Source organism: Molossus molossus, unplaced genomic scaffold (assembly GCF_014108415.1).
Source record: "Molossus molossus isolate mMolMol1 unplaced genomic scaffold, mMolMol1.p scaffold_m16_p_13, whole genome shotgun sequence".
NCBI classification, from domain to species: Eukaryota; Metazoa; Chordata; class Mammalia; order Chiroptera; family Molossidae; genus Molossus; species Molossus molossus.
The window spans coordinates 84,649,340-84,721,428 of NW_023425348.1; the positions used below are offsets into that span (position 1 = coordinate 84,649,340).

A 72,089-nucleotide genomic window follows, 5' to 3' on the forward strand; every position below is an offset into this window, starting at 1 on the left:
TTGTTAGAATGCTAATGCATTTTATCTAAGGATTCTAAGGATATCTAAGGATTCTAATGGATGTTTAATTATTCCCTGAATAAAAAAACCCAAAGCAGTCAGCTAGGTAGAGTTTTACTCAAGTGTAAATAAGAAGAATATTCAACATCAGGTATACATCCTAGCAGTGAAAGGTGGCATATGCCACATGTACACAGTTTGCACGGAGGTGAAGTTTTGTGATTTGCAATAATTAGACAAAGTATTGGTTTCTGCACATCTTCAGAACACAGATTATGAACTGAACTATGACAAAATGCTTGTGACTGAGGTTTAGTTATTTTCTAGAAATAGAATAGAACAAAAAAAATCACATCACAATTCAAACATTATATTAAAAGACATCAAATTAAGTCACTCCATGAAAAACAAATAGAATAAACTTGCTTAAAGAGATAAATAAAATTTTCAATTTAAAAGTATCAGGGAAATAATTGCATATATATACATATTTAAGTAACCCTAAAGGAATACAAATAAAGGCATATGCAGAGGGTTATTCATGCAGAGACATAGGAACTAAGTACCAAAAATTAAATAAAGAACAAAAAGCCTTATGTAAATTGAGTCAGGAAGTCAAAATAAAAGGAAAAATAACTAAACAGAAGTGTCCTTTTAGCCATTTTATTTATGGTTCCTGACTCCCAATAGTGTCAAGTTTATGCTTTCAAAATGATTTCCTCTTTTATGTATATTAATTTAATTATTTATAAAATATACATTTTGAATTTTATTTTTATGTATATAAATTTTGTGTATGTACATATGTTATATGTATATATGTATGTATACATACGTAAATTTATGTATCTATTTAATCATTAATAAAATATCAATTTTACTAATAATATACATTTTACAAATGATTAAATAAATATACATAAAAGAGAAAACACCATTTTCAAAAAATGAGCTTGGCAAAGTGAACTATATATAATAATTAAAGCTAGTGCAGAAAAATGAACTCATACAGCACTGTTGAGAATAAACAGTAAAAAGCTTCTTGAGAGATTCATTTATTGTTCACCAGTGATTGACTGAACCCCAGATTTGTGCCAGGCTGGTCAACAGATAAAGCCGCTATAAAGAGACCTAAATCCCTGCCCACACAATAATAAATAGAGACAACAAATAAACTAAGCAAGTAACATATACGTGTAAATGACATTGAGGGATAGAGGAAAAATCAGGGAAGGGAGGCAGTAAAAACAGTGACTAATGCTTTATAGCACTTATGGTAATCCATCATGAGTCTAGTCTTTACCACTTTAACTCATTTAATCCTCATAGCTGCCGTTGAGGCAGTTACTGTGGCTATTTTTGTTTTAAAGAGGGTGGACATCAGACACAGGATGTTATGTGACCAAGTACTATAATGATACTCATGGTGGAGCCAGAATTTGGACCCAGATAATCGAGTTCCAGTGTTCTCCCATGTCACCTCTGTGAAAGTGTCCATGGGTAGAAGAGGGAGATATCTAATAAAGAGTATTCCAAGGAGAGGAAGCAAATACAAATACCTAGGGCTGGTGTGCCCTGGGGTCCTGGAAGTTAGTGTGAATAAAAAGATGCAAATAGACTACCAATGGCCAGACAATTCTGGATCTTGTGGGCCCTAGTAAGATTTTTTTCTTTTTTTATCCTTACCCGAGGACATTTTTTCCCCCAGTATTTTGTTCAGATAGAGTGGGGGAGAGAGAGAGAGAAACATTGATGTGAAAGGGACACATCGAGTGGTTGCCACCCACAAGACTCAACCAGGGCTGGGGACAAACTGTAACCGAGGTCTGTGCCCTTGGGGGAACCAAATCCGGGTCTCTCTGGATCGCAGGCCGACGCTCTAACCACTGAGCGAAACCGGCCAGGGCCCTAGTAAGAATTTTTTATTTCACTTGCAGTGAAATGTGCAACCATGGCAAGATTCTGTGCCAGGGAGTGAGATAATGTAAGTTACTTTTTCATTTACTGATTAAAAGAATTACTTCGTTTTAAAAATCAACTGGAGAGGCAAAGGATGGATACAGCAAATTTACTTGAAAGGATGATGGAAATAATAAAACGAATTATTAAATCAGAATCCCTCTAGCTCAGATCACAGGGGTAAAAATGGACAAGTATAAACAAATGATGGGCCCTGGCCGGTTTGGCTCAGCGGTTAGAGCGTCGGCCTGCGGTCCTGGGAGACCCGGGTTCGGTTCCGCTAAGGGCGCGTACCTCGGTTGCAGTTTGTCCCCGGCCCTGGTCAGTTGTGCGGGTGGCAGCCACTCAATGTGTCCCTTTCACATCGATGTCTCTCTCTCTCTCTCTGTTCCTCTCTCTCCCTCCCACTCTACCTGAGCAAAAAATGGAAAAATGTCCTCGGGTGAGGATAAAAAATAAATAAATAAATAAACAAATGATGGCAACACATTAGAAGTGGTTTTGATATTTCAATTATTTGCCATTTGTTTTTGCAATTCTGTTTTGATTATGCAAATTGGTTTGGGCATACATTACCAAGGACTAGTGATTTCATGGTGAGATCATTCAAGTTCAAATATAAACTACCTTTACCTTTGTTTTTTATAGGCTAATCTTCTCCTAATTGAAACTTTCTAATCACAGTTGTGCCCTAAGGGGGCAGTGATCTTGGGGCAGTCACTTCCAGGGAACAAAGGCATTAACTCTCTAGGGAATAAAGACTCCACTATATGAAGGCTTGTATCACACATTCACATACCCTCACTCTTCCAGGGGGTCATTGGGAAGGAGACCCCTGTGGAAAAAGTCAGGGGAAGATTTCTCCCACAACCAGGTAGGCTAACAGGTACTGTTGTTATTTGCACAGCCCTCTTGCCTTAAGTTGTCCACGGTTTTCTCCATTATAAAGAAAGTAGACGACCCTGTCTTCCTCTGCTCCAACTAGGTAGAGTCGACATCTATACATAAGAATGAAATAACCTTCTTAACTCCCCTAAAATCTTTTCAGCAATCGCTCGGAGTCTTGAACTTTTTTTTTTTTTTTTTTAATAAAAAGCACTTTAATAAATTTCAGAAGCAAATATCTATGGAAGGAGAGCATTTGTGTGTGTGAGAGTTGCCTTTCAGGAGAAAATTTTGGTGGCTTTCTAAAATGTGTATCAATCAGACCTTCGCAAGTGAAAATAACACAAAAATGGAAGCTGGTCTTTTCAAAATTTGGAATTGAGAAGGGTGGATGGATTTTCATTTTTTCCTGTTATTCTAGATGTAGCGGCAGGGTGAAATAAGTCTGGTTATAGCGTATGTGCAAAGAAAAGTAACTCAATGCTAAAACTTCACTAATTGCCTATAAGATACCTTAGGTGATGTTTATCATGAAAGGCTGAAGGCAGGACCAGAGGCAATATGTTCCTGTATCTGGAAGTGGGACAGTGCTGGCCAGGACAATGCTTTCTCGTTTCCTCACCTATGCTACACCAAGAACAGCGAGCTGCAGTACTAATAGCTGTGTTAAGATGCCAGGTCAGGAAGACAAGTCAGGTCCCAATTTCATCCAAACACACCTCTCACAAAGTGGGCTTTGGTTTCACCAAGGAGAAAGTAAATGGATGAGAGAAAATTCTTCTCATGTCAGATTTTATGTATATGCATGTATGTATATGTTTATATATATACATGCATATGTGTATATATGTATGAATGTCTATATATTTGTTTTGTTTTTGGAGAATACATTAGGTATAAATTATATTATTAAACCAAGTCAATAGAGGAAAAATATTTTCTGACCACGTTCACCAAACTGTTACAAAGCAATTTCCCTTCGGACAATATGTTTGGGAAGGGAAAAGGACTATCCTTTCTATTTTACACACTTTATTTATTTATTCATATATGTATTCAAATTTGACTTGGCGAGAAATTATTAACTGTTACTTTCATTCCAAAATTAAAGTTAGCTTCCTCAGCCACAAAGGTGGAAGAAGCTTTTAACTTCCAATAACCACATCATTACTTGCTGTAATTATAGACAAGTTGCCTGAGGAGAAATAAGACACATTAATTCTGCTGTGGAGGTGGAGATGGGAGGGCACTGGAGACCAGGGTCTAAGGAGGCTTCATGAATATGGTGGCAACTGGAGGGAGACATAGCTTTGCATTTACTATGAATATAGAATCCAGATAAGGGGAAGTGACGAGGAAAACTGCTTACAATCTGGTTCTGTCTCATTCTCCTTCTTCTTCCTCCTATAGTTGCACAGGATGCTGACTGGCTGGCAGCCTGGATGCCTAAGCATGGACCAAGAGGCAATACTGCTATATTCACAATTGTGGGCACAAAGGTCATTGCTCTAACAATGATAACTTTACACACATGAGAAGACCAGAGTATTACCTCCTGAAATCATTCTTTGTCTCATCAAAGAGATGACCACCTTTGAAAAGCAAAAATTGTTGCTGTTTCACTGAAAATTTAGCAGATATTATAGAGACATTTCTGATTATAAATGTTGGAAGTAATTAAAATAGAACACTATAGAACACTTTAACGTAGATAACTACATTTTAAATATATATATATGTGTATATATATATATATATATATACACATATATATATTCTAGCCCTGCTCACAAAAGTTTTTTTTTAATTTTTAGAACGCATTATTTGAAATGTTAGATATATTCATATTCAAAATTTGCCTGACCCACAAATAGAAATATTTAATAGGTCTTTTTTCCTTCACATTGAGTATCCTGCTTAATTTTTACTTTAAATAATTGTTTTAAAATATATCAATTCAAAGGGATAAAGATGTAGTACATTAAGGTTTTGTTTCACCAAGAAGAAAATAAGGAAGCAGAAAGAATTTTTAAAAATACTTTTCTCCCTATCCAATATAATTTAAAATTACTTCAATCTAAGCTATTATGTATATTTACAAACATAGAATGTTTTGTTTTTTATCTTTACTATATAGCCTTCAATACAGTTATTTTTCATTGGCTCTCAATTTTGGGCCTCATAAAATTATACCCAGCAAGAAATGATCATTTGAAATGGGACGTGTTTGTTCTGATATTCTACTCCAAAGAACTATAATTTCTGACAATAAAACACACCAGAGTTGGCATTCAATGACAATTTCTTAGTCCCAATAATTTGTTTCTGGCTCTATCTTGTCTTTTTCCAGCAGCTGAGACACAGGAATAAATGGCTGAAAGAAATAGCACCAGTGTAACCGAATTCATTCTTTTGGGCTTCTCAGTTCATGGGGAGATTGAAACTGTTCTCTTTCTGCTCATTTTGGTGATATACACTCTAACTTTGGTAGGAAACATTGGGATGATTTCATTAATCCGACTGGATGCTCGGCTTCACACACCCATGTACTTTTTCCTCAGTAATCTGGCCTTGGTGGATCTTTGTTACTCCTCTTCAATAGCCCCCAAGTTCCTGGAGAGCCTCCTGACCCAGCACAGGTCTATATCTTTCTATGCATGTGCAACACAGCTGGGCTTTTTCCTGAACTTCTTGATTTTGGAGATGTTCCTTCTGGCGATAATGGCTTATGACCGCTACGTGGCCATCTGCAATCCTCTTCTGTACATGGTGATCATGTCCCAAAAGGTGTGTGTGCAGCTGGTATCAGGCCCCTACTTATACAGCTTTTCTGTTGCTTTGCTCCATACAGTTGTTACTTTCCAGCTGGTCTATTGTGGCCCCAATGTGATCAATCACTTTTACTGTGATGATGTCCCCTTAATGGCCCTTGCCTGCTCAGACACCAGCCTCAAAGAAGTCTTGATTTTCATCTTTGCTGGATTCAACATGATCAGCTCTTTGACCACTGTTCTTATTTCTTACTTATACATTGTGGCTGCCATTCTGAGAATCCAATCTACAGAAGGCAGGCGCAAAGCATTCTCCACCTGTGCCTCTCATCTGACTGCTGTGACTCTGTTCTACGGGACTCTGATCTTCATGTACCTGCAGCCCAAATCAAACCACTCCCTTGACACAGACAAAGTGGCCTCTGTGTTCTATACAATAGTCATTCCCATGCTGAACCCCATGATCTACAGCTTGAGGAACCAAGAGGTAAAAAGTGCCTTGAGAAAAGCCATTGAAAAATGTTATGTCCTGCCTCTAAGAAACTTTAAAAAGTGACTTGGAACAACACCTGACTTGGAGCAAGGCCACATACAGATATGTTGTTTTTATATTTTATTTTATTGTATTTTTATTATTCTTCATATGGCTAACATTATTTTGTATATGAGTTCTATTTTTATATAGTCTATAATAAAATGAAATATTCAAAGGAGTAGAATTTATTTTTAACAAATTGCTACTGTTCAGGTAGGTGACTCTAGTATCTTTTACCAGGAAAGTTCCTATTCAACTAATAATAATTTTTAGCTGTTCCTTTTCAATGTGTTTCTGTTGTTTATACTGGTGGACGACAGAGAAGGGGGCAAGAAAGGTGAGTAAGTAAGTTTCTAGTCCATTCCCATGTCATTTCATAGCCTTTTCCTCAAGTGTCTCCTGTCTGTTAGCCACCATGTCTCACTCTGCCTCTGACCACCACTGGATTCATTGCTGATCACTCCCTGAAATTACACAATTAGCATGGATTCTAAAGAACTCAATCTGCTGAATTAGAATTCTGTGCTACAATTAACTGTGTACTATGATAGGTGTTAGAATGATTCTAGCAACTTGGGAAATTTATTTTCTTTATTTGATAATGAAGTTGTAAACAACAAGCAATGAAGAAAGTGAACAAGAACAAAATTAACAAATAATGAACAAAATAAAGTTTATTATCAAATACACAAAACAAAACCATGTCAATGGCATGTGTCAGAATTATGTGAGAATCTTCTCCTTCCATGAACTGAGTCCCCCTTTTATTCTATCATTTCTGCTTTCATCTTGCCAAAGGCTCATGATTCAAACCCAGACATGACAAGTAATCAAAATCTTTCTGCATTCAAGTCATGACATCTCTGTAAAAGAAGCAGTTTGTTCTTGAAATCTCATGGTTTTGGGTTCAGACTTACGTTTTACCACTTCTAGCTCAGTGACATTGGGTAATATCTCTGGCTTCTATTAGATAGACTCCTCAAAACCAACTCTTAGTGGTAGGAAAAGCTGATTTAACATTATTGAGTTCTGGTAAGTGGTGCTTATAAAGTGCAGGGCCTGGAAGCTGACTCTGCCCTAGAGTTACAGCTCATTAAACACTGTGGGAAGCACATTGGATACCCAAGTTCCCTCCAATTCGGTTTGAATATTATATGACTAAACTTAACCGATGCTATAACAACAATGACTTTCACAACAGACTTACTGGGATTTTCTCTTACTAGAACCACTTTAGAGTCTTAAACATTGCAGAAATTATTGAACTAAAAAAATTCAAGTAGTGAGGTATATTTAAACCCTATGGGAAGTAGAGCTTTGATATATAGAGTTGCTGTATATATAATAATATAGAATATCTATATGCAGTAACTATTCAAAGTATATTTTATACATATATATGATAGGCAGTTGTGTGGGTGTGTGATTGTGGTGACTTGTCATAAAGTTATGTTGTTTTCTGACTTTTAGTTATTACTATGATTTTTCCTACATTGTAATATTACATTTACTTTTTGTTTAATATATTTTTATTAAATTAACTCATAGTTTATTTAAATAAATCTGAAAACTAAACTATATATAATCATTGAAAATGAGAAAGATTTATGCCAGTCATCACAAATAGAAAGTAACAAAAATTATAAACACTCAAATATTTAAAATAACCAAATATCTGTGTGATATATACAATCATCTCGTATATTGTATTTTGGGAAATACTGGCAAAAGAAATCACAGTATAGGAGTTAATCAGAAGTTTATAATAACCAGTTTAACTTAAGTCATTCTAAATTATCTTAGTATAGGTTTAATGATTAGGTTTAGATGTTAGATTTTTGTGATAATACAAATACTGTTAGAGGTTAAGGTAAGGCAATTAGACCTTCAGTATGTGGCTTCCATATTTGGATCTAGGTCAATAATTTCAATGGCAACATTTTTGAGTGGGTAGGGGAAGGAAAAATATTTTAAAAATTATTTTTATGTCTGCCTCACTCAACCACAACACCATTATTAAAGCAGGAATAGGATGTTTTAAGTGGATGCAAATGATACACGTTTTGGAGAGAAAGCATTGAATTATAATTATGACTTTTAAGCTCTTGAATTTATTTCCTTTGGGGAGAGTGTACCATCACAGAGAAATTAATCTTGAAAGTCAATCAGTTGTCGAGGGCAAGTATTCAAGAAAGGAGAGTATCTTCGCTATTTTTGTTTGTTTTCTTTGTTTGTTTGTTTTGTTTTATTTTCAGTTTTGCTTGTTTTGTAATTCCAAAGCATAAGGTTAAAAATCTAAGAGAATAATGCAAAGTTTATGCAGTCAAGTGGAGAGTGGAAAAGAACTCAGGATGACAGAAGAGCCATATTCCTGACCACAAGAAGTAAGGGCTCGAGCTCACATTGGCAATGTGAGTAGGATTTAAAGATTAGTGAATCATAAAGGAAAATGTGCCCTTCCTCTGGGTAGCATACTGGATTCAAATGAGGTTGCTGCAAAGTCACAAAGCTACTAAAAGTACACCTGCTGGACTGACATCCTTACTCAACACCTGTCAGGGCCCAAGACCCAGGGTCCAGGGTGTCTCAGTTATAGTGGTCCTGGGTATTCAAAGGCCTTTTCTCACAGGTCATCTCATCTGTCACCCTTTCATCTAGGGACAGTGGAAAATGAGCAGTTCCCCTATTTTAGAAAAGGAACTAAGTCAGAATTTGGAAATCATCTTTAAGAGTAACTATGAAGCATTTGCACTTAAAAGTAGTTTATGAAGGTGATGTGTTATAAATCCATTTTCTGTTGGTAATGAGCTGGAGGCTATTATCAGTAATAACCAGGTCTCAGGGAGCTACAAAGTGATTCAGCTTTCTAACTCATCAGGCTAGTTGTGGAGTAGAAATCACACTTGTTCCCCATCATGGTATAATTTCCCATTTTATTTTCTTTCTGTTCCATGTAAACAAACATTTCATTTTCACAAACTTGTTTTTACTACCCGTGGTAATGTGCACATCTTTGTGTTTGCAAGGCAACAGGGAATGTGAGAAATGTTTGATGATGGGCTGAACTAAGAGCTTTCAGGAGCAGGAATTTCTGTGGCGTTTCAATGACCAGGGCACTTTGCTGTCTGTTTCCTTTGGGGTGCACTTACAAGGTTAGGCACGGCATAAACGTGCTTTTCTCATGACCAAAACATTAGTTCATGTTTCTAATAACTCCTAATCCTACACTGCATGCCTTTTTTAATACTTCAAAACTATTTCTACTATCTTACTTCACAGATTAGGACCTGGAGGCTCAAAGGAATATGGAGGCTTGGAGGACGGAGATAGATGCTAGGGAGTGGCAGGGTCACCTTCCCAGGTGTTACATCCACCACATCAAGAGGACCAGTGAGAAGTAGGACCAGGACAGGACTGGCTCACTGTACTGCAATATGACCTCATTTTAACTAACTACATCTGCAATAACTTTATTTTCAAATCATGTCATTTTGAGGGACTTGGGCTTATGAATTCAATATATCTTTTTGGAGGATACAATTCAACCCATACTAACAATAGCTAAAGATGTGTGTTGGCTAACATGTCTGATGGAAGCTCACTTATTCCATACCTACAAGTGGTGCAGAAAAAATTGGTCTAAAATCCCTGAGGCCAAGAAAGAAGCTTATAAGTATCTGAAAATAGTAGTGAAGAGAAGTAGCCTGGAGGCTGGGACAATTGGAGGTCATGATGAGTCCAAGGTCTCATCAAGCAGGGGGACAAAAGGGTTAAACACAAAACTAGACCAGTGGGTTTTTACCTCCTTCTAGTGAAGACAGAGGGCCAGATTTACTTTACTCAATACTAGGAGAATAGGCAAGTATGTGAGGAGATTTCATCATCCTCAAAGCAAAATTTGCCCTAGGAAGTAGAGGTTAGATGACACAAACACTCACAGGGAAAACTTGGCAGGCTCCAAAGCCCACCATGATAGCCAAAATGGTGAAACACAGAAAAAAAAGCCAAATGAAAGAACAAGAGATCTCTACCAAAGATGAGATAAATATGGAGCAGTTAGGCAAGTTAACAGAGCTAGAATTAAGAGCCATGATCTTGAGGAAGCTCTACAGCATGAGTAAAGACATAAAGATGCTGAAAATCAACCAACTGGAAATCAAAAACCACCAAGAAGTGAATAATGACATATCAGAAATAAAGAACAAATTGGATGGTCTAAACAGCAGAATAGAGTAAGTGGAGAGCCGGATCAGTGAATTAGAAGACAGGATAGAAAAAAATCAACCAATCAGAAAACCAAAAGGAAAAATTATTAAAAAACAGGAAGACAGCTTAAGAGAACTGTGGGACAACTGGAAACATAATCATATTCACATCATAGGAGTCCTCAAAGGAGAAGAAAATGAGCAAGGGTTAGAGAATATATTTGAAAAAAATTGTGACAGAAAACTTCCCTAATTTGGTGAAGAAAGAAGGCATTCAAGTTCAACAAGCACAGAGAGCCCAAAGTAAGAAGAACCCACACAAAGACACACACAAAGACACATAGTAATCAAAATGCCAAAAATTAAAGACAAAGAGAGAATCTTAAAGGCAGCAAGAGATAAGCAACAGGTTACCCACAAAGGAACTCCCATAAGGCTATCAGCTGACTTCTCACAAAAACACTATAGGCCAGAAGGGAATGGCATGAAGTGATCAAGGTTATGAAAAAAAGGGACCCGAATCCAAGACTACTCTACCCAGCAAGGATATCATTCAAAATAGAAGGTCAAATAAAGAGCTTCACAGACAAAAAAAAGGCTAAGGGAATACGTTAGCACCAAACCAGCACTGCAAGTTATGCTAAAAGGACTGCTGTAATTAGTAGAAGAAATAGGAAGAGAAATGTAACCAAACTAAACAAAAATGGCAATAAATAAGTACATATCAATAATCACCTTTAATGTAAATAGACTGAAAGCTCCAATAAAAAGACACAGAGTAGCTTACTGGATAAAAAAGCATGACTCATCTATATGTTGTTTACAAGAGACCTACCTCACAACAAAAGACTCATATAGGTTGAAAGTGAAGGGATGAAAAAAAATCTATCATGCAAAGGGAAAGCAAAAAAAAAAGCTGGAGTAGCAATACTCATATCTGATAAAGTACATTTCAAAATGAAGGCCATAACTAGAGACAAAGAAGGCCACTACATAATATTGAAAGAATCTATCCAACAGGAAGATATAACCTTGATAAACATATATGCACCCAATATAGGAGCACCAAAATATATTAAAAATCTTCTGGAGAAAATCAAAGAAGAAATTGATAGCAATTCAATCATAGCAGGGGACTTCAACACTCCATTGACACCACTGGATGGATCCTCTAGACAAAAAACTAGCAAGGAAACAGACACTCTAAACAAAGCACTAGACCAAATGGATTTCATAGTTATCTACAGAGAATTACATCCCAAAACTACAGAATTCACATTCTTCTCAAGTGCACATGGGACATTCTCAAAGATAGACCACATGATAGAACACAAATTAAATCTCTACAACTTCAAGAAGATTGAAATCATATCAAGCACCTTTTCAGATCACAATGGCATGAAACTAGAAATCAATTGCAACAAAAATATGCAAAGACATGTGAACACATGGAGGCGAAATAGCATGTTATTAAACAATGAATGGGTTACCATGGATCAAGGAAGAAATTAAACATTTCCTGGAAACCAATGAAAATGAATACACAACAACACAAAATCTATGGGATGCAGTGAAAGCAGTTCTGAGAGGGAAGTTCATAGTACTATATGCCTACCTCAAGAAATAAGAAACATTTCTATTGACTGTATAACATCACAACTTAAAGAATTAAAAAGCAAACAAAAAGAGAACCCCAGAGCAAGTAGAAGGAAGAAAATAGTAAATATCAGAGCAGAAATAAATGACATAGAGTACAAAAAAAAATAATAATAAAATAAAGTAATTCAAAGGATCAATGAAACAAAGAGCTGGTTTTTCGAAAAGACAAACAAGATTGATGGACCCTTAGCTAGGCTCACCAAGAAACAAAGAGAGAGGACCCAAATACACAAAATCAGAAATGAAAGAGAAGTAACAACTGACACCACAGAAATACAAAAGATCATTAACAGCTACTATGAACAATTATATGGCAACAAATTCAACAATCTAAGAAATATGGACAAATTTCTAGAAATAGATAGTCTCCCAAAACTGGACCAGGAAGATATAGAAAACTTGAACAGCCCACTAACAACTAAGGAAATTGAAGATGTAATCAAGACTCTCCCAGCAAACAAAAGCCCAGGCCCAGATGGCTTCATGGGGGAGTTTTACGGAACATTCAAAAAAGAACTAACACCCATTCTCCTCAAACTATTCAAAAAATTCAAGAAGAAGGAAGACTTCCAAACTCATTTCATGAGGCCAGCATAACTGTAATTCCAAAATCAGAAAAAGACACTACAAAGAAAGAAAACTACAGGCCAATATCCCTGATGAACAAAGACACCAAAATTCTGAACAAAATACTATCAAATCTAATACAGCAATACATTAAAAATATTATTCACCATGACCTAGTGGAATTCATCCCAGGGATGCAAGGCTGGTACAATATTTGCAAATCAATAAATGTGATAAACCACATAAACAAAATGAAGAATGAAAACCATATGATCATATCAATAGATGCTGAAAAAGCATTTGACAAAATACAGCATCCATTGCTGATAAAAACACTCAGCAACGTGGGAATAGAGGGATCATATGTCGACATAATAAAGGCCATATATGAAAGACCTACAGACAACATCATGCTCAATGGGCATAAAGTAAAAACATTTCCCTTAAGAACAGGAACAAGACAGGAATGCCGACTTTCACCACTCTTACTTAACATAGTACTAAAAGTCTTAGCCACAGCAATCAGACAGGAAGAAAAATTAAAGGGATACAAATTGGAAAGGAGAAAGTGAGACTGTCATTATTTGCAGATGACATGATATTATACATAGAAAAACCTAAAGACTCCATCAAAAATCACTAGACTTAATAAATGAATTTGGGAAAATAGCAGGATACAAAATTAAGGCCAATAAATCGATGGCATCTTATACACCAATGATGAAATCACTGAAAGAGAAACTGAAAAAACAATCCCATTTAACATTGCAGCAAGAAAATTAAGACACCTAGGAATAACCTTAACCAAGGAAGTAAAGGACCTATTTGCAGAAAACTACAGGACATTGAAAAAAGAAATAAGGGAAGATATAAAAAAATGGAAGCACATACCTTGTTCATGGATTGGAAGAATTAACATCATTAAAATGTCCATATTACCCAAAGCAATCTATAAATTCAATGCAATCCCCATCAAAATACCAATGATATATTTCACAGAACTAGAACAAACACTTCAAAAGTTCATATGGAACCAAAAAAGACACTGAATAGCCACAGCAATCTTGGAAAAGAAGAACAAAGTAGGAGGAATCACATTACCAGACTTCAGGTTATACTACAAAGCCACTGTAATAAAAACAGCCTGGTACGCAGAAATAACAGGCATATATACCAGTGGAAAAGAATAGAGAACCCAGAAATGGACCCAAGGCAATATGCTCAATTAGTATTTGACAAAGGTGGCAAGAGCATGCAGTGGAGTAAAGACAGTCTATTTAATAAATGGTGTTGGGAAAATTGGACAGCTACATGCAAAAAAAAAAAAAAAATGAAACTAGACCATCAACTTACACCATACACAAAAATAAACTCAAAATGGATAAAAGACTTAAATGTGACCCTTTAATCCATAAAAATTCTAGAAGAAAATGTAGGCAACAAAATCTCAGACATCATATGCAGCAGAATTTTCACTGATACATCACCTAAAGCAACAGAAACAAAGGAGAAAATGAACACATGGGACTACATCAAACTAAAAAGCTTCTGCACATCAAAAAAAAAAAAAAAAAAAAAAACAAAATAAAAACAATATCAAAATGGAAAAGCAACCCACTGTATGGGAGAACATCATTGCCAATGATACATAAGATAAGGGGTTAATTTCCAAAATATATAGAGTACTCATACAACTCAACAAAGGAAAAGCAAAGAACCCAATTAAAAAATGGGCAGAGGAGCTGAATAGACACCTATCCAAACAGGACATACCAATGGCCAAGAGACATATGAAGAAATACTCAACATCACTAATCATCAGAGAGATGCAAATTAAAACAACAATGAGGTATCACCTCACACCTGTCAGAATGGCCACCATCAACAAATCATCAAACAACAAGTGTTGGTGAGGGTGTGGAGAAAAGGGGACTTTAGTACACTACTGGTGGGAATGCAGACTGGTGCAGCCACCATGGAAAACAATATGGTGTTACCTCAAAAAATTAAAAATTGACTTTCATTTGATCTAGCGATCTCACTTCTAGGAATATACCTTAAGAAGCCTGAAACACCAATCAGAAAGAATATATGTACCCCCATGTTCATAGCAGCACTATTTACAATAGCTAAGATCTGGAAACAGCCCAAGTGTCCATTAGGAGATGAATGGATAAGAAAGCTGTGGTACATATACACAATGAAGTAGTATGAAGCTGTAAGAAAGAAAGATATCTTATCCTTTGGGATGACATGGATGGACCTGGAAAGTATTATCCTAAGTGAAACAAGCCAAGCAGAAAAAGACAAATACCACGTGATCTCACTTTTTTATGGAATATAATGCACATAACAGTCTGAGGAATAGGGTAGACCCAGAAACATGGATGTAGGGTACAGACAATCCTTAGAAGAAGGGGAGAATGGGGAAGGGTAGAGATAAACCATAGAACTTATATTCATGTATGCATAACCAATGGACATGGACAACAAAGCTAGGGATGGGATGGGGTGTGGGGGATGGGGAGGAGGGTGTCAATGGGGTGAAAAAAGGAGAAACATCGGTAACAAAAATAAGATTAAAAAAAATGTTAAAATTAATTCATCACAAAAGAGAGAGAGAGAGGGGGAGAGAGAGAGAAAGAGAGAGAGAGAGAGAGAGAGAGAGAGAGAGAGAGAGAGAATGGGTGTAAGTTCTTCTTTGAATGTTCGGTAAAACTCCTCTGTGAAGAAATCCAGATTCTGGCTTTTGTTTGCTGGGATTTTATTAATTATAGCTTTAATTGCTTTAGTGTTACTGGTCTGTTCAAGTTTTCTGTCTCTTCCCTGTTCAGTTTCAGAAGACTGTGTGATTCTAGAAATTGTCCATTTCGCCTAGATTGTCTAATTTGTTGGCGTATAATTTTTCATTCTATTTTTTAACAATCTTTTGTATTTCTGTGGTGTCAGTTGTCACTTCTCTGTCATTTCTGATTTTGTTTATTTGGGTCCTTTGTTTCTTGGTTAGTCTGGCTAAAGATTCATCAATCATGTTTATCTTTTCAAAGAACCAGCTCTGTCCTTCTACTTGCTCTGGGTTTTACTTTTGTTTACTTTATAGTTCTTTAAGTAACAGGGTTAGATAATCAATTAGAAATTTTTCTTGTTTCTTGAGGTAGGTCTGTAGTGCTATGAACTTCCTTCTCAGAACTGCTTTCGCTGCGTTTCATAGATTTTGTCTTGTTGTGTGTTAATTTTCATTGGTTTCCAGAAAGTTTATAATTTCTTCCTTGATCTCCTTGGTAATCCATTCATTGTTTAAAAACATAGTATTTAGCCTCCATGTGTTTGAATGTTTTCAGTGTGTTTATTGTAATATTTTTCTAGTTTCATGCCATTTGTGATCTGAAAAGATGCTTGATATGATTTCAATCTTCTTGAACTTGTAGAGACTTAATTTGTGTCCTAACATGCAGTCTATCTTTGAGAATGTCCTGTGTGCACTTTAGAAGAATGTCAATTCTGCAGTTTGGGGATGTAATCCTCTGTAAATATCTATTAAAGCCACTTGATTTAGTGCATCATTTAGAGTCTCTCTTTCCTTGCTAATTTTTTGCCTAGAGGATCTCCTGCTATGATTGTATTGCTGTTTATTTCTCTTTTAAAGTCCTCCAGAAGATTATTAAATATATTTCGGTGCTCCTATATTGGGTGCATATATGTTTACCAAGGTTATATCCTCCTGTTGCATAGATCTTTTCAATATTATGTAGTGGCCTTCTTTGTCTGTTGTTATAGCCTTAATTTTAAAGTATATTTTATGAGATATGAGTATTGTTACTCTAGTTTTTTTTAAATTATTATTTATTTACATATGCTTGGAAAGTTTTTTTTTTTACCATTCCTTCACTTTCAACCTATGTGAGTCTTTCATTGTGAGGTGGGTCTATTGTAAACACATATATATGAGTCATACTGTTTTGTCCATTCAGGTACTCTGCTTTTTGATTGGAGCATTTCATCCATTTACATTTAAGGTATTATTTATATGAGCTTATTTGTTGCTGTTTTTATTTATTATGGCTATATTTTTCTCTCTATTTCTTCTGTTTATTACAGCAGTCCTTTAAACATTTCTTGCAGTTCTGTTTGGTATTAATATATTCCTTTAGCCTTTTTTTTTTTTTTTTGGTCTGGGAAGCTCTTTATTTCACCTTCTATTTTGAATGATAGCCATGTTGGATAGAGTAGTCTTGGAATCAGATCCTTGTGTTTCATTACCTTGAACACTTCATGCCATTCCCTCTGGCCTATAGTGTTTCTGTTGAGAAATCAGCTGATAGCTTTGTGGGGGCACCTTTGTAGGTAACATGTTGCTTTTCTCTTGCTGCCTTTAAGATTCTCTCTTTGTCTTTAATTTTTGGCATTATAATTATGATGTGTCTTGGTGTGGGCCTCTTTGGCTTCTTCTTACTTGTGGCTTTCCATGCTTCCTGAGCTTGTATGCCATTTTCCTTACCAAATTAGGAAAGTTTTATGCCACTATTTCTTCAAATATATTCTCTAACCCTTGCTCATTTTATTCTTCTTCTGGAACTCCTATGATGCAGATGTTGTTACATTTTATATTGTCCCACAGCTCTCTTAAACTATCCTCCATTTTTTTATTGTTTTTTATTTTTTTTTGATTTTTTTTATTTTGGCTCTCTGATTGGGTAATTTTTTCCTCTAATCCGCTTGTTATTTCTTCCAATGTTTTCTTTATTTCTGCTATGTTGTTCTTCATTTCTATTTGGTGATTTTTTATTTCCAATTGGTTGATTATCATTGTTTCTATTCTGATTTTCATTGTTTCTTTACTCATGCTTTTGAGTTCCCCCATAATCATTACTCTAAATATTACCTCTGATAACTTGCTTAATTCTATTTAATTTATCCCTTTTTCTGTAGAAATCTGTTCTTTTTTGTGGGATTTGTTTCTTTGTTTCACCATTTTGGTTGTCTCAACAGGTTTTGGAGGCTGTTAAATTTTCCCTGTGAGTGTCAGTGTTCGCTTATTGTGGCTCCTTCTACTGGGTTTAGATGAGTATGGAAGGGACCATGTTAAACACCAATGTTTAGTATTACCTTTCTGAGTAGAGTTGCAGGCCAAGCAAAGATTCAATTATCCCAGAGCTTTTGCCTGTAGGCTATTAGTCTCAGTTACTTAATGAGCCTAAGGTTGTAGCCCTCAGCTGAATTGAAAACAAAACAAAACAAAACAAAAAACAAACAACAAACAAACAAACAAAAACACTTGCATGGGCAGGGTAAAAGGATTTCCAGCAGGTGGAGCAATTGCTTTCACCTGGGTTAAAGTTGCTTTGAGGAGAAAGTGATTTCTGCAGTGTCGGTTATTTGCTTAGTGCAGGGATCCAGACCTCAGCCTTCACAACTCAGTCCCCAGAGCCAGGACACCCAACACTGAGGGTCAAGCCCAAGGCTCAAAGCCTTCAGAATCTCACCTCTGCTACGGGCTTGCTGGTAGTCAATGGCTGCTAATGAGCCTCAGGTTTCACTTCTCCAGGCCCAGGTAATGTTAAAATCCTGAGGGAGGGGCAGTTGCTTCTGCCCCAGGCTACAGCCACTCTGGAAAGGGGATCTTTGAGGAATATGACTACTATCCTATAGAAGAGTGACTCAGCATAGAGCTTCTAATGGCTTCCTTCCCAGCTCCCTTCCCACTGCCTCAAACCCCTGACTCTCCTGATACAGTTGCAGTCCAGTTCACCCTCTCTCTGCTGGAGCCCAAGGTGAGTGGTTATAGCTGTAATTTAATGCACTGGCCCTTCAGGAAAGTTCCAGTGTTCCATGCACCTCTCCTTGCCAGACAAAATCTCTGCTCTGGTGATTTTCCCAGCCGGGTGTTATGTGGGCACCTTTCCCTGTTCCACCACTCTGTGCTGGGGAACTAGCTTGGGTTTTAACCCTAAACTTCTCAGAGGGAACTGCTTACAGCTAAGAAAGTGCTCAGCTGCTGCCTGTGAGCACCCCGCCAGCCCCCTTGTGCCTCTGCAGCTCCTACCAGTCTCAATTTGGGGGTCCTCTTAATGTACCTAGTTATAAGGATTCTCTCAGATGCTCTTCAGTTGGTTTTTCAAGATGAAATGTCTTTATTTTAGTTGTATTTCCAGTATGGTCCTAGGCAATGGTCTGTGTAGCTTCCATTCACTCTGCCACCATTTTTTCATGTTTCTTAAACAGTAGAAATACCTATGCCATAAGGATCACAGAAAATGGTCTTAGAATATCAGGTTATAATGTCAATCTCTGTGAAAGCAGTTGTTCCTTGAGCTGCCTTACTTCCTGCACTTGACACTAACTAACTCTTTAGAAGCAAATATTAGTGGTTTCAAAAAAAATTTTAGGAGAGTATTAGGCTAAGTGAAATAAGCCAATCAGAGTAAAACAAATATCACATGATCTCACTTATTTGTAAAATATAATGAACAAAATAAGCTGGTGAACAAAATAGACCCAGAGACATAGAAGTAGGGTACAGACTGACAAACCTCAGAGGAGGGGGGCAGGGAGTAGGGAAGAAATAAACCAAAGAACTTATATGCATATATGCATAACAAATGGACATAGACAACAATGCCACAGAAAGGGGAGGGGGGATGTGGTGGAGGATGGCAATGGGGAAAAAGGAGAAAAATATGTAACAAAAGTAAATTGATTAATAAAAAATAAATTTTAAAAAGTGAGTAAGACACACCTCTTCACTTGTTTAGCCTAGAGGGGGAAAGAGATAACTGCATGAGGGTAGGAGAAGATCATTGTTAAAAAAACACACCTGCAAATAAAAATTCAAGGCAAAAAAAATTATTTTAAAAACCTTTGTGAACACAGTTTCCAATACCAACCAATGATATTCTTTCCCTACTCAGACTCCAAAGTTATAAATGACAGTTCCCCTCCTTCAACCATCTGCCTTTCTTCAGATCCATTCTAAGGGAAAGTGGTCCATGGTTAATGGGTATATTAGTCTGAGTAGTAACATTGTCTCTGAATTAGTCCATCCTACCAGTGATGTTACTACAACTATATGCTTCTTCTCAGAGTCTTCCTGCACATACTCAATTGTGTGCCCCCTTTAATTAGAATAGCACTTACACAAGAATAAACTCGCGCATCAGGAATCACTTCTTCTTGTCCTTTGCCCTATAATGATAGGTTAGCAAGAATCATCAAAATAAGACAAATGTGTTTTCTACTTGTAGCAAGAATGGAATGTAGATTAAGTGGGCTGTAGATGCACCAATCTAGAAAAATTGAACAGTGCGCTTTTGAAGAGGTTTAACCAGGCCTAATGGGATAACATTTTGAACTGTATTGATTAAATTTGAATGCATGACCAATGCAATAAAATTTAGTGGAACAGGGCTTCTTACCTGGCTGATTCACTCTAGGTACTAAAATCTTGATTTAAGCTGCAAAACACAGAGCCAAAATATTTAGTACTAGTAGGAAGAACTGGAATCAAACAATAGTTTCAAATCATATCAACCAAAGCTTTAATAGGACAAAGGTCAGATTTCAAATATCATAAAATTTATACTGGCTTATTTTTTATTATAATGAGGTGAGGAAAATCTTTAGTCATTTATATTTAACCCCTTTAACACCAGAAAATGTATACTTCAATCCAAAACAAGGCCTAAGAAACAACCATCAAAATGGAAAGGCAACCCACTGTATGGGATTAATTTCCAAAATATATAGAGTACTCATACACCTCAACAAAGGTATCAAAGAACCCAATTAAAAAATGGGCAGAGGAGCTGAATAGACACCTATCCAAACAGGACATACCAATGGCCAAGAGACATATGAAGAAATGCTCAATGTCACTAATGATCAGAGAGATGCAAATTAAAACAACAATGAGGTATCACCTCACACCTGTCAGAATGGCCGCCATCATCAAATCATCAAACAAGTGTTGGCGAGAGTGTGGAAAAAAGAGGACTCTAGTACGCTGCTGTTGGGAATGCAGACTGGTGCAGCCACTATGGAAAACAATATAGGGTTATCTCAAAAAATTAAAAATTGAATTGCCATTTGACCCAGTGATCCCGCTTTTAGGAATATACCCTAAGAAGCCTGAAACACCAATCAGAAAGAATATATGTACCCCCATGTTCGTAGAAGCATTATTTACAATAGCTAAGATCTGGAAACAGCCCAAGTGTCCATCAGTAGACAAATGGATAAAAAAGCTGTGGTACATATACACAATGGAGTACTATGCAGCTGTAAGAAAGAAAGATGTCTTATCCTTTGAGACGACATGGAGGGACCTGGAAAGTATTATCCTAAGTGAAACAAGCCAAGCAGAAAAAGACAAATACGACATGATCTCACTTATATATGGAATATAATGAATATAACAGTCTGAGGAATAGGGTAGACCCAGAAACACGGAAGTAGGGTACAGACTGACAACCCTCAGAAGAGGGGGTGGTGGGTGGTGGGAAGAGATAAACCACAGAACTTATGTGCATGTACACATAACCAATGGACATGGACAACAAAGCCAGGGATGGGTCACAGGGGATGGGGAGGAGGGTGTCAATGGGCTAAAAAAAGAGAACCATCTGTAACAAAACTAAAATTAAATAAAAAAATTATAATAATAACCTTAAAAACAAAAACAATAACAACAAAAAAAAAACAAGGCCTAAGGGTAATTAAACAGATCATTGAAAACACAAACATTGTTAACTATAAAATAATGTATACTGACAGATCTTATGATTGTGTTGAGATACAAGTTGAAGATTCCAAATACAATTTCATTTTTAATAATCCATTTGTACATAAACACTATAGAACATTTTTTTGGTAAATCAGTGTCTATCAACATCCTGTAGTCATAGAAAAGAGGTGAATTCTTACTCTTTTTTTCATGTAATTATATATTTTATTTGAAATCTAGTGAAGGAGTATGTGTATATAAATATATCCTGGGAAATCATGTGTGATTTCAACAAGGATATCTCTAAATTAATATTTTTATCTAAACTTATTTATGAGTTCTTAGCATAATTTTATATACACTGTGAATGACACTAATATTTTAAATTCAGTAGTAAAATTGTATACATAGGATAAAGCAGGTTTCATTATTAGAGTCCATTCATGGGGTAAAGCATCACTGTATTAGATTGGACTTTTCATTTTATGTAAGAATTGTCTTTAGAAAATCTTTTTCGAGCTAGGACTTTTATGCTTGGACAAGCATAGTAGGTAGCAACACACCACAAACATATCTAGGTAGTTTCACAGCCCCAAGTTTGCCTTGAAGATTGCTTTGCTGACTGCCTCTTTCACATCCTTGTTTCTCAAACTGTAGATCATGGGGTTCAGCATGGGGATCACTGTGGTATAAAACACAGCCACCACTTTCCCCTGCTCCACAGACTCTTCAGTGGGCCGCCTCAGATACATGAATATGAGAGTCCCATAAAACATGGTAACGGCTGTCAAGTGGGACCCGCAGGTGGAGAACGCCTTCTTCCTCCCATCAGCAGAGCGCATGCGTAGCACAGCTACTACGATGAGGGTATAGGAGATGAGGACCACGGAGAAGGAATATGTGAAGTTTATTCCAGCAATCACAATCATTGTGTATTCTTTGATGTAGACTCCCCCACAGGCAATCTTGATGAGAGGAGGGTCTGCACAATAGAAGTGGTTGATTTCCAAGTTTCCGCAGAAGTACAAGCCATACGTCCATAGTGTGCATATTAGACTAACAGAGAATCCATAGACATAAGGCACAGAAATGAGCCGAACACATACAGTCCTGGACATTTTACTGCCATAAAGCAAAGGGTTGCAGATGGCCATGTAGCGATCAAAGGCCATCACTGCCAATATATAGACCTCCACATGGACAAGGGCGATGAAAAAGTAACACTGCACCAAACATCCCACATAGGAAATTGTTTTTGTCTCTGATAATAAGTTTTCTAGCATTTTGGGGGTCACATTGGAAGAGAACCACACATCCACAAAAGACAAATGACTCAAGAAAAAGTACATTGGGCTCTGAAGCTGGGGAGTGATGCTGATCAAAATGATCATACCAATGTTTCCTAACAGTGTGATTACGTAAACTATTAGGAACATCACAAAAAAGAGAACTTGAAGCTCCTGGCGACGTGTCAACCCCAGAAGAATAAATTCTGTCACATCTGTAAAATTTGGCATTGTTTTTATATAGACCCAGTCCATATAGCCTATGGAGAAATTTTTTTTAAATGAATTAATTTGTTTTATTCTTGAAATTTTGGGTCACATTTCTCTTTATTCTAATATAAATAATTTAAAAATTAATGCAGATTTTGCACAATGCCCAAGGTAAGAATACATAGGCATAATTGTTTCCTTTAATAGGTCTTATAAGTAGTTATAATCAATATTGATCAGTTTCTTATCTGTAAAAGAGGAAATTATATTCATTGTTAATAGATATTATTAAGATTAGACATTTAGATTTTGCTAGATTATGACACTAATGTTAAAATCATGGTGAACAAAAATGACAAAAGTCTGACTGAAGTTTGTCAGAGAATGGCTAAATCCAATTCCACATGGACTGATTAACCGAAAAGTGTTCTATATTCATATGGACATGGATTTTTTAAAATGAAATTGTATTCAGACTCTCCAACTAGTGTCTCAGTACATTGATATTACTATCTAGTCATTGACACATTTGTCCTATGTTATGACAGCATATGATATCATATTCTTTCAACTTATGAAATGTCGACTTGTATTTTATTTTGTTTAGCTAACAATATGTTTGTTTAATTGCCACTTCTTGAGGAAGTAAGGTGAAAGAAACTTAACATCATAGTCTTTATTCATGTTTTTTTAACCTCACCCGAGGACATTTTTCCATTTTTTTGTTCAGCTAGAGTGGGAGGGAGAGAGAGGAAAAGAGAGAGAGAGAGAGAAACATTGACATGAAAGGGCCACATCGAGTGGTTGTCACCCGCACAACCCAACCAGGGCCAGGGACAAACTGCAACCAAGGTACATGCCCTTAGCAGGAACCGAACCTTGGTCTCTGGACCACAGGTCGATGCTCTAACCACTGAGCAAAACCAGCCAGGGCAACATCATAGACTTTATTAGTTGTACAGTTATATCAGAAGAGTAAACTACCAGTGATTTAATCACCTAGCAACAACTATCAAAATTATGTCAATAGATAAATACCTTGTGGTAAAGCTTAGGTAACATGTTTTAATAACTAGTATGTCTCCACTGGTTTTCAAAACCAATCAATTCTATGTCTTATTATATATTCACATTCAAATTTGGCATCACTGCAAGGAAAAGTTCCCAAATATTTTCTTGTTTTACTACACTTCTCTAGTTTACTTCTTCCAGTTTACTTCCTTTACTTGCCATGAGTTTTCAAGGAAATGTCAGATTAGCACAATCTTGGAAATTTAACCTCTCCATAATAATATTTTTTTCTTTATTGATTTTTAGAGAGAGAGGAAGGAAGAGGGAGAGATAGAAACATTGACGAGCAAGAACATTGATTGGCCACCTCCTGCATGCTACCCACTGGGGATCTGGCCCACAACCTGGGCATGTGCCCTGACCAAGAATCAAACCAGCAACCTCTTGGTGCATGGGTCAACACTCAACCACTGGGCCACACCAGCCAGGCCATAATAATAATATTTAAAGGGTATATTATGCTGTGCAAAATAAGCCATCAGAGAAAGACAAGTGACAGGAGCAAGGAGGAGGGAGTCTATGGGGGGAAAAGGGGAACATCTGTAATATTTTCAACAATAGAAAATAAAAAAGTATACAAAAAAATAAAGGGTATGTTGGTGAACTATAAATGGGCTTTTGTAATTGCTTACATTCATTTATTTTGCAAACATCAAAGCCAATTACATGTCAGATAAAATTTTACTTCTAGAAGTAATCTAAATTCTGAAAGTAGGAGGGGCAAAAAAAATACACAAGATTCTGGCTTGCATTATACTTTGCTCTTGTTGAAAAGGAATAAGTAACAAACAGATATACAAATGAGATAATTTAGGGAGTGGAACTGCTGTGACAAAAGTAATAAGGGGAGGTGGCGTGCAGACAGAGTGATTAAAGTGATATTTTGGGGAAGGTGACTTCTGAGTCAGTAAAAAGTAGCCAACTGTGTAGAAATATGAAGAAAGAACTAGATACAAAGGCAAAAGCTCAGAAGAGGAAATATTAGCTTGGCATGTTGCAAAAAAATGTTACTAGAGACATTCCTTTACATATAAATAAGCGCATGACCTCTATAATATCTTATCCCCTCCAATTAGTAGCAGGGCACATTTGAGAAGTTAATTAATCTCTATGAACTCTTGTCTTTCCCCATAAATGCTTAATACATAAAATAAACCTGTCATATTTAAAATGATTTGGCACATAACAATAGGTACTACAGTTTCAGTTCTGATCTAAGTTCCCCCTTATTATAGACCTCCATGATGGTAGCTCAATGGTTTTGGCTCCTTTTAAGTATGGAAATACTTAGCCAGATAAGAGATGCACACTGCCTTTGGGAAATAGAGCTAAGGTCAAGGATTTTCCTATGTAAGCATTCCTGACCCCACTTCATGAACCCAGATTCTCTAATGAACAGAGTTTCACTTGGGTTAATGGTACTATTATATTAAGTAAAAAATGTATAATAAGCATCAAAATATCTAAAAACATAAATTAATAGTACTCTAATTTTGTTTCAATCCCTGTGTGATGTGTGTATTTCTCTTTCTCTGCACATAATCACCAGCTCTGTGGTAGTAGAGTTTGTCTCATTCATCTTGGAATTCTTTGAAATGCCTAGCTTGGATGTTACATAGAACAGATATTCAGAAATATTCACACCAATTTTAAAAAGTCCCGATCTCTAGATAAGCTTCATATAACATGTTATGATATTATTAAAACTCTCTAAGATAGATTGTTCTAGTGACCAGCGTCTCAACTTTATAATATTAGTAAGAGTAGTCAACTTTTATTGAATGCTTACGAAACCTATTGCATGCAAAGGTTAGGAAACAGGTTCTACTAACATTGTCACTTTACAAATGAAACCAGTGCACTGAAAGACTAGTAACGGCTTCATGGGTCAAATGTCTACTAATTGACCAGACTGGGCTACAAACCAATTAATATAACTCCAGTGTGGTACCCTTAATAACCTTATACTGCTACTTCTTTGCCAACTTATTATTCTATTTCTACACATTTAAAATTTAGTTGGATTACCCTCTAAGACTAGACACAAATGTATCCTTTAATACTTTATCCTTGATGGACAGAGCTTTGTATGACCCTAGAGCAGGTTGAACCACAGAGATGGTAAACCAAGTGACTCAATACTTTTCCATCGTTATGGGTATCTCATAGACTCAGGATTAGACTAGAAAGTCACTTCTGAGATAGAGCCAATTTCTTACACAAGTATGTATCATCTATAAAAACAATTGAGAGTAGAGAATGTGCAATTTATAAATAAAAAAATAAATTCACTTTTATTAACTTTTTAGGAATTTTCCATGAAGAAAACTTACTGGTACAATCACCCTTACTGACACAATATCCTCAAACTTCATTAACATATATTTTCAAACAACAATGTACAAATCAATGAAATTTGTAGAGAAGAATGAATGGGTAAAAAATGAGGAATACAAATTTTGTAAACCCTCATTGTAACAAAATCATTTATATGAGATTCTGAATAAACTCTGAATAGAAATAAAAATATTTACTAGTAATATAATTTCACAAAATTAAACACTATAATAACAATTAAGACTAAAAATAAGGTCTCAGTCTTCTCTTCAAGGTAAGGATAAAAAAATAAAAGATTTGACTGCATTCATCTGTATTGTATAGAATACAATTTGCTGACCTACCTTCAGCAGAGGAGAAGAGCAGATGCTAATTTCTTACTATTTATAATAGAATCTGGAACACTGGGAGCATCTCCCCAAGGAACTATCCAAGTAATTATGAAAAGAATAATGATTACAATTCTAGAAACATCTCAGGAGCAGAAGAAGCTAAGTGGTGTTAATTGGAAAGATAATTATTTTAATAAAATTAAGAAATCAAAATTAGCCCTGGCCGGTTTGGCTCAGTGGTTGGAGCGTTGGCCTGCGGTACAGAGAGACCCGGGTTCGGTTCCAGCTAAGGGCACATACCTCGGTTTCAGTTTGTCCCCGGCCCTGGTTGGTCGTGCGGGTGGCAGCCACTCGATGTGTCCCTTCACATCGATGTTTCTCTCTCTCTCTTCCTCTCTCTCCCTCCCGCTCTATCTGAACAAAAAATGGAAAAATGTCCTCGGGTGAGGATAAGAAAAAAAAAAAAAAAGAAAGAAATCAAAATTACTAATATCATGGTATAATTTCTCTTACCTTCATATGGGTTCTGCCCTGTTCCATTCGCACTTGGCAATTATGCCTGTCAGAAAAATATTCTTTGTTTGCACCCTGTAAAATTTTAGTCAGTCACTTTCTTTTCTGTTGTGTTACAGGTCTAAAAAATAGCATCTGTCACCATACATAATCACAGCATCTTGTACCATATGTATCTCATTATTTTTATTACAGATGCATCAAAAGTTTAGATCACCTGGAAACATTTAGGGAGAATGGGTAAAAGTAAAGGTTTTGGCCATCATAGTAGAGCAATTTGATTTATAGAGTTTAAGCTTTTCTGGGAGTAAATAGAGCCCCAACTTTGAAGTCAGATCAAGAATCAAACCTTGGTTTTATCATTGTAGCTACATGACCTTAGAAAAGTAGCAATCTCAGCCTCAATACTCACCTGTAGAATGGGGAAACTACTACTATCTTACAGCGGGACTTGATGATTTCTGATGACAAAGGGATAACTCTCAGCACAATGCCTGTCTCACATGACACACTCCAAAAATAAAATAATTTATGCAGTTTCACCTCAAAACAATTTACAAGTTGTGACTAATATTATCTCTATGTTGTAAAATAAAAATATGCACATGGAAAGTAACTATAAGTTTAATTTTTTCTACCTAGTTTAGATAGCCAGAAGTTGAAGATCAAGAATGCTAACCTAGATTTTTAATAAACTCTAAACTATATACTATCTCAATGTAGTCTGGAAAATTATGGACATAATTATGCCCAGGTAAAGTTTCCTTCTGAATTCTTAATTCCCAAGTATCCAGAGCTCCTGAGTCCCTTATAATTTATTTATGGAGAAAATATATTAGATGAACTTTTTGGGCACCAGGTTATTATGATGTAATATGCACTTTTTGATGAAAATGTAGCTTTGAAAAAAAGAAAGTGTGTGTATGTGTGTTAGAGAGCAAGGAAGAGAGTGACAAAGAGAGACAAATACACTTTGTGTTGGAGATGCTTAAATATAATGCGGTTGATAGATACAGAAATAAATGTAACAATAAAATTTATTTTAAAAAGTATTTAACAGAGATGTCCTGAATTTTCAGCTATGACAAAATTACTTTAATTTCCGCCAACTCATGGAAATTATGAACCAGAAAAGACCTTGGAGATCAAAGACTACAACTGAAATTTGATTAGACAGATAATAAAATTGAATTTTCTATGATCACTCACAAATTAATTTAAAATTTGGAAACCCAGACCAAGAACATTATTTAACTTTTGACCTTGGCATCATCATCCTTCATGTAACACGAAAGTAACTCTCCAAAAAAAGTCAGTTGGGAAACAATTTCACCTTTGAATAAAAGAGGTAACAAAGGTCATACAAATCTATATAGTAACAGATTACAAAGTATTAAAATCATATTGTGAAATATGTCATAACATGACATATCAAGAGTTCTCCAACAAATATTTTCACTCTCAAAAGAAATTACATTAAACCCATTCCAAATTAACATTAAGTAAGTTAGATCTTAAATTCCTGAGGGAATTTAAGTTCTTTAACTAGAGACACAGTAATGTTACAATTTAATCTAAAATAGCAATTTGTTTATATGTGGATAGTTTTAATGTGTTGCCACATGATATACATGTGGGTATGTGTGGAAATGAGTTCATCTGTGTTTTTGGTTTCCCTTGGGAAAAATAAAAACTCAAAAACAGGCAAGGAAGAACACTTGTTCTCATATTGCATCAATCTCTTTTTATATTTACATCTTTGCAGATAAATTTGTAGTTACTTAAATGTGTAGTTTAAATCTATGAATTACATTTCTGTAGTAACGCATTATCCACCTCAAAACATCAAGTTATTACTTATTTATTTATTTATCTGAGGACAAAGAGCCTTTAAGAAAGTCCAAGTTGTAAAGTTGGTGCCTCATCCTTGTGTTTTGTGAAATGAGGTACACGAGAGATACCAAATCATGTTAGTATTATCATGATAGGCCATGTCATTGTTAACAAGAAAGAGACCACCCTAAATATTTAATTTCTTTCAAATAGGAAAAATATTTTTAAATATTTAAGTACTATATCATCACTGATGTGCAAAATATTTCACATGAATATTATTTCAACTTGTGAAGTGGAATCTGGAACCCTGTGCTTTCAAAAGGCACGTCCATCCACTAATTCTACCTACTACATTCAGACTGAATACTCTTGGCAGGAGCACATGGAAGTGCACAGTCTGGTCTCTGGCAAATTTTGGGTTGAATTACAGTAGTTATTGGAATCTGTAAAAGAGAGACACCATGTTGTGTCTCTTAAAAAACAAATTGAAAAGGTATTTAATACTATAGGATGGCTATTTTCAAAGCAGTTGTCGCACCTGGCTGGTGTGGCTCAGTGGTTGAGTGTCGACCCATGCACAAAGAGGTCACCAGTTCGATTCCCAGTCAGGGCACATCCCAGATTGTGATCCCCAGCGGGGGCATGTAGGAGGCAGCCAATCGATGTTCTCTCTCATAGATGTTTCTATCTCTCTCTCCCTCTCACATCTTCTCTCTCTAAAAAAAAAACAATAAAAAAAAATTCAAAGTATTTGTCACTAAACAGATCTGCTGTTCATATTGAAAAAAGCATTTAATATCACAACTTTTAGTGAGATCATTTTATGTCCTCATTCTAGAATATTAAATAGAATGTTAGTTTTTCTGCCCCAATTTACTTTCTAAGTAAGCAAATTGATATTTCCCAAATTCATCTACCACATTTTTAAATGAAAAACAAAATCTGTTCATTATAGCTAAGTATTTGAAAAATTTTAATTAGTGTCCTTGTGAACATCAATTTAAATAACCTTTCGATTACTTCATTTATAAATGTCTAGTTATCCTCACTACTTACATCAACAGGCATGGGTCTATCTGCTTTCTTTTCCCTGGAATTCAGTCTTTTTCTCTTTTTTCTTTTCAATGCACAATATTTAGCTTTTGTAAAGGTCTTTAGCTATGTACTGAGCCATCACCTGCTAACAAACATATATTTATATAACACAGAAGACAAAATTAACTCAATTTTATTTTATTTATTTTCACATATTCTACTCATCACTTTGTTCATGGCTTCTTTAACATCCTTGTTCCTCAGACTGTAGATCATGGGGTTCAGCATGGGGATCACTGTGGTATAGAACACAGCCACCATTTTCCCCTGCTCCACAGAATCCTCGGTGGGACGTCTGAGATACATGAAAATAAGAGTTCCATAAAATATGATGACAGCAGTCAAATGGGACCCACAGGTGGAAAATGCCTTCTGCCTCCCTTCTGCCGAGTGCATCCGTAGAATGGCAATGAGGATGAACAGGTAAGAAATGATAACCACAGTCAGAGAATATGTGAAGTTAATGCCTGCAAGTATGATCATGGTGTACTCTTTGACAAAGGTTCCGGCACAGGCCATTTTGATGAGAGGTGGATCTGCACAATAGAAGTGGTTGATCTCAATTTTCCCACAGAAGTACAAGCCATACGTCCATAATGTTGCTGCCAGACTAGTCAGAAAACCATATATGTAAGGGAAAGAGATCAGTCGGATACAGACAACCCTTGACATTCTGCTGCCATACAACAGAGGTTTCCCAATCGCCATGTATCTATCAAAGGCCATCACAGCAAGGATAAAAATTTCTACATGGACAAGGGCAATGAAGAAGAAACATTGTACCAAGCAACCAGTGTAAGAAATAGTTTTTGTCTCTGATAACAGGTTTTCTAACATTTTAGGGGTGACATTGGAAGAAAACCAGATGTCAACAAATGACAGATGACTGAGAAAAAAGTACATGGGGCTGTTGAGATGCGGGCTGACCTGAATTAACATGATGATGCCCATATTCCCCACGATGGTGATAATATAGACCACAAGAAAAAAGATGAAGAAGAGAACTTGCCATTCCCGATGACTAGTTAGTCCCAAAAGAATAAACTCTGTCACATCGGTGAAATTGAGCATTTTCTCAGTTCTAAGTCAGTGTCAGTTACAAAACTCTGTGACAACAAGAAAGAAAGAAATTTAAAAATTAGCTATTGATTACTTATTAATTTATACTTTTATTCATGCCCACTTTCATTGTTTTCTTTGTTACATGTCTATGGCTGCCTTTTGCTTGATTTTCAACAAATCTTTTCTGAGCGCTCGCTGTGCAACAGGCTTTCTGAAGGCCACTAACATAGATAAATACACAGGTCCTATTACATCACAGTTATATGAAATATTGGGATTGAAACACACTAGTACTAAATATTGTGATTAGCTAAATGTATGAGACTACCTTTTAGATATCCTTCATTTCCAATGCTCGCATGTTTGGTAGTTTCACATTTTTAAGATATTTATGGAGATTAATACTTCTCTTTTGACCGTGAGTTAAAAATAAATTTTTATGTCATCTCTTTTTCATTATAAGTATATTCTCCATGATTAGAGATGAAAGCCACTTAATCAAATAAATCATCAGCTCTAAATGCCAGATACAAACATATTTTTAATCTAATCTCATGCTTGTACTCACTTAAACTGAAGTGGGACAAACTAATCACAGTCTTCATCAAAGCCAAGTAAAAAGGGTGAACCACTTGTACACATCCATACATATTCATACATTATACGTATTCCCTGCATACAGACTCTTTAGCATATATAACATGTAATTATAAGCTACTGGATGACACCCATTGTAATGTTCTAGAGACTCAAAAATAAGTAAGATAAGAGATTAATGTCACTATTTATAGTTGTATTAATGTAAATAAATTTTCTAAAACCATGATATATTCTTACAGAGTTATACCAGCAGCAGAAAGTAAAAAACACTTGACTCTTCTTTTGAGATCCAGTGGAGTTATGAGAAATCTTCTTGGATATTTGGCAAATTTATTTTCAAATATGGGTTGTATTATATAAGCCTCTCTCCAGAACAATGTTTTACAAATTATTTTCCTAAGAAAACACTAATGTCTTCCATAATGTTAATAGGGATTATGAAGAAAAATCCACAAGTGTCCATTCATCAAATAATAATGAGAAATATTTATAGCCTATCTGATTTCTTAGAGACACACCTTCTCCCTTGTAAAGTTACACTGTGAGTTCTGTGGGGTGAGGGGGAATTCTATTATACTTAGTCTAGATAGCACTGACTTCATCTGAAAATGAAAGAAAGTAGAGGAAGAGAGCAAAAGAAAGCTACAGAGACATTCCACTGGCATCAGTAAACATAGAATACAGATGACACCTCTATCCAACAAGCATCTTGAGATAGCTTTTCAATGGCACAATACATTTGTCAGAGATGAAGTTGTGTCATGACCTTCAAAGGTTAAATGTCATTTCTAGGGCAAATTATTATTCTGAAGACCCTTGTTTTAACCTCCAGAATTATACTTTGTTCAATTACCATTTGATGGAACCTATCCATCATTATCACTGGGTAGTGACCAGGAAAAAACAGAGCAGGCAACAAAATACACTTCATTGCATTAGTGAACAGACTCTTGTCCACACGGGTACTCCACTACCTTCCTTTCTCCCAATTTGGAAAGGAAAGTTTTATCTGGAGAAAGGTGAGAGCTAACAATCTAAGTAGATTAGACTGAGACTACCTGACTCCAGAGTCTCAGGCTAATTAATAAAAAAATTGAGACATTACTAATGGCTAAAAAATAAAAATAAATGATAACAATTATTATATGTCTGAAATTTGAAAAAACAACTGACTTGAAATATATTTTTATACAAGCAGAAAATATTTTACAGAGTTGAACATTTTATCTCTAAAATCCTTTGTTTCATATATAATGAATGCCAACCCCTACCCTCCAGTTCCAGGGCTTCAAGCTCCCTTTATGGGACTCGTTTTGCTTTAGAAGAGTTTGTCAATGTTCGATTTAACATCACCATTTGAATTTAAGCATACACAGATATACAGAGATAAACTGAAGCTGAGAAAGTACATGTGATCACATTGAATTATAGTGGCTATCAAACTACTATGCATAAAGCAGTTTCTGTTAAATTGCTTTAAAGGTTAAGTCAATAATACTTGCTTTGTTATTGTTCAGCTCGCTACTCATAGTCTGTGTATTAATAAATTGGCCAATATTATTTACTACCAATGTATCATTCATGTCACAAATGTTAAACTACCACCTTAAAGGAATATATTTATGAGTCTTTTAAAAATGAAAGCTGGGCCCTGGCCGGTTTGGCTCAGCGGTTAGAGTGTCGGCCTGCGGTACAGAGAGACCCGGGTTCGGTTCCCGCTGGGGGCATGTACCTGGGTTGCAGTTTGTCCCCGGCCCTGGTTGGTCGTGCGGGTGGCAGCCACTCGATGTGTCCCTTCACAACGATGTTTCTTTCTCTCTCTCTTCCTCTCTCTCCCTCCTGCTCTATCTGAACAAAAAATGGAAAAATGTCCTCAGGTGAGGATAAAAAATAAATAAAATAAAAAAATAAAAATGAAAGCTGGCCCAGCTGGTGTGTCTCATTGGTTTAGCTTTGATCCATGCACAAAGAGGTCACCAGCTTGATTACTTTGTCAGGGCACATGCCTGGGTTTTGGGCTTTATTCCCCATAGGGGGTGTACAGGAGGCAGCCAATTGATGTTTCTCTCTCATCAATGTTTCTATCTCTCTCTCTCTCTTTTATCCTTAAAAATGGTTTGCATAGCCCTGGCCAGTTTGGCTTAGTGGTTGGAGCATGGGCCCACAGACCAGAGTCATGAGTTTGATTCTGATCAAGGGCATGTACCTCAGTTGCAGCTTGGTCCCCAGCCCTGGTCAGGGTCGTGTGGGAGGTAACCACCAGTCGGTGTGTGTGTGTATGTGTGTGTGTGTGTGTGTGTGTGTGTGTGTGTCTTTCTCTCTCTCTCTCTCTCTCTCTTTCTCCCTGCCTCCCTCCCTCCCACTCTATCTGAAGATAACTGGAAAAATATCCTCAGGTGAGGATTTAAGAAAAAAATTATTTCCATATATACGTTGGGGCAAAAGTAAGTTTACAGTTGTTTATATGGAAAATAATATAATAATTAAATAATAACACAAAAATAAACTGTTTCACCTACTCACAACTGTAACCAACTTTTGCCACATCTAGTATCTAAGAAAAAGAAAAATAATACTAAACAGGAAAACAACTTGATAAAATCTTTTTCTCTCTGTTGGGAAAATGCTCTGTAGAGTGCTGCTGTATTTTCAGTTTTGGAGATACTTCTTGGAGGAAGAGGAATTGTGTTTCAAGTATTTGAGTGATCACTGTGAGCTGTCTGTGAATGTGTGCAGTCCATGGGAACAGGAACAGGAAAAATACACAGATGTATGTAAATTGCCCAAACAATGGTACTTTGGGGGGGAAAATTAATTTCTTAAATGAGAAGAAATAGGATTTTTAAAGTTTGACAGGTTTATATACAAGGACATATTAATGAAAAATGTTTTAGACACCACCATAGATAATAGACAAAATACAAAGAGGAAGAGAGATTCTGTAACCTGAAAAGAAACTGTGAACATGTCAACAGATCACTTGTATCTGAGTCAACAGAACATGCGTGTGCTCTCATCCTTGTGCATTTTTCAAAGATTAACAAGAGAGAACTTCTTTCTTGGAAATTCAGATCTAATTGCATTGTACCATGGATGATTCAGCACCAAAAAGGATATAAAAGATGGTGCTGTTGGTATTTTGCAAAAGCTAAATAAATAAAAACCTGAGTGGTGGTTGGCCGGGTAACAGTGATGATGAGTTGATGGAGTGATTAGGTCAGAATTAGGGGGCATGAGGTGTGAAAAGAAATAAAGAATTTGGGGATCTTAGAAGCACTTAGAGTATTTTCTTCACCATCTAAAAGCAAAAATATATACATAATTTTTCCATATTGTAACACTCTATTTCAAATTAAGTTACCAATAAATGTACATTCACTGCCTCCCAAGACCAGGAATGAGAAAATATTAAGTATTCCAGTTAAAGAATTCTGTTTCTATTATTTTGGTTGAATTCTGGTTCCATGACATTTTATGGACTTGGGCAGGTTTTATATTTTTGTTTGTTTGTTTTTAGTTTCTCTAGCCTTAATATGATGTAACAGCAATGACAGTATTCATTTCACTCTGTTTATGAGCATAAAAAGAGATATTACACCTTAACACATAATAAATATACAAAGCACCATTATTATTAAAGAAACTCCTGAAAATTGTAGCTTTCGTTAATAGTTTGTAATCAAATCTCTATAAAAAAATGTCTCCCCCCCCCCTTCATTTCTCTGTCTCACATATACAAATAACATACCTATGCACACAGATAACGTGTATGGAATAATTGGTGTTAGTTAATAAAAAATAAAATCCAAGATGCAGCCTTTATCTGATGGTTCTAGACAGATGCATTTTAATGCCAACCTGAGAATAAAGAGAAATGTCCCCAGTAAGGATGCAGAGCTGAAAGGGAATGCTGTATAAGAGATGGAAAACAACATATATATCAGGCAAAACAGAAACTAGAGGTCCATAAGAAACATTTTCCTTAAATTTTTGCCTTCGGAAAAAAAGAAGCAATTAAGAAGTGACCCTGAGGGAAGTACCTCTCTAGAGGAAGAGTTAACTGTTGAGTTCTGTATTTTCACTAATAGGTTTGCATACTTTCATTCCCCTCCACCCAAACGCAAGTTGTTTTGGATGCGTCTGAGATGACATAAAATTTGTTTTGGGTTTGCATTACACTAAATTTGGTGATAGTATTACTCAGCCTGCACAATGGTGTCTTGTGTTCTGTACCTCAATCTATGCCACTTGACTTTCCAGAGAAAGAGGAAACAAGTATTATTCCTTATAATTAAAACTGTACCTTATCAAAGCAGGAAAAATGTATCTGTTTCAACTTAGTTTGTAAACAAGAAAAAATAAAAACTTAATCATACCAATAATAAAGCATTCATTACAGTTAACACATCCAAACACTGTTAATTTAATGTAAGCTAATTACCATAATTACCTAAGGCAATTGTAATATTCCCATTTTTACAGACAAAAACAAACAAACAAACCCAAATGAATCTTGAAGAGTTTAGTTCCTTACTCAAGGTCACACTTTCAACAAATCAAAAAATAGATTCTTGCCTGTGCTCTGTCATCCTCTCCAGGTGTGGGAGAGCCCAGTGCTCACCCCGCAGGGCTCCTACTGCAGGGCGGTGGACAGCACTTTCTGCTTGGCACACTTGCCTGCTCACTGGTGCCCCTGCCTGGACTATTCTTCCTCCAGAAATAATCAGTTTTAGAATAACTTTTAAAATATATATATATGGATGCCAAAATGGCAGCAGAATGAATGGAAGATACGCAGACAATCTCCCAGGACCAAACTGGAATTACAATGAAAATAAAGATAAATCTTCAGGAAAAAGGAACAGAAAAGCAGCTTGGAGGACCATATAACCAGGGACACTGATCGATCCTGGTAGGATTGTGGAGGCGCGAGAGGGGGGCTGAGAGCCCACAGACAGCAGCGGCCTTAGCTATGAGCAGCACATTTGGGTTAAACTCCCAAGCAGCTCCACAGCACCAAGCTGGGACAGGTGCTAAAATAGCCACAGCCACTCACCTTGGGCTGTGGCAGAGGGAGGGTGGACCGGACTGGAACTATGTGGGGACACTCGGGATTTGGAGGGGGCTCAGAGCTTTTACTGAGTTGCAGCCCCGGAGAACCGTGGTCACCTTACTCCTTCCCAGGGGTCTGGGGTGGGGCAGCGGCCCCTCCCTCAGAGATTCAACCCCACATGGTGGCCACTGAAATGCAAATTGAGGCCCATTAATAACCAGCATCTGCCCCACCCTTGGGAAATCCCCTTATGTTGAACACCTGAGGGAGTTTTTTATTTAACTGAGAAGCCAAGGCTCTTCAAGTAACCTCTACTGATAACCTCCAGGCAAAAAGCTAGATGATAACTGTACCATTCCTGGGCTAGAAACTCTAACCAGGAAAGTAAGACTTAACAGTGGTGTTTAACGTGTGTCCTCCGTGGCTCATCCAAACCCAGGAGACGGAGCCACAAACAGCAGAACACCAACACCCAGAGGAAAAATTTGGTAGGTTCCAAAGCCCACTTTGATAGCCAAAATGGTGAAACACAGAAGCAAAGCCAAATGAAAGAACAAGAGACCTCTACTGAAGATGAGACAAATGAGGTGAAGTTAAGCAAGTTGACAGAACTAAAATTTAGAGCCATGATCTTGAGGAAGCTCAACAGCATGTGTAAGGACATGAGCACCATGAGTAAAGACATAGAAATGTTAAAAATCAACCAGTTGGAAATTAAAAACCACCAAGAAGAAATGAAAAATGACATATCAGAAATAAAGAATACATTGGAAGGTCTAAACAGCAGAGTAGAGGAAGCAGAGGATCGGGTCAGTAAATTAGAAGACAGGGTAGAAAAAATCAACCAATCAGAAAACCAAAAGGAAAAAACAATAAAAAAAAGATGAAGACAGCTTAAGAAAACTGTGGGACAACTAGAAATGTAATAATATTCACAAAATAGGAGTCCCTGAAGAGGAAAAAAATGGGCAAGGGTTAGAGAATATATTTGAAGAAACAGTGACAGAAAACTTCCCTAATTTGGTGAAGAAAGAAGGCATTCAAGTTCAACAAGCACAGAGAGCCACAAATAAGAAGAACCCAAACAGGCCCACACCAAGACATATAGTAATCAAAATGCCAAAAATTAAAGACAGAGAGAAACCTAAAAGTAGCAAGAGATAAGCAACAGGTTACCTACAAAGGAACCCCCATAAGGCTCTCAGCTGACTTCTCACAAGAAACACTACAGGCCAGAAGGGAATGGCAGGAAGTAATCAAGGTCATGAAAAACAAGGATCTGAATCCAAGAGTACTCTACCCCTCAAACTAGAACTAGAGGGTCAAATAAAGAGCTTCCCAGACAAAAAAAAAAAAAAAAAAATGCTAAGGAAATACATTAGCACCAAATGAGCACTGCAAGAAATGTTAAAAGGACTGCTGTAATTAGCAGGAGATATAGGAAAAAAAATAGAACCACACTAAACAAAAATGGCAATAAATAAGTACATATCAATAATCACCTTAAATGTAAATGGATTAAATGCTCTGATAAAAAGACACAGAGTAACTGATTGAATAAGAAAGCATGACTCATCTATATGTTGTTTACAAGAGACCCAACTCACAACAAAAGACTCACATAGGTTGAAAGTGAAGGGATGGAAAAAAATCTTCCAAGCAAACAAAAAGAAAAAAAAAAAAAAAAAAGCTGGGTTAGCAATACTCATATCTGATAAAATAGATTTCAAAATGAATGCCATAACTAGAGACAAAGAAGGCCACCACATAATATTGGAAGTATCTATCCAACAGGAAGATATAACCTTGATAAACATATATGCACCCGATGTAGGAGGACCAAAATATATTAAAAATATTCTGGAAGACTTCAAAGTAGAAACTGATAGCAGTGCAATCATAGCAGGGGACTTCAACACCCTGATGACATCACTGGATAGATACTCTAGAAAAAAATCAGCAAGGAAACAGATTCTAAATGAAGCACTAGACCAAATGGATTTAATACGTATCTATAGAGAATGACACCCCAAAACTAGAGAATTTACATTCTTCTCAGGTGCACACGGGACATTCTCAAAGTAAGACCACATGTTAGGACACAAACTAAGTCTCTACAAGTTCAAGAAGGTTGAAATCATATTAAGCGTCTTCGCAGCTCAAAATGGCATGAAACAAGAAATCAATTGCAACAAGAACATGCAAAGACATTGAAACATATAGAGTCTAAATAGCATTTTAATAAACAGCGAATGGGTTACCAAGGAGATCAAGGAAGATATTAAACACTTCCTGGAAACCAATGAAAATGAATACACAACAACACAAAGTCTATGGGATGCAGCGAAAGCAGTTCTGACAGGGAAGTTCAGAGCACTACAAGCCTACCTTAAGAAACAAGAAAAATCTTTAATAGACTATCTAACCTCACAGCTTAAAGAACTAGAAAGCAAAGAAAACCCCAGAGCAAGTATGAAGGAAATAGTAAAGATCAGAGCAGAAATAAATGACATAGAGTCCAAAAAACAAAACAAAACAAAACAAAACAAAACAAAACAAAAACAAAACAAAACAAAGGATCAATGAAAGAAAGAGCTGGTTTTTCGAAAAGATAAAGATTGATGGGCCCTTAGCTAGACTCACCAAGAAACAGAGAGAGGACCCAAATACACAAAATCAGAAATGAAAGAGGAAAAGAAACAACTGACACCACAGAAATACAAAAGATCATTAACAGAATTTTTACTGATACATCACCAAAGGCAACAGAAACAAAGGAGAAAATGAACATGTGGGACTACATCAAACTCAAAAGCTTCTGCACAGCAAAAGATACAATCATCAAAATGGAAAGGCAACCCACTGTATGGGAGAGCGTAATTGCCAATGATATATCAGATAAGGGGTTAATAAATATGCCACTATGGAAAACAATATGGTTTTACCTCAAAAAAATTAAAAATTGAACTCCCATTTGACCCAGTGATTCCACTTCTAGGAATATACCCTAAGAAGCCTGAAACACCAGTCAGAAAGAATATATGTACCCCCATGTTTGTAGCAGCACTATTTACAATAGCTAAGATCTGGAAACAGCCCAAGTGTCCATCAGTAGACAAATGGATAAAAAAGCTGTTGGACATATACACAATGGAGTACTATGCAGCTGTAAGAAAGAAAGATCTCTTATCCTTGGAGACAACATGGAGGGACCTGGAAAGTATCATCCTAATTGAAACAAGCCAAACAGAGAAAGATGAGTATCATATGATCTCACCTATTTGTGGACTATAATGAAGATAACAATCTGAGGAATGGGGTAGTCCCAGGGTACAGACTGACAATCCCCAGAAGAGGGGATGGTGGGGGGGAGATAAACAACAGAACTTATATACATGTATGCATGAACAATGGACATGGACAACAAAGCTGGGAACAGGGCAAGGAGGGAGGGGGAAGGGGGAAATCAGTGGGGGGGGGGAGAAAAATCTGTAATAAAAATAAATTAATTAATTTTAAAAAACTAGATTCTTATTTTGTTTTGTTTTGTTTTTTGGTACATGCCCTTAGCGGGAACCAAACCCAGGACTCTCTGGTCCTCAGGCTGACGCTCAACTTCTGAGCCAAACTGGCCAGAGCAAAAAATAGATTCTTGATTCCAGAGTTATGTTGTTAATTACCTCATTCTTTTGCCCAACAACTTTTAGAAGAGAAGACCGAAAATCTAAGTTTCTAATCCAAAAGGAGTCTCATTTTCACTATGTGATTTGTATACATGTTATATTATAGTCTTTATGGACTTGGGATAAAAAGAGTTAATATATCTCTACATCTTCCTCAAATTTTCTAAAGAAAACTTGTTTAAGTATATTTATAAAAACACACTCTAAAATCCAAAATGCCAACAAGATTGTGTTATCACCTTCTGATTGTCATTATAAGGTAAGAAACAAAGAGGATCTTAAATGGATACCATAGGATAGTATGTTCACATACAAAGTTTATTTAATGAGTACACATTTGAAAGTGTAAATGTATATAGTATAGTTATATTAATTAACATTGCTTAAATAGAGTTTATAACATATTCTACATAACGTACCATTGTCAGGGATGTTGTCTCCAATATAACAATGAGTTATGGTGAAATTATATTCAATTTTAGTATTTTTAAATTATAGTACATAATCCCAAAACAACACCTATTCTAGGTACAAGAAGAGATAATTACAGTTCCTTTAAAATCAGAATTGAAAGAGTAGACTTGTGAAATATTGAAGATCTATGAAAAAACTTTCCCAGTTACAAAATAACCTACTAAATCTGACATTGTATGAAAGGGGGAAAAGAAGATGATATTGTCAACATGTTTTCATCAAGTCAGATTTCATAGACCCACAGTCTTGTTTAAAATATACTTCTCTTAACCTTGACACCATTATTTTCTTTACAATTATATATTATCTTTGTCTATTGGTTGAAACCACAAACAACAAATTTCCTCAAAACTATCTGAAATAAATGGTTAATTTCCACCCCTTCTATTGAACTATGGGTCTCATCATACATTTGAGTTTTTTATTTAGTTAAAAATGTCCTATTGATTGGTCATGACCTCCATTACATCTTTTTTCCTGAGACTACAGATCATGGGATTCAACATAGCAATTACTAAAAATGAGAGAAAGAAAAATGGCGGCAGAGTGAATGGAAGCTACACAAACCATCTCCCAGGACCAAACTGGAATTACAACTCAAATAAAGACAAATCATCCAGAAAAACCACCTGGAGAAAACCCTTACAGCCAGGGACGTAAAGAGGACCCCAAATCAAGACTGGCAGAAGCTGCAGAGGCGTGAGAGGACTGGCTGGGTGCCCACAGGGGCTGTCTTAGCTGCGAGCAACATAGGAATTACTGTGGTGTAAAACTCAGCCACCACTGCGCTCTGCCCCAAAGACTCTTCAGTTGGAATTCTGAGATACTTGAAGAAGACAGTTCATGGCCCTGGCCAATTTGGCTCAGCGGTTAGAGCGTCAGCCTGCGGTCCAGAGAGACCTGGGTTCGGTTCCCGCTAAGGGCAAGTACCTTTGTTGTAGTTTGTCCCCGGCCCTGGTTGGGTTGTGCGGGTGGCAGCCACTCGATGTGTCCCTTTCACGTCAATGTTTCTCTCTCTCTCTCTCTCCCTTCCACTCTATCTGAACATAAAATGGAAAAATGTCCTCAGGTGAGGATAAAAAAAAGAAAAAAGAAGACAGTGCATGAAATATAGTGACAGCTGTCAAGTGTGATCCACACCTGGAAGAGGCTTTCTTTCTTCCTTCTTCTGAGCACATTCTTATGATGGCAAAAAGGATAAATAAATAGGAGATGAATAAAGACTATGAAAAGTTGAGACCTGCCAATGTGTGTGTGGTGTATTCTTTAATGAAATTTCCTTCACAGGTCATTTTGCTGAGAGCTGGGTCTGCTCAGTAGAAATGGTTGATTTCAACATTCCCACAGAAGTACAGACCATGGGTCCACAATGTTGAGATCAAACTAATAAAGAAGCCATATATGTAATGGAAAGAGATCAGTGGAACACAGACAGTCCTTGACATTCTGCTGCCATAGAGCAGAGGGTTTCCAATTGCCATGTATCTATCGAAGACCATCACAGCAAGGATAAGACTTCTATGTGGACAAAGGCAATAAAGAAAAAACACTGCACTGTACAACCAGGGTAGGAAATGTTTTGATCTCAGACACCAAATTTTCCAATGTTTTAGGAGTGACATTAGAGGAGAACCACACATCTGCAATAAGACAAGTGATTGAGAAATAAATACATGGGGCTGTTGAACTGGGGGCTAATCCTGATTAATATATTTGTGCCGATGTTCCCAATCAGAATGATAATGGAGACCAGTAAGAAAACCCCAAAGAAAAAAAGTTGTAAATCAGACTGCCTAGTTAAACCCAAAATAACAAATTCTGTCGTCACATCAGTAAAATTGAGAGTTTTCTCATATTTGATCCAGATAGAGATGCATTTTATGTAATAAGATAAACAGAAATCAAAATACACACACCAAATATAGCCTCATTTATATTGTCTTTTTCAACCCTATTCTCTTTCAATTCCTCTGTTCTTTTTCTTTTCAGCTTTCCTTTCTTCTTTCTCACATCTTTTCTTAGCAGTATATCTTTCTCTTATACATGTGTAGATGCATGAGAATTTTTTATAGGATAAGTGGTAAAATAATATAAAGTTACAGAAGTATAGTAACAGACTTTACTTGTCTGTACAGTAACTAGTTTACTTGTCTACGAAAATTTCATACGGAGAATTTTTGTTCTTGCTATCTCCTGGAAAAGGAAAGACCTTTTATTACTGATCCCAATTTTTGTAATGTACATACATTTTATCTATTCACTAGATTTGTAGAATTTAAAAAGTCAATAATGTATTAGAAATTTAGGCAAAGCCACAGGTAAAGAATTGTTATTCCATAATCAGAAAGTTAAATGACACCTCTATTGATTAATCTTGCAAATGTGAGGTGTTTATTATAAAAATGACAATGAAGTCACTCACATTGGTTTTTAAAAAATAATTAATTATCCTTATCAGAAAAGAAAGAAAGAAAAAGTCTTAAAGCATCACATTGCTTTAGTGATTTATAACATTTTGAAAATGCACTGCAAAAAGAAATCAATGTTTTGCCAGCCAATTGTCCACATTGCAAACAAGTCTGATAGAAATAAATTCAAGCTCATGTCCTCTTTTTAGACTCTTCTCCTCCCTGGGGGCTTGCAGCATTAAAGTATTATATGACAGTCTCTTTTGCTTATTTTTCCTTAGAACTTTGAATAAAATGAAAGCAATAAAATACTGAGTAAGGGCTTATATTATTATTCTATCAATTTTAAGTGTAAATCAATGAACTTTTCTAAATGTACTAGAAAGTTAAGAAAATATTTTAAGGGGTTCAAGGAAGTTATTTTTTGTTTTGACTGTATGAGATTAAGAGGGCTAACTGTCTGGATTGTCTAGCACATTCTAATATTGCCTTTTAAATAGTTTGAGCTTATTTGCCAGCAGCAATGTTTTACTTATTCCTATTTATTTATAGACCAGGGGATTGCACAGTGGAGGGTTCTTCATAAAACTATCCTGCATTTGCAACCAAAGTATAAGTTATGAAAACATCATCATCATTTTTATATTCATTCATTCACTCATTCATTCATATAGTTAATATTTTCCAGAAGAATCACTGGTTCTCCTCTCCATAATAAGCTGTTATGACCAACCTATTCCTTATCTCTGGAGACACATAACTTTGACTACCCATTATCATCTGAAGTCGGTCATTCCCTTCTCATTCCCTAAGTTTTGCCTCTATCTTAGTTTTCTTGTTATGTCTGTGCCTCTCACTGCTCATCTCCTCGTTGAAATGTGTGTGATAGAAATCAAATGAAGATTGGAAAAATATAAGAGGGTTTTCCCCTTTCCCAGAAGTTGGCAGCCAGTGAAGTAAAGTAAAAGGAACTGCACTACAGGTTGCCTCTGCCCAAATGCCAAGTACAAAGACTGTTACCCCATCTATGACTTTGTAAAAGAGAGAAATAGGCAGGTTTGCCAACTGGATTTGCATATCCTCTTTGCTCTACAGGGAGATCTGCATGTCTTTTGCCCTCTTCCAAATAATTAGCCATTTTCCACACATTTAAGCAAGAAACCTATTTATCTTTTCAGCCTACGCTATCCAAGCACTCATAAGAAACAGTTTTTACAACTTTATTCATTTATCTTATTATTCATAAATGTTAAGTGATGAGAACATTTCTAACTGCCTCTTTCCTACTTAGGACCAATGTAGTCAGAAATATAAGAAAAAAGGTAAATGGTATTAGACTTCAAGCTCTGAAGTGAAGAGTGTTAATCAGGGAGCAAATCAACCCCTATGAGCTCAGTCATCATCTCCAAGAAAGTATCTAATGTTAGTAGCTCTTTAGTGACGAATTTGGACAGGGAAGCAAAATGAGAATTGAATGATTGACACTCTAAAGAAGTCCATTCACATCTGCTTCCAGCTCAGTCTGTGGTGGGTTATACATAACATAAACTTCTCCCACCCAATTTGCTCTTTGAATGCTAAGTTTTACATCCTGGGAAATACTTCGGTCCTAGGCACCCCAAAACAACTGGTCAACTTAGGAAATGTCTGGGCCCATTATTTAAATAGCCAGAATCTTACAGGCACCTTCAGGTGCCATGTGTAACAGGGCAGAGAATTATAGAAAATCACATTGAGTCAAGTTGTTTCATCAGGCTGTCTCCATGTTAAACTCCAACAATTTAGGATGTGGAAGGGAGAATGAAGAAAGAACTTAGCAGTTTCTAAGTGGATCAATAATTGCATTTGACTACATTTTGTTGGTATTGTATAGTTGCTAGTATGGTACAAAACTTTAGTTCAGTGACTCTGCAAATGTGTATGAGAAAGTAAGAGAAAAAGAGAAAGACAGGTGGAGTGATAGACACATTGAGAATCACAGATACTAAAGAAGATATCTTTAGCAAAAATAACAAGAAAACAGAAATATGGTTATTTGATTACCACTTAGTGACATTTGGGGGAGAAGATTTCCACTGTTTGTTAGGTAAGCTGGTACATATTTCTACCACTGAATGATTGCTGTTCTTGAACTAGAGCCTCAGACCAAAGTTTCCACCCATAACCGCCATCCATTGTCACAGCGAAGCCTCTGTACCCCTTTCTAATAACCCTTCCAGAGCATTCTCTTCCTACTCAGAATTACAAGGACAACCTAGAGGGATAACAATTCAGACTGGTTTGATAAAAACACATAGACTCTTCCTGTGCAAGAATCTGCCTGGGCATGAAGCAAAAATGACCTTGGAAATATCTCATGTGTTATTATCAGTGGATAATTCAGAAGGATTTAAAGGGTTAGATTTTCCATTTTGGGGCTTTCTCAACGGAGAATGCAGACAGAAACCTGAAGAAGTCATTAAAATGATACCTATGACATTATCTATAATGAAAAAATGAATCTCAAGAGCAAAATAGGCCTCAGCAGAATTTTCTTCCTGTTTTTTTTTTTTTTTTTTTTTTTTGGTAAGTGCCCCTAGCGGGAGCCAAACCCAAGACTCTGGTCTGCAGGTTGATGTTCAACCACTAAGCCAAACTGGCCAGGGCTTCTTCCTGTTTTAACATGTTTTCTCTGTATCCTAGCAACTGCGTTGCATTTGCAGGGTGGGGGAGGGGTATCTTGGTTTCTCATGTGATATAATCATGTCATATTACATCAGTTACAACATATATTTCAAATAATCTGTACTTTATGAGTACAATTCTTTGTATTAATGAAGAATGTTCCTTCCATTTTTCAGTAAGAAAGAGCTGTAAAACTGAGAGAATAAGAGGTTATATATCATGTATATATCATTGATGAGCTTCAAGTGGGCTTCTCCATGTCTGAAAGAATTGATATGCTTTTCTAAAATCCAACTTAATTAAAATTAAGGTTAATTAAGATTGATACAAGTTAAGGTTGTTTTTCATTGTTGTTGTTTATGTTGTTTTGTTTTTTCACACTGTGAAAAAAGAAATTTCTTAATAAATGATTTGCATCCATACAAGATGACTTTTCATAGCTATCTTCCTCTTCCTTATGTTTATAGTTTCTACCCACATAGGAGAGAAGATAAATTAACATGTTTAAGAAATATGATTTAAAAATTTATTGATAAAGATAATTGTTTACAAATGTGGTGGGTATAGTTTTCAGTTCACAGTCTCTATATTATAAAGCATGAAACTTTATCCCTCTAGTTGAACATAATTAATATTTTGAGGTTCCATTTTACAAAATAGAAGAAATTTAACTTGACTAATTTCTCTCTCTGCTTTCCACAGGTATACACCTGAGTTCTAGGAAATGAATGCATTCCAAAGCATTGGGAAACACAGTTCTTGACTTTGATGTGATCATCTACTGACTGACGTTTTTTATGTATGTGTGTATGTATGTATTTATTTATTTATTTATTTATTCATTTATTTATTTATTCATTTATTTACTCATTTACCATGTGCCTGGGGTTTAGTTTTAAAAAATAGCACCTGCTCTCATGGAGCTTATGTTCCAGTGATATATCCTCATTCTATATGATGAGTCTTCCATATTTAGAACTCTGTGGACTCTTAATTTGTGCCTTCGAAAACAGGGACCATTCTGGAGCTACCACCATGGGAAGCCTTGGGAGACTGAAGCCCTACTTCCCTACAATCATTATTTGGGGAACTTGTAGCTTCCAATAGTTCACCTAGAAAAAAAGAATACAGGCCATCCTAGTACTTGAATTCTACAAATCTAATAGAACGAGTGTTATATACACCTTCCATTCCCAAATCCATGTAGAGAAATTGAATAAAAGACATAGATTTCTCTGTTTTTTCAGTTGATATCACCTGAAAAATTCCTATCTTACCCTTTGCCTCTCCCCTTCCTCAAAATTAGAATATTTTTCTAGATGTTTTAATAAATTCAACATTCACATTTATTATTTATTTCTGAGTCCCTTTTTCTTGCCCAATATGAATATATGTGTATAATATTAACTGGCATTAAATATTAAGTAAATAGAATTCTTATTAACAGTGATAACCCTAAAAAATAAGAATAGATTACCTACCAGTCAAAAAGTTTGTAAAAAATGTTCACAAACCCTGATGCCCATTTTACATTTTCTTATAATAATCAGCATATTGATAAATTGTATCTCTATTGGTAAAAGTGTTTTCAAGCCAAAGACTTATTTAATGAACTAATGGCTAGATTTTATTGAATAAATTAGTTTAACAACATAATAATCATTATATAAAAGCCATTGCTGTGTCTATTTTCTTAATTTTTTTAAAAAAAATATGTTTTTATTGATTTGAGAGAGAGAGAAAAACAAGAGACAAGGAAAGAGAGATAGAAACATCCTTGAGAGAGAAACATTGATTGGCTGCCTCCCGCATGCCTACTACTAAAAATTGAGCCCACAACCTGGACATGTGCCCTGACCGGGAATCAAACCAGTGACTCTTGGTGCATGGGTTGACATTCAACCAACTGAGCTACATTGGCCAGGCCATTCCCTTAACTTTTATAAAACAGGGCTAGCTGTGAGAGAAAACAGCATCAGGTTTGACCAGTACTTAGAATATCAGGTATATCCCTGTGCTACGTATTACTTCTCTCACTCCATAGTAATTCAACCTATGATCCCCAAAATGTATGTTTCTGTATTCAATATTTAGAGGTTTAGAAAGTATGCTTCTCAGACCAGCCAAGTAACCTCATTCTAGCTCTTTCTTGATTCTTGAGTTTGAACTTATTGACACCAGATAGTTTCACACTTATGAAAAATCCTGTCAGGACAATGGTCCATAAAGAACACAAGTCTTTCCTCTGACACAGATGATAATTGCATCTTTGCCTTAATTGCTAAGACATTTTAAAAGATAATGTCAACCAATAAAGAAGCTAAATGAGAAAATTGTAGTGCACTTTAGTTATTTATTGATTAAATATTAAGAATTGGCCATTCTTTGACAATCTCAAAGGATTAAGGTATATTGTAATTTGGCTGAAATTAAAATTTTATGCACTAATATGGTGAAGGAAATGAGTAGAAGGTTAGAATGAGAGTAAGTCTCTTGTTTGTGTGTGAGTCAGCCACACTGCCCTCATTGACATCTAAGCACAACTGAACCAAACATCATGATTTATAAAATAACTTCAATTAAATAATTGTTAGAAATGGTTTGTTTGTGACTTTAAAAGAATGTCCCTGAAAACATTAAAAAGTAAGGTAGTTTAAAAATTAGATACTATACACCATCAGCCTACATAAAGAAAACACAACCTACTCTAAAATCTTTATTTCTAAATAGCCAGATGCATTTACAAAATACATCCATTAAGGTATGTTTATGTTGCTGCAAGAAAAAGCTTACTTAGTTGTAATAATGAGACTCTAAAAAACAAAAAAGTTTTCTGTGACAAAATATTTTAAAAACAGATTTCATGAAAGAACATTTGTGGAGACCTTATCAGGCATCTAAGATCCCCCCTCACCTGTGCAATAAAATATTATTAATTTCAAGTACTAGGGATCACTGGAAGTGGATTAGGAAGTCATTTACTTACATGAGTAAGGAGTACAAGTGAGACAATTTTAAAAAGTGAAATGTAGATTGCTATCCACCAGGGAAGTGATGGTAGAACCCTCATGTTTTAGCCTGACACCGTGTCCTGGAATAAAAGTTTCCTAAACTCTCTTGCAGCGAGGTTTGAGAATATGATTAAGTTGGCTCCAGAGATATGAGAAAACATATATAGAACATTTAGAACAGCTGAAGATCATTGGCACACGTTGGCTGGCTTCCAAGCAGCCATTGTGCATCATGGAGTGACCTTAGGGGCACAAGCCATCTTTGAAGTAAAACAAGCTGCAAGGGACTCAGAGACCAAATCCAATAAAGCTGATATACAAGTTGGAGACTGCTAACCTCCAGACTTTTTTTATTTGCCAGAAACACAAAAGAAAGTGACAATTCAGATTTATTCAGGCCACTTTTTTTTTTTTTTTAAAGAAATGACACTAATCAATAGAGGAATGTGAATGAATTGCCTAAATGTTACCTCCTACACTTCCCATTTTCAACCACTGCTTTAGAGAATTTTAACCTCATTGGCCACCTGACACAAAAAGTTAGAAATGTATCGTGAAAAACTAGCTTAAAAAGAGATGTCTAACCCAATCATATCGTACCTTGCAATGTCTAGAAATATTTTTAATGACAGTTGAGCACTTTCATTTCCCCAGTTTTTGTCTCCCGATTGCTTTTCTCAGCGCTTCCTTCACATCCTTGTTCCTAAGGCCATAGATCATGGGGTTCAGCATGGGGATCACCGTGGTGTAAAACACCGCCACCATTTTTCCCTGTTCCACAGACTCTTCTGTGGGGCGTCTCAAATGCATGCAGAACAGAGTTCCATAGAAGATGGTGACCACTGTCAGGTGGGAGCCACATGTAGAAAAAGCTTTTCTTCTTCCTTCTGCAGATCGGCTTCTAAGGATAGCGACAAGGATGAACATGTAGGACGTGAGAATGATCAGGAGGGACTGCACGTTGCTGTAGCCAGCGACTATGTACATTGATAGCTCTTTGCTGTAGGTGTCCGAACATGCCAGTTTGATAAGAGGAGGATCGGCACAGTAGAAGTGATTGATTTTATTAGCACCACAGAAAGAGAGGTTGTAGGTTCTCAAGGTCTCCATCACGCTAAGGAGGAAGCCATAGACATAAGGCACAATGACCAGGCGGACACAGACACTTTTGGACATCTTGCTACTGTAGAGAAGTGGGTTACAGATAGCCATGTAGCGGTCATATGCCATGACAGCCAGCATACAGTGCTCTGTGAGGACCACAGCAATGACGATATAACATTGCACCAGGCAACCTGCGTAGGAAATGGTCTTCTTCTCCGATAAGAAATTTTCCAGCATTTTGGGAGTGACATTTGTGGAGAAACACAGATCTAGAATAGACAAACTTGAGAGAAAGAAGTACATGGGAGTGTGGAGTCGAGAATCAATTTTGATTAAAACAATCATGCCCACGTTTCCTACCACAGTGACTATGTAGACCATGAGGAACAGCACGAAGAAGGCAACCTGCAACTCCGGACGACTTGTGAGGCCCAATAGAATAAATTCTGTCACTTCTGTGTAGTTTCTCCTGGACATTTCTTTGTCTTATATGAGAGGCATTGGTTTGGTTATCTAGGGAGAGACATAAAGGGATTTTTAAATCACTGAACATTATATCAGGTTAAATATTATACAGAGATTTAAAAGGCCTTTATTGTGTTATCTCAGTAGCATTTCCATAATTAGATATGAACAAATATACCATAAAGCAAGTCTAAAAGTTTTCAACAAATGATCTAATTCAGGTTTGTACTTGTAATCACACTGTGCAGTTAAGTTGGAAACTAAAGATAAAAATATAAATTTAAGTGTCCTGATACGTTGAAAAAATTTTTAAAAGTTTAAATAATTTATCTGTCAAAGAAAATATTATAACATAAATTTAGAAATGCTTTGAATTCCTGTCTTTATTCTTTGATATATGCACATAGATACATAGAAGGCTAGAAAGGATTTTGAAGATAACACAGATAAAATTCATTCTGAACACTGAGAAACTGAATTGTAAGGAGATGAGATTATTTATGCATCAGACCTTCATTTCATATTTCCCAGTTTTGTGATTTACTGATGTATTATATAGCTCACCAAGTACAAATTTACAAATGTACTTATAATTGCTTAAATCAGTGGTTCTCAACCTTCCTAATGCCGCGACCTTTTAATGCACTTCCTCATGTTGTGGTGACCCCCAACGATAAAATTATTTTTGTTGCTACTTCATAACTGTAATTTTTCTACTGTTATGAATCGCCATCAGAAATATGTGTTTTCTGATGGTCTTATACAACTCCTGTGAAAGGGTCAGTCGACCTCCAAAGGGGTCACGACCCATAGATTGAGAACCGCTGGCTTAAATTGAAGTTTATATTTACATATTCTTTCCAAGGGACAATTTTGACATTAGCAAAAGTCATTATCAGAGAAATTGTCAGAGGCTGTGTAAAATATCTCACACCCTCTGAACACACTCAGAATATCGATGTGAGTAGTGCTTCATTTTTAAACTGCCCTAAAAATGTAAGTGAAACTAATAGATCTGGTTGATTTGCTGCTTGAAGGTAAAACAATGCAATGACAACAATAACTTTTGTTGGGTTCTTAGAGTCCATGCCCCAGATTAGAATACTTTCCAGGTATTATTTTATTTAATTCTAATGAAATAGATACTATGTATACCATTTTATAGTCAAGAAACACAGATGGACCTTCTGGTTTCTAATCTTATCTTCTTAGCTATTAAATATTATGAGGTCTTTCAATAATTGTTCTTATCTTATTAACATTAAACTTTACAGTTCATAAAGTGTTTTAAGTCACTTTATAAAACCTTGCAAAACATTCAGTTGTTTATGTATACATGGAAATAGCATGTAATTCTGGCTCACAGCTCAGAAATGAAAGGACCGGATAGGAATCAGATATTGTAGCTCCCAGTTTAGTGTTCTTCCTTTGTAACATGCAACTTCACCAGAAATGTTCATCACTTCCTCTCAGTTGAACGGACTGACAGGGGAAAGATAATAACTGTTACCAAAAATGTTAAAATTCTGTTTGTTATCATGATAATTAGCTAATTTATTAATATTAATACTAGAAAGAGCCCAGCCATTGTGGCTCAGCAGACTGAGGGTAGTCCCATAGACTGAGAAGTCCCAGTTCAATCCCTAGTCAGGGCACATGTCTGGGTTGCGGGCTTGATCCCCAGTAGGAGGCATGCAGGAAGCAGCTGATTGGTGCATCTCTCTCACATTGATGTTTCTATCTCCCTGTCCCTTCCTCTCTCTCTCTAATAAAATCAATAAAAATAAAATAATACAAAGAGCAAAGGGAGACCAGATATTATAAGAGTGGTCATCTGCAGGAAGCTACAACCTCACGCTCCCCTGAGAACCATCAGTTCATTCCCTGCAGATCACTGGGGGAAGGGATTGATCAAAGGGGGATATGGTCACATAAGCAGTGAACTGGGGGTGACATAGGAAATGTCCCTGCCTGTCAGTCTGCCTGAGGAACAATGAATTGGCTAGAAGGGTGGAGCCACTGCAAGCATGTGAATCTTGGAAGGGTAAAGTTCCCAAGACACAGAGTTCTCTCTCGTGTTTTGCTCTTGCCCATGTTCTCTCTTGCTCCATTACCAGCACTCATCCGTGCACTCGCCCGCCATGTGGCCTTCAGGAGGATGCTGAACTATATTGTACTTGACTATGGAGTGGGACTGCTGCTAGACATCAAGAAGCACACACAGCAAACACTCAGATGCAGCTAGAAACTTTGATGCTGAGTCAAGTGACTACATGTGCAACCTGGCAAAAGAATGAGAATCCTCATCATCAACTTTTTGTTGTGAGATCCTTGACCCAAGTTAGGTTTTGTTAGTATTATTATACTGACTCATATTTCAATTATCCTGACTGGAAAATAAAATTCTGAAAAAAAAAAAGTTCCCTGGAGTATAAGCATGGCTTGTAAAAAAAAAAAAAAAATGTATCAGACAGAAACAGGATATTGGGGGAGTGGGGAAATTGTGAATAAGAGAACCACAAAGAACTTAGAAATCTTCTTGTCTACACCTCATAGCTGCATGTACTAAATTCATGTCTTAATATGTCTAACGCTTACCAAAAAAAAAAAAAAAAAAAAAAAAAAAAAAAGCCTATTTGAGCATATACTGTATTTCTGAGAAGTCAGAAAAAAATTAAAATATTAATAAACTACATGGATCTAAGTTTTCTAATTGTCTTTTTCTTGGGGAAATTGATGGCAGGAGACACCCAGACATTAGGTAAATGGAAAACACCAAAAGAATATTATTTGAAACTAATTTTAGTGAAACATCTACTGGAGATTCATAGTTTGAAATTCTACCAGGATGATTCAAAAACACTGGTAACATGAAATAAAAGACAGAGCTGCATAACTACCCTATCGATTTTCTCATAGAAAATGCATCGTCTGTGCAAATTTCCTTTGAAACTACCTATTTCAATATATCAGTATCTTAAAAGCATGTAATTTAGCAAAGCAAAATGATAGATATTGAAAACTAAATTGCTAGATATTGAAAACTAATATGCAAACACATTTCTTCTCCTACCTGTAAAAATATGAGTGTCTTCTTCGTGACCATAAAGGTCAAATTCTTGCCAGTGCTGTAGGATTTATACCCAACTTATTGACATCAGTATTTATCTCAGGAGAATCCCCAACTGTTGCAGGAAACAATTAAAAATGAAATCCCAGTAGAGAGCATTCTCACTGGGAGAAATACTAATTGGTAGTACTACATTTTCTCAATTCAAGATTTTTCTAATCTGTATTTTATGATTCATTGACGTATAAGCCATTTGTCTGCTTTGAGTAGTAGGGCAATATTTAAGACAATAATAAAAAAACAAATTTATAGCCCTGGCAGTTTGGCTCAGCGGTTAGAGCATTGGCCTGCGGTCCAGAGAGACCCAGGTTCGGTTCCTGCTAAGGGCATGTACCTCAGTTGCAGTTTGTCCCCGGCCCTGGCTGGGTCATGCCAGTGGCAACCACTCAATGTGTCCCTTTCACCTCGATGTTTCTCTCTCCCTCTCTCGCTCCCTCTCTATCCCTCCCACTCTATCTGAACAATATAATGAAAAAAAATGTCCTCATGTGAGGATAAAAAACAAAACACAACAAAACAAAAACAAATTTATGATACTCTAAGGATGCAACTTCTAAAGAAACTAAATTCAGATCATTGTCTTCATTGTTTCAACTTCTCTAATTTATTTCCTACACTGTTTGTCCTTTAACTAATTCACACAAAATGTGTACTTAGTGCAAAATTCAATGCTGTTCACTCTTCATAATACAAATATAAAAATATATTCAAACCCCTAAAGGAGTTTGCACATTGATGGAATACTTAAGTAAATGATACCAGGTGTAAATATCAGTGTTCAAAAGAAAAACACATGGAATGTGAGGGACTGGTAACCACCAAGGACAACAATCGTGCTTCACACAGATAATAATCAACAAGTATATGTTGAATATAAGAAGGACTATATTTTTTTTCTTTATTGATTTTAAAGAGAGAGAAAGGGAAAGGGAGAGAAGGATAGGAACATCGATGAGAGAGGGATAGGAACATCAATTAGAGAGAACATCCATTGGCTGCCTCCTGCATGCCCCCCACAGTGGATTTGGCTCACAACCTGGCCATGTGCCCTGATCTGGAATCGAAACTGGCGACCTCTTGGTGCATGGGTCAATGCCCAACCACTGAGCCACACCGACTGGGCAGAAGGACTATCTTTAATTTATTGTTTCTATCATGCCTCTCATATTGGGAAAAGTTCCTAAAAGTGAGTCCAAAATTGAATTCAAAGCATAGTTGCCCCAAAATGTAATTGAGGAAAAGGTATTTTACAAATAATATTTAATATTTACGATAATCTCGTGAGATGGGTATCATTTATCATGGTTTGTGGTTGAATAAACTGATCCTGTGGAGTAGCTATTCTAAACTTACCCACCTAAGAAATAAATAATAAAATTGAGGTTTAGACTCAGGTCTGAAAAATCCAAAACCAGTCCTTTTCCTACTACAGCATTTTGTCTCAAGACGAAGAGATGGTTTTTTGTTCTGTTTTTTTTTTTTTTTTTTCTGTAACCAGAAGTTGAAATGAATATTTTAAAAGGTGGCATAGATCTTGAGATGGCCGGAAATAAAAAAAATAAAAAAATAAAAAGCATCACAGAAAATTTTTATTTACTCTACCTAGTGGAATTTATGAACTTCCACTCCAAGTCCTTAAGTCTACAGTCATGCTTTCTTGGTAAGTCAGAGATATGAAGAAAGTGTATACTTTTCCCATTTTGAAACTTTCCTGGTCTCAGTAAATGCTTGTTTTCTTGTGATTCCCACCAGACATCTTCTCTGCCAGAACAGCATTGGAGACTCTGTCTTGTTTCCCAAATGTAACATGTAATTATGAATGGATACCAAAGAAAATGCATTGTTACAAAGATTGCTCAGAACTTGTTCCCTTAAATCTTTTTACTATGGCTGCATTCACTTTTATTTCTCTCCATTCAATGAAAATAGACATTTCATGCGTGATCATTCCTGGCTAGTATTAATAAAATCACAATCTGAAATTCCCGCTCAGAAAGAATTCCCCTCAACGGACTTGTAACAGGCCATTTATGACAAAGAGCTTGAAGTAATCATTTGTTGTTCTGCCTTAATTATATGTTAGGATAGGAGAAGGGAATATCAAAGAGAAAAATCTGTAATTGGTCCTAGGCAAAGGCAGAGGCATAAAGAGGAAAGGATTGATAAATTCTTACTCTTTCAAAAAATCCTATCAGGTGACAGCAACTGAAATGTGGAGATGAAAGCAAATTGTTGCAATCCGTTTACACTGATGATTACTGCAACACCATCCAAAAAAACAAAGGAGCCACTCTTCTGTCTTCAATATTTCCTATTGTTTCTCCCATTTATTAAGCTCCAGACACATGGCCCTTATTTTAGTTACTTCAACATGCCAGGCTTCATCCCTGAAACTTCAATTCTCCTGGTTAGAATTTCCAAAGACTTTGTTTATAATCGCCTTATGCTGCTTATTTAAACTTCAATTCAAATGTTACTTTCTCCAAGAGTCTTTCCCCATTTATTAAAATCAACCCATTAACACGACCCTCACTTCTGATGTTGCCAGTTACTGGCTTCCATGTTGCCTTGTCTTGCTGTCTCTGCAGCACTTACCTATGCCTGAAATATTGTATCTGCTTGTTTAGATGCCTTGCTATCTGAACCCCTCCTCCTAGTGTTATAGAGGATTTTTTCTGTTTTGCTTATTGTTGAATCTTCAGTTTGTGATATATTGCCCAATAATCAAAGTAAGTTCAATAAATAAACATTTTATTTTCTTTTAATTTTTTTGCTAATCCTCACCCGAGGATATTTGTCCATCAGTGTTTAGATGAAGTAGAAGGGAGAGAGGGAGGGGGTAAAAGAGAGAGAGAGAAGCATTGATGTGAGAGAGACACATCGATTGGTCTCAATATTTTTCATCATACATTGGGAAGTCCATACAATCACATTGATGATGTCTGTCCTGGATTCTCAGATGGCATTCTGCTTAGCATGTTAATTTCAGCTGAATCCAATTTTCGGATATAATTTCTTCACATCATTGTCACAACTTTGTGTCACATTCTGTTACCATCTCACTGTGTTACAGACTGAATTGCCTCCTCTAAAATATATATGTGGAAGTTCTTACCCCCAGTACTTCAGACTATGACTGGATTTGGATAGAAGTTCTTTACAAAAGGGAATTAAAGTAAAATGAGATTATATGAGTGGGTTCTAATCCAGGATATTTTGTATCCTTGTAAGAAGAGATGATTTAGGGCACGCACACACAGGGAAGATAGATAATGGAGTCAGAATCTGACTGCAAAGCTCACTTTATCAATCAAGTTGAAGTAGTCTATACATTATAAAATAGCATGATTCGCCCTGGCCAGTGTGGTTCAGTGTTTAGAGTGTTGGCCCTCACACCGAAGGGTCATGGGTTTCATTCCCGGTCAAGGGCATGTACCTGGGTTGCAGGTTTGATCCCCAGCCCCATTTGGGGTGGGTACATGAGGCAACTAATTGATGTCTCTCTCTCTCTCTTTCTCTCTCCCCCTCCCTCCCTTCTAGTGTCTCTAAAAATCAATGGAAAAAAACATCCTGGGGTGAGGATTCACAAAAAATAATGATAATAAAATAAAATAGGATGTTTTCTTTAGTGGATTATATCATTCAGTGTGCCTACAGCTGTCAAATACATGAGCAACATTTTTGGAAGACAGAAATAATAGTTTTATTTGTTTCATTGTTTTTTCTTCAACAAGGTATAGTAAAAAGAGGGAAAAAAGAAAGTTCGAAGCTAGACCTAGACACATTTGGACATCTGATTTTAAGTTAATAATTAATCTGTGAGTCTCTGTTTGCTCATCTTTATTGGGGGGGGGGATATTTACATTATTTATTTAGTAGTTTGCCTGTCCCTTCACCTTGCCAGTCAAGTTGGGTCATGTGCAACATGTATATGTTTTCTTTTTTAATTAATTAATTTATTTTTGGTACAGATGTTTCTCCTTTTCCCCCCACTGATTTCCCCCTGTCTCCCTCCCCACCCTGTCCCCAGCTTTGTTGTCCATGTCCATTGTTCATGCATACATTGTTTGCTCACTTAAAATGGGGACTATAATACTGAAATCAGTATTGGTGGTCGCATTATGTGAAACATGTAGTAAGACAGGACCTGAATTTTGGTAAGCATTATTATTATCTGTTTCTCTCTCTTTTATGTGTACATTAATGTGAGTCGAAATAGTCTCCAGATATCCACTGCTCCCAGGACAATATTTAACATATGAATAAATATGTGATACTTATTGCATTATCATTCCCTGGAACATTTATTTATTTTTCCTCAATACATATACATTAGTTTCCTTTACAAAACTACCAATTAGAGTTATAAAATTTTACATGGGTGAGGTGAAAAATATAAAATATAATTATTGTTCCTTAGGGAGGTACAATGAATACTTCCTATTTTCTCATAGATTCTTTTATCATCACATTGCTCAGTTTAAAAAAATAAATATAGAACCAGTAAAAGTAACTTTAGAAAGGAAAAAAATGAATCAGGAGCCTGTTTCTAAAACCCCTCATGACTAACTTTATCATTAACAAGAAAATTCCTTAACTTTAAAAAATTCAGGGTCTCCTGAACTAATTCACTAACAAAAACTATTTAATCGGCACATACATACTTATTCTATGTCTAGCAACAGTGCAAGATGGAATAAAAAATAGACTGCCTAACAGGCTGATGGTGTAACTCCAGCCAGCCAGTCAATTCATGAGGGCAATTGGGATAATGCCTCTTTTATCTTCACAATGTGTGTATGTGGGCATCACTACAGACTTCATGTTGCTACTACCAATCATAAATGTCAGTGGTATTATGGTTTACTAGTTTTTCTAAACAGTTGTATGTACTTATAACTAATATATTTCCTTATTGTCCTTGCTGGTCCATTTGAAGACATTTTTCTTACACTTTAGAAAATGGAGACAATTTTTTACTTTCAAAATGAAGATTCATTTATTATTTTGTGCTGCCTTTATTACCGAAGCTTTGTTTGGTGTCAAGCTAGGCTGTAAACAGAGAGAGAGATATGGACCATGAGATGGGAAAATTTGGAATAATAAAGCAGCTGGTTTTACATAACCGAATATGTGTGTGCTTAAATAGTAATTGATCTGTGTTTAGGTAGAACCCAACAAACTATCAATTGAAAGTTAAAAGTTACAAAAATAAATTATTTGTTTATATGTGTGTTTTAGCATAATTTTTAGATAATCTGATTTTCAGTATAAAGTTATTTAAAGAACATCTGGTCATAAGAAAGCTTGAAATGATTATATGGGATAATATACAATTAGTGAACATTAAAATGTTAACCTGCGGGAAATATTGAGCAAACACAGGCTCTAAGATGGGAAAGAAGCTTTAAAATACAACTGAAAAAACTGTCTCAATTTGGGGAGTGACTCATTATCGTTCTATGGCTTTTCCTTTGACGCTGAAAGTAACAGTCACATATGTGATCACCAATAGGTTCTAATACTCCTTTGTTCAGACCTGCCTGGTCTGACATGATCTTGAACTGGATCTATGGGCAAGCTGGAACAGTGACACAAACAATGAACAAGTTCTTGTCTTGCAAGTAACAAGACAACCTTCAATTTACTCAGAATAAATTGCCTTTTCCTTGTTTGTTTCAAGACTTCCATTTTTTTATAACACTTAACAAATTGTACAGATTTTTCTCTTTACAGCTTCATGAACTCGAGAAAACTATACAATCCTGGAACTCCTTGAAGGTTTCTTGGTACTCAGAGCAGTACTTGGCTTATTGTAAATGCCCAGTAAACATTCATCAGCTTTGCTTATGCTGCATGATTGCAAAGTCACCTGAAATGTTAACATCTGCAAAGAAAATAACTTCTTATTTGCAACCTTTAACATTAAAGTATTTACAAACAATTAAACATTTCTGACAAAGGACAATTGTGGATAAAATTTGAACTATAGCACAAATAGCAAATATCTATCTCCTCCTGAAAAATAGATTAATATGCAGACATGAGGGAAGGCATACAAACCCCGGAAGCTAGAAGGATACTAACAAACTACCGAAATCACAGCTCCTTCTGAAACAAGCCATATATTTTTGTAAGAACCATTCTTAGCCTGCTTCAGGAGTGATATCTAAAACAAATACTTGTCTGGAGGTGCTTGTCTCCTGTTGAGGCAGACAAAGGAAGGTGTCATTTTGAAAGTAACTCTCATAAGTGGGGAGAAAAAATTATGTCAGGAACGAACATGGGGGTGTCATGGTAAGTTATCTTTCCTAGAGATGACAAGTCTCATCAGTACTTTGGCCACATTTCCCTAAACCACGAGATCAAAGCTTCTACATTGAAAATGCTACAGAATTATAAAATACTAAAAATTAGCTCATGACTGTATTGACAATTGTGTGTGTGTGTGTGTGTGTGTGTGTGTGTATCCAACTATAACATACATTGATTTATAGCTATATGGAAATTTGATGAAAACATATGAAACTGTTAATAGTGAGACTTTTGAGAAATGAGAATGGTAAATCATGATAGAGGGAAAAAGGAAAATATTTTACTCTCTTACTTTATATTTTTCTAGAGTTCAGATTTTTTACTCTAAGAATGTATAATTTTTATCATCCAAAAGTAATATACAAAATTATAAATGTAAAAATGTATTAAGGAACAGAAAGGATTCTCATAGGCACATGCATAACTCCCACCCCTTTACACACACAATGAACTCACGTCTCATAGAAAACTATAAATCTTCTATACCCATGTCTTTTATGTTTTGTCATTAAAGATTTTCATCATTTATTTAAAATCGATTTTACTGTAAATTCAGTTAAAAGAAGATCCAGTTGTTAGAAATATGTCTTTTATTTAATTTATAGAAGATGGTACACTGTGATATTACTTGGAAAGTGCATTTCTTGTCATCAATTTCCGCAAAGCTTGTTTCACATCCTTGTTCCTCAGACTGTAAATGATAGGGTTCAACATAGGGCTCACAAAGGTATAGAATACAGCAATGATTTTGGACTCCTCCACTGACTTGTCCGTGGGGGGTCTAACATACATGCAGAAAAGGGTCCCATAAAACACAGTCACTGCTACCAAATGGGACCCACAGGTGGAAAAGGCTTTCTGCCTGCCTTCAGCAGTACGTATCTTCAGGATGGCATTGAGAATGAAGATGTAGGAGATGAGGATTATAAGGAGGGAGTTGGAGAGATTAAATCCTGCTACCACAAACATGGATGTCTCCTTAATGAAAGTGTCAGAGCAAGAGAGTCTGATGAGGGGTGGATCAGCACAATAGAAGTGATTAATGATATTGGAGCCACAGAAGGTCAAACGGTATGTCCACATGGTTTCCATCAGGCCACTAAGGAACCCATAAATATATGGACCAGCGATCATGCGAATACAGACACCTCTGGACATCTTACTGTTATAAAGCAAAGGGCTACAGATGGCCATGTACCTATCATAAGCCATTACAGCTAGCATGTAATATTCAGTAATCACCATGGCAATGAAAAAATAACACTGGACTAAACAAGCAGCATAAGAAATGGTTTTCTTTTCTGATAAGAAGTTCACCAACATCTTAGGAGTCACATTAGTGGAATAACACAGATCCAAGCAGGACAAACTGGCAAGAAAGAAGTACATAGGGGTGTGGAGGCGTGAATCTATCCGGATCAATACCAGCATGCCAAGGTTCCCTCCAACAGTGATCAGGTAGATCACCAGGAAGAGCACAAAGAGGAGTGGCTGAAGTTCTGGGCGATCTGTTAATCCTAAGAGAATAAATTCAGTCACCAAGGTGAAGTTTCCTCTGACCATTTTCTTAGGTGCCAGCTTGACTCACTTAGATGAAGGAAAACTTAGATGAAGGAAAATAAATTAAGAAGGGAATTAGTGGGCCTTTATATGTTTCTTTTCTCTTTCTCTCATTCTCCTTTCTCGCTTCTTCTTCCACTCTCAGTAACCTCACGCATAGCTACTATTAGAGTCTGAGACTGCAGGAGCCGGGACTTTTAGAAGGTCATGGCTCCTATTGCCTAGGTGTATAATGTTCAGATGATTCCCAAAGAAAACAGCTCTTTGTGACGCAAGTTGTTCTGGAATATGGAAATTATAACCCAAAGTTCGTCTGAAAGTGGACTGAACCACCAACTGCCACGTGCCGTTCACCGTAAAATCCTGGGTTTAGTCGCTGAACCCAGCACTGTTTCTGGTCACAATGGTGACATGTTTGAAAGTGGCTTTTCAGTCATGAACAACGGGTGCATATTTACAAGGTCAGCCCCTGAGAACTGCACTCCCTGCTGCCGTAGAGAGCCCAACATTAGAGGTTTGAAGCAAACTCTCTGGGCCCTGTTTGACAGCATTGTCCATGAAATGTAGAGATTGTCGTATCCTCATACAAATAGATCTAAGATTTGTTTTAAAATTTTGAAAATAAACCTCTCTATGAATTACTGAAGAAGAAGTTTTCATTCAGAAGATCTTGTATGAATAATGGCAAGAGAGACATTGATGGGGAAAAGAAAAGTAGCTAAAACTTAGATCATAGTTTTGTTTGCTTATCCACTCTTTTTTTATTATTATTATTTTTTTATTTTTTTAACCAAGAAAGCATTTAGGAGGTTTGTAGCCAATAACCAAATCTGACAATTTGTGCTGCTGGTGGAACACATATATGCCTCTAAGCTTTCTAGCAGCATATGTAAAGAGTTCAACCTTCTTTGTTACCAAACTATAATGTCCAAAAGTTATAAAACAAAAAAATTAATAAAGAATTATTCGTAGCACCGAGTTCAGATGATGCTGATTATAATGAAAGAATTATATATCCACATAATATCAGATCAGATAATATCAATTATAATTAAAGAATAAAATGAGAAATTGTATCAGGAGTCTAGAGAATATATTTTCATATGGAGTCTTAATGTCCTCATGTGTTATTTCATAAGTGATACACTAACTAAGATAATGAATCAAAACTCAAATGCTATGGATCTGTGGGAGCCATTCAGATCATAAGAAGGAGCAGAATGGTCTGGGTAAGAGTGAACTGAAGTGAACCAGAGAGCAGTTCCCAGACAGCAGAATCAGGAGTCACTCAGGCCAGTTGAATTTTTACCACATGGTAGCAAGGCCCCCTGTTCCAAGATCTTAAGACTTTTCAATTTTAAAGAATTATCAGGATTCACCATTTTTATGTGAGACCTAATCAAATACCATGTTGGGAAATAATTTTGTTTTTTAACCTATCTTTAACCAGAGCATGAAAGAGAAGTCTATAAGCCTGACCCACCGAAATACAAGTGACAAGTCTATGCCATGTCAGTGTCACCAACTGTGTTTTTAGTGTCTGAGCTGTTCCTGAGGACAAAACCAAGTACACTCGCAAACTTAGATCTGTTTGCTTCAGAATTTCTGTATGTATTTTATACTTCAGTAAAATGTTTTCAAAGAGAAAAACAAAATAAAAAAACTTCGCTAGTTAGATTCTGTGATGCTTCCAATATGGTATATGATTTAATCATTATAATAGGATCACCTTTGTAGAGAAACAGCATTAAATGCTATGTGTGTGCATGTCACTTTGCCAGAGGAATCAAGATAACTCGAACAGAGCTTGTCTTGAGAGAGCTGGCTGGTGACTTCATGGCAAAGAAAGCCAATGAAGAGAAAATTGAGATGAAAAGTGATTAAATAGTTCAATAATAAAGATTTGAACAAAAAAACTAATTGTGTTCAGGAATCAGAATAGGCATCAAAGAACAGTAGCCTTTAACTGAGCACAACGGATAACTAAGACTTTTCTAGAAGGACAAGTACAAAGAGGACTTTCAGTTAGTGAGACCGGTCCATGCAGAGACAGCAGGCTTGTGTGAGAGGTCAGAAACGTTCCACATGGATGCATGAATGAGCTTTCTGTTGTGTCAGATGAAATGCCTTAGTGGCAAGCATGCAGACTAACTGGAAGGCCTCATCACAGACCCAGAAGTATGAACACTCCTGAAAGCTGGGAGACAGCAGCTCTTTGAATTTGTCTTGATGTGTTTTTTTTGGAATGTGTCTATACGTATGTGGGTTACACACAAGTCACTGTGATAATTAGAGTTAATTTGAAATAGAATTTGCAGAGATTAAATGTACAACTTTGGCCTTTGGGAGGAAAATACAATAATTAGACAATTAGGATTTATGTCCATAGTAAAAGTATTCTTTCCTCACACAACAGAAGGATGAGTCCATTTGGAAAAGATGCACCTTAGTATTGTAAATCTTTCATTTTTGTGGCAAAAGGTATTCATCTAATCTTTAAAGCTATACAACCATGTCCTAAAGAGTAGCACCTGTTGGGTCATCATATTATGTTAAACACCTAATAAAGACAAAAATAAAGGCAATAAAAATATTTTAAAAATTGATTGGAATTTAATCTGCCAATTTCCTGCTCTTCTCTGTAAATAGGTTCAGCAACCACACTTTACAGTTTAGGAAGAGAAGGCTACATCTTGATAATAGTAGTTTCTCCCATGCGCACAGGCATTTAAGAATTACAAAGCAAGTATGCTATTCTACTTTATTTTACCTTTAGAAGAGTCATGCAACTAATAGAATGGGTACAATTAGGAATGGGGAAAATAGGGCACAAATAAACATTAAGCTTGCTGTCACCTGGGTTTTTAGATTAGTATTTCTAATACTGTGTTCAGTGAAACCAATGAATATTGGGCAATAAAACAGGTCTATAATAAAAATAAGTTTGAAAAATACTGAGTTTGGGGTGGAAAGGGATGGTTTCTCTGTTGCAGGAAGTCTCAGAACCTTTTACATGTCCATATGTACTTTTACCTATGAAAGGGAGATAAGAATACGAGCCTTTCTTAAGCTTACTTGTTCAAAGATCCTGGAGAACCTCAAGTGTTCTTTTTCGGCTAAGAAAATGCCACTCTATAATGAGCACCAGAGATTGCTGGAGTCCTTGCACCTCTAAAGCTAAACAAAATCCAAGGAAGTAAGATATATTCTGTACTACTTGGAAATTCCTCTTAGAAATTATTTCCCAAGTTTTTATGGTGGAGGAACTGTTCTTGTCAATAGATACTATTCTAAAAAATATGTATTAGATTGTCAAGTGCTTACTCCAATATGGTTATTTAATGTACATTAAATTATTCCATGAATGAAGAGAATGCTGTTTATGAAGTAAAATGATTAAGCTAAAGACATAAATCCAATAACATTTTATATTTTCTAGTGACCAAACTAAATAATAAATACTGAGAAATTATATTAACATTTGAAGCTGCTTTCGTTGTCACCTGACTCCTGCTCATGAAGATTCAAAACTGAAACAAGAAGAGAAAGTACAGCTCTGGTGGGTGTGAGCCAGTTGGTTGGAGTGTAGACCTGCATACCAAAAGATTCTGGGTTCAGTCCCTGGTAAGTGTGGATATGGAAGGCAATCTATCTCTATCTATCTATCTATCTATCTATCTATCTATCATCTATCTATCAATATATCTATAATCTCTCTTCATTTATTTCTTTAAAATAAATTTTTAAAATAGCAAACAAAAAATAAACAAACAAATAGCAGACATGGAAGTCAGAACTTTCATACCTACCTGACCCAGGAAAGATTTTCTAGGACACATTACTGGTCCAAGGAATATGTTACTAGGGATGATTTATATCTAATTTACAGTCTGAAAGCTTTATCCCTAAAGTATTTGTCAACATACCATGAAAAATAATTGCAATGTTATTACAAGAGAAAACTCCAGGGAAACAGTGATTAATGTGAACTCACACTCATTAGAGCCTTGGCTATGCACAGTGTGATTGCATCGATGTGTCATCATTCTGAGCTGATTGCTTTAGGGGATCAGGAGTGTCTTCTCAAAGAATTTCTGTATGGGTCACCATTTATTCCAATCAAATCAGCAAAAATTTAATAAAGATATAAAATAATAACATAATTCATGGACACTGATGATTCTGTGATGTTTTTCCACTCTGAATTGTTTTATATATATAGTCTCTTCCACAAAATTACTACTGTTTGCTGAAAAGAATTTCATACTTAGAATAAAGTGGTTAAATTGCAAAAAGCCATATGCAAAATCATTTACACAAGATATCATAATGATTTGTAATAGAGTTAGTTCAAGGTGCGAGGTCTAGGACTTAGAAAGTAATATATTATGAAAAACCTGGGTGAGCATGTAATTTATCAATATGTGATTTATTTACCCATATGTGAAAACAGAGTAAAGGAAAAATGATATATCTACCTTTTCTTCCCATTTACCTACCAACTATCCAGTTATCTACAACAAAAAATCTAATTACATGAGATGATAGATGTCTTAACTAACTTTATTATAATAATCATTTTCCAGTATATATGTTTATAAGCTTAAACAATGTTATATATCAACTATATCTCAATAAAGCTGGAAAAAAATACTAGTCAATACATTTTCAAGGATAAAATAAGGTCAGTTCTTTGATAAGAGAACTAATTTACAAATATGTAATAATGAAATATCTTTTAAAGTCCCAAATGTATGATCATTAACCACTTTCTGCTAAATAATCAATAGGTTAAAGAAAAAGTCATCGGGAAAATAAGAAATTATTGCAAACTGAACTTTAAAGTTCATAGTTTTCAGCAAAAACAGTGTTTAGGTGAAATACATTAAACATATATGAAAAAAGTAAAACTAAAATCAATAATCCAAACATTCATTTTTAAAAACTAGAAAAGAAACCTCCAGTAAATATGAAATTTTTCAAGCCCAGGTGATACAGAAAACACTCATATTTTTCCTAGACCTAAGTTTATGAATGCAAGGTTACAGTTCAGAGCAAGAAAGTAGAACCTTATAGATCCACAAACTCATGCTTAAGAAATAATGTTTGTTCTAGTCCTCTTCCTATCCAATCACATACTGACCATTGCAAAAGCACACAAATAGGAAACCATACTATGACCCATAGTTTATGATTTTACGTAATAAGTCAGGGTGGAGGGTGTTTTTCTTAAGTATAGAGGGTATTAAGAACAGAATAAATTCAAGAAACTGGGCTGAAAGCATGTCTATTCTGTATGCTTTTTTCTGTGTGTTTATTATCTTCACCCGAGGATATTTTTTCATTTTCTGTTCAGAGTGGGAGAGAGAGAGAAGAGAGAGAGAGAGAGAGAGAGAGAGAGAGAGAGAGAGAGAATCATCGACATGAAAGGTACACATCAAGTGGCTGCCATCTGCACAACAAAACCAGGGTTGAGGACAAACTGCAACTGAGATATGGGCCCTTAGCGGGAACCGAACCGGGGTCTCTCTGGACATGAGGTGGACACTCTAACCGCTGAGCCAAACCGACCAGGGCTGTCTACTATTATTAACAACAGGAGCACACCAGTATTCCAGAGCATGCCAAGAGGGAATTTCCACTTAGAGATGCTCCTCCAATTTAATGTGTTTACAAATAACCTAGGATTAAGTTAAAACACAGATCTGCATATGGTAGATCTGGAGTACAGAATGCGACATGCCTAAAAACTTCCAAGGTCATGCTGTTACTGCTAATCGAATGACCATATTTTCAAGGGCAAGGGCCTTCACTAACAGGTGTAGTTTATTTTTACCAAAACTGAGCTTTATAGATGAGCTACTTGAGATATATCCACAGAGAATACCCCAGATCATCATCAATATGCAAAGACATTTGAGCCAAAGGCTTAGAGTTATGGTTTATTGGAAAGTGGAGGCAGTGTCCTCTTAGTGACCACATTTCGCCTCAGGACATTCTTCAATGCCCGCTTTACATCTCTGTTCCGCACACTGTAGATTAATGGATTCAGCACTGGATTTACAAAGGTGTAGATGACAGCTATTATTTTGGATTCCTCAACAGTTTTATCTGTTGGTGGTCTTACATACATACAGAAGAGTGTCCCATAAAATAGGGTAACAGACACCATGTGGGAACCGCAGGTGGAGAATGCTTTGTGCCTTCCTTCTGCTGATTTGATCCGGAGGATGGTGGCAATAATGAAGGCATACGACACCAGGATGATGGTGAGGGAGTTGGAGAGATTGAAGCCCGCTGATATGAGCATGGCATGCTCTTTGACATAAGTGTCAGAGCACGAAAGCTTAATGAGCGGCGGGTCAGCGCAGTAGAAGTGGTTGATGACATTGGATCTACAGAAGATCAAGCGGAAGGTCAGGATGGCTTGTAAGAGGCCATCTGAGAAGCCATAGACATAAGGAAATGTGACCAAGCAGGTGCACACCTGCCTGGACATTTTCACACTGTAGCGCAGAGGGTTGCATATGGCCACGTAGCGGTCATAGGCCATGGCTGCCAGCATATAAAACTCAGTGAGAAGGAGAGCAATGAAAATGTAACACTGTGTAAAGCAGCCAGCAAAGGTGATGGTCTTCTTCTCTAAGAGGAAATTAGCCAACATCCGTGGGGTGGCGTTGGAGGCATAGCACAAGTCAACGAAGGCTAAATTACTAAGGAAGAAGTACATGGGCGTGTGAAGGTGTGAGTCCAGTCTGATCAACACTATCATGCCCAGGTTGCCAAAGAGAGTGACGATGTACACAAGCAGAAACAGCCCAAAGAGGAGAGTCTGGAGTTCGGGGCGATCGGTGAGCCCCAGGAGAATGAATTCTGTTATTGCACTGTCATTTGTGATGGGCATTTTCTGAGACTCTGTGCCTGAACTTGAAACAAATGAAAATAGGGCAGACATGAAGGTACAAATAATGTTACTGATTACTGAAATGTTTTTTTTCCTCCAAATCCATGTCATTTGAAATGAATACTACCCATAAACCAATTTCGTACTTCTACTAAACCATTTATAATTTATGCCTTCATATTAAATTACTATTATGTTTCTTTTATCTACACTTGTACCTACAGCTATACCTATAGATATCTATACTTATACCCATCCTTAAATCGATATATAGAACTTATATCCACATATACATACATACTTGGCCTCTTTCTCCATGAACTATTTTTGCCTCTCAAACTCTATTCATCCTTTAGGGCCAGTTTCCAGGCCTGTTCTTTGTGAAGCTCTTCTCACTGCACTCCTGTGATACAGAAGATGGAACTCATCCCTTTCTGCTTTCCTCTTCCAGGGTACTCTACATACTGCTAATTTATTCTCTAACACATCACGTCACCATAATATACAACTTTCTACTCATATATTAGTGCTCCAGTCCATTTTCACATTGTTGCTTCTAAGCACATATTTATATACCGTATTTCAGAAGAAAAGAAACAGCAATCATGTAAGCATGAAAGAATGATCTGCATGCAGTATTTTATTCATCTCTATATCCCCATGAGCTTTTCATGCAGTCATATACTCAGGAGAATTAAGTGCTTTTTAAGCAATTGATTGAAAACTTGTTAATCAAGCGAATTACAGAAAATTTGTTTCAGCAAGTCTGACGTGAGATACTGGAATCTTTATATTAACAATTATCCAGACGATTCTAATGGAGGTGTTCCCAGGATGATGATTTAGAGAGGGACCGAAAGACCGTGACCATTGTCTCATAAACATATGGTTAATAAGTAAACAATGAAAAGTCAACTCAAATGAATACTCACACAGTCCTTGGAGAATGGTCTACAGAAATTACATAATATGTTAATAAAGAAAAGAAATGTTTTGCATAGTTAGTAGTTAAGTAATTAATCATACCTTGTATTTACCTGGAAGTATTACCATATATATGGCTTTTTAGCTCCTTCGTATCACAGCTAGTGCTGAATCCTCTCCTCCTTTCACTCAATATGCTTTTATTTTCTGCTCTTTCCTCATACTTAAATTATTTAAACCTGCCTAATTCTTGCCTGATTTCAAAATGTCACTAAAACTTGTTTTAATAAAAACATTAGAAAGACAGTGAATGACACATGTATCTCCTTTACCCAGAATGTTAAGTATATAATAAGCATTTGTTGAATACACTAATAATGGTTATTGATAACATATAGTTATCCCTCACCATAAGTCATTTGATTTTCCCCAAATAGGGAGGATTATAATTTCCATTCTGCCTCCTTCTCAAGCCATTGTGAACATCGAATTAAATATTCACAAAACAGGTAATTATGGGTACCCAACTTAGCATGTAATCAGGCACTGTAGACACAAAAATGAACAGAAACTTCAAAAACTCTTACCCTTCTCATATCATATTCTAGTGGACAGAGATAGATATTACTGTAAGTACATGGTGTTTCAAGTGGCACTGTTATGAAAAGAAATAAAGAGAGTACACTTTGGGGAAAGGGTGATCAAATTTTAAAAAATAACATCAGCAAAATAAAACCTCGTGAAAATGTGACTGTTTAAGCAACTAACTGAAGGAGGAAGAGGACAAGAGGTAAAGCGATTTAAGGGTATTCCAGGAAGGATAAAGAGCAGATGCTAAGATACCATATGTGGTCTTCCTTTGGAACTGTTAGTGATGTCCCCCTGGGTGTGTGTGTGTGTGTGTGTGTGTGTGTGTGTGTGTGCAAGTTCAAGCAGAGGAGAACAGAAAATCCCAGCTGAATGGTTTCCTAAAATACACATGTTTTACTTCATTGATCTTTACCTATGACCTTCCCACCAAGAACATCAATGACCTTCACTGGTGAATAGCAGCCATCAGTTAGGCACAGCTTGTCTTCAAGAAGTGTCTAGCAGGAAATACTCTGAAAACAGCATATTGATTTGTTGACAACAGCAGTGTGGTATAGAAGTTACTTTCATATTCTCCTCTACTCAGGAAATCCCAGAGAGAGAACAGGAGGTGGTTACATGGACAGAGAAACTGGAAGGAAAAAGATCAGGAGACGGGAATTTCAAACCTCTGAAGAAGGACTATTTGTTGCCTGTCACTTTCTGATTGCCTGTGGGATCTGAAAAGTTTTGACTCACAAGCTCAGTGACTGCTGAGGGAAGTACTGATGAGTGGGGAGAGGCCAAAAAACAAAAACAGTGTGTGTTGACAGAGGAAGAAAATCACAGCTGCTCTGACTGCCCTTGTCAGGCCAGAGGGAAAGTGAACCCCTTCTGAACAAGCAACTTGAGGGTTTTCTTGTTCACAACCAGAAAGCATGTCTCCCTGAAGGGGAAGAGACAACAGCTCCAGGACAGTAAAAAGCTACAAATTGTAAAACCTCCGTCCCATGCCTGAAAATGTCCTTCTATTTGTGTGCAGGGAACAGATGATTTGCCTTTTTTTATTATTTTGCACCAGTGACATACATGTCTGTAAAACATTGTCCAGAAAGATCAATGGGAATTTCAATAAGCCTGTTGTCAAGGAAAGTAGTTGAGGTTCCAACTCTGCTACTGAAAACAGAAAAGAATCGCAGGTACATATTTTGAGGAAACAGGGTGAAGCAAAGTTAAATTTGAGGTCTGCAGAAGGAAGTAAGACTTCTACTTGTGCTTGTAAAAGTGGAGATACGGAATATATGTGAGACAAACTGTACAAATACAATAATCAGTCATCTTAAAGAAACAACCTGACAGGTGTTTAAAATCTTGGTAAATATAATTTAATTGCTTCATCTTCTAGAAAAGGGGAGATGCAGGGTAAACAAAATACTGACTGAAGTAGATTTGTGTTTTGTCCTCAGGGACACCTATCAATTCTATGCCATTGAGAACTAAGACAACTAGTCCAAATCTGTTTCCCAGAAGGTTTTTCCGTTTACAGGAGGGAGAGTGAATGGGGTTACCTCTGTTTCCTCCTCATTGCCCTCTGCTCCTTCTCTCTATCATGATAATTTAGAAATGCTCAAAAAAATAATTAAGGAGAAGAAACAATTGAGATTCAAATCATATCAATTCCTGAGAGCATCTTCAAGGAGAGAAAGGGTGTACAATGGGCTTCTGGACTGAGAGCCCAGCCTGAGGGCCAGCACAGGCCCTGTGTTAACTTGGCACATGCATCCTAAGTAGATCAACCCCATTATCGATGTAACTAATGTCTGACTCATCAGCAGGAGGCCCTGATGAGCAGATGCTCATGACAAGGGAAGCACTAAGCCACTAATTTAGCTTCTTCTGTGTTTGCAGGAGAATCCCATCAATCAACCAAAGGTTCTGGGTGGGTCTGGAACCTATATCCAGCTTTGTCACCAACTTACTCGGTCAACTTGGGTAACATTTAGCTCAGCTGCAGTTTTCTCAAAATAAGTAAATCTAATTAGGTTATGCCAGGCTTGCTTTAACATGATGTCTAACGAGTCAGTACTTTAGTAATGAGAAAGTCAGAATTTCTTGACTCTAATTCCATTTAGTGATTCTGATTCTGGCTCCATCAGTTATGAAGTCCATGGCAGTGGCCAGG

General features: G+C 36.4%; 6 protein-coding genes and 1 pseudogene across 6 annotated transcripts; 1 reads left to right on the top strand and 6 right to left on the bottom strand.

Moving 5' to 3' along the window:
- The first annotated feature begins 5,214 nt into the window (after positions 1-5,214).
- On the top strand, positions 5,215-6,171 carry LOC118628694 (olfactory receptor 1038-like). Its single transcript, XM_036259629.1, has one exon. It carries the CDS (start codon positions 5,215-5,217, stop codon positions 6,169-6,171), a length of 957 nt encoding a protein of 318 aa, XP_036115522.1.
- A 9,321-nt stretch (positions 6,172-15,492) lies between these two features.
- LOC118627777 (olfactory receptor 5M9) lies at positions 15,493-22,817 on the bottom strand. The gene is made up of 2 exons (XM_036258221.1): positions 21,924-22,817; positions 15,493-15,507 (listed from the first exon to the last, which is right to left on the bottom strand). The coding sequence occupies exons 1-2, from the start codon at positions 22,815-22,817 to the stop codon at positions 15,493-15,495; spliced, it is 909 nt and encodes a 302-aa protein (XP_036114114.1).
- A 7,232-nt stretch (positions 22,818-30,049) lies between these two features.
- Positions 30,050-31,086, bottom strand: LOC118628349 (olfactory receptor 5M3). The gene has a single exon (XM_036259240.1). The coding sequence runs from the start codon at positions 31,049-31,051 to the stop codon at positions 30,119-30,121; it is 933 nt and encodes a 310-aa protein (XP_036115133.1). The 5' UTR covers positions 31,052-31,086; the 3' UTR covers positions 30,050-30,118.
- Positions 31,087-41,273: 10,187 nt separating this feature from the next.
- Positions 41,274-44,398, bottom strand: LOC118628695 (annotated as a pseudogene).
- A 5,179-nt stretch (positions 44,399-49,577) lies between these two features.
- On the bottom strand, positions 49,578-50,528 carry LOC118628291 (olfactory receptor 1030-like). The gene has a single exon (XM_036259156.1). It carries the CDS (start codon positions 50,514-50,516, stop codon positions 49,578-49,580), a length of 939 nt encoding a protein of 312 aa, XP_036115049.1. The 5' UTR covers positions 50,517-50,528.
- A 10,045-nt stretch (positions 50,529-60,573) lies between these two features.
- Positions 60,574-61,521, bottom strand: LOC118628277 (olfactory receptor 1030). The gene has a single exon (XM_036259139.1). The coding sequence runs from the start codon at positions 61,510-61,512 to the stop codon at positions 60,574-60,576; it is 939 nt and encodes a 312-aa protein (XP_036115032.1). The 5' UTR covers positions 61,513-61,521.
- A 5,900-nt stretch (positions 61,522-67,421) lies between these two features.
- On the bottom strand, positions 67,422-68,418 carry LOC118628042 (olfactory receptor 5M11). Its single transcript, XM_036258727.1, has one exon. It carries the CDS (start codon positions 68,411-68,413, stop codon positions 67,445-67,447), a length of 969 nt encoding a protein of 322 aa, XP_036114620.1. The 5' UTR covers positions 68,414-68,418; the 3' UTR covers positions 67,422-67,444.
- Positions 68,419-72,089: the final 3,671 nt, after the last annotated feature.

Bases quoted from the DNA above. Each gene is read 5' to 3' on its own strand.
- LOC118628694 (XM_036259629.1), top strand. From the start codon at position 5,215: ATGGCTGAAAGAAATAGCACCAGTGTAACCGAATTCATTCTTTTGGGC.
- LOC118627777 (XM_036258221.1), bottom strand. From the start codon at position 22,817: ATGCCAAATTTTACAGATGTGACAGAATTTATTCTTCTGGGGTTGACA.
- LOC118628349 (XM_036259240.1), bottom strand. From the start codon at position 31,051: ATGCTCAATTTCACCGATGTGACAGAGTTTATTCTTTTGGGACTAACT.
- LOC118628291 (XM_036259156.1), bottom strand. From the start codon at position 50,516: ATGTCCAGGAGAAACTACACAGAAGTGACAGAATTTATTCTATTGGGC.
- LOC118628277 (XM_036259139.1), bottom strand. From the start codon at position 61,512: ATGGTCAGAGGAAACTTCACCTTGGTGACTGAATTTATTCTCTTAGGA.
- LOC118628042 (XM_036258727.1), bottom strand. From the start codon at position 68,413: ATGCCCATCACAAATGACAGTGCAATAACAGAATTCATTCTCCTGGGG.